The sequence below is a fragment of the Daphnia magna genome, linkage group LG5 (assembly GCF_020631705.1).
Source record: "Daphnia magna isolate NIES linkage group LG5, ASM2063170v1.1, whole genome shotgun sequence".
Lineage (NCBI taxonomy): Eukaryota > Metazoa > Arthropoda > Branchiopoda > Diplostraca > Daphniidae > Daphnia > Daphnia magna.
In genome coordinates this window covers 5,022,053-5,090,054 of record NC_059186.1, presented here as the reverse complement: position 1 = coordinate 5,090,054, position 68,002 = coordinate 5,022,053, and the positions used below count along the sequence as shown (strand labels likewise).

At 37.3% G+C, this 68,002-nt stretch overlaps 12 protein-coding genes and 4 long non-coding RNA genes across 23 annotated transcripts in view; 6 read left to right on the top strand and 10 right to left on the bottom strand.

Annotated features, from left to right (window-relative positions):
- LOC116930786 (glutamic acid-rich protein) overlaps positions 1–612 on the bottom strand; it is a 2,655-nt gene extending 2,043 nt beyond the window's left edge. For both annotated transcript variants that reach the window (XR_006646618.1, XM_045173544.1), the window contains exons 1-2: positions 407–612; positions 11–335 (exon numbers count right to left, since the gene is read on the bottom strand). Coding sequence is in view for 1 of the 2 variants with exons in the window: in XM_045173544.1 (XP_045029479.1) it covers positions 11–335; positions 407–583 (502 nt within the window). In the remaining variant the exon portion in view is untranslated. The remainder of the gene's footprint in view (positions 1–10; positions 336–406) is intronic.
- Positions 613–775: 163 nt separating this feature from the next.
- Positions 776–4,506, top strand: LOC116930787. Its single transcript, XM_045173543.1, is given in 12 exon segments — positions 776–1,091; positions 1,152–1,976; positions 2,044–2,282; positions 2,353–2,561; positions 2,622–2,718; positions 2,781–3,131; positions 3,191–3,308; positions 3,369–3,460; positions 3,515–3,743; positions 3,817–3,914; positions 3,916–4,000; positions 4,063–4,506. Coding segments are annotated over 11 exon segments (1,989 nt in total). The 5' UTR covers positions 776–1,091; positions 1,152–1,924; the 3' UTR covers positions 4,482–4,506.
- A 6,168-nt stretch (positions 4,507–10,674) lies between these two features.
- On the top strand, positions 10,675–12,634 carry LOC116935859. Its single transcript, XM_045174485.1, is given in 6 exon segments — positions 10,675–10,908; positions 10,970–11,484; positions 11,546–11,633; positions 11,692–11,804; positions 11,806–12,066; positions 12,122–12,634. Coding segments are annotated over 5 exon segments (1,029 nt in total). The 3' UTR covers positions 11,885–12,066; positions 12,122–12,634.
- A 4,332-nt stretch (positions 12,635–16,966) lies between these two features.
- On the top strand, positions 16,967–18,046 carry LOC116921248. Of its 2 annotated transcripts, none has more exons than XR_006646546.1 (5): positions 16,967–17,088; positions 17,143–17,196; positions 17,264–17,371; positions 17,493–17,694; positions 17,807–18,046. It is a non-coding gene; the product is annotated as an uncharacterized LOC116921248 (long non-coding RNA). The 2 variants fall into 2 exon arrangements; XR_006646545.1 differs by having other exon boundaries at positions 17,267–17,371; positions 17,807–18,045.
- Positions 18,047–25,060: 7,014 nt separating this feature from the next.
- Positions 25,061–26,040, bottom strand: LOC116935486. Its single transcript, XR_004401298.2, has 3 exons — positions 25,886–26,040; positions 25,709–25,815; positions 25,061–25,649 (listed from the first exon to the last, which is right to left on the bottom strand). It is a non-coding gene; the product is annotated as an uncharacterized LOC116935486 (long non-coding RNA).
- Positions 26,041–30,815: 4,775 nt separating this feature from the next.
- Positions 30,816–31,888, top strand: LOC116935485. The gene is made up of 4 exons (XR_006646563.1): positions 30,816–30,973; positions 31,032–31,164; positions 31,303–31,484; positions 31,580–31,888. It is a non-coding gene; the product is annotated as an uncharacterized LOC116935485 (long non-coding RNA).
- LOC116935484 lies at positions 31,033–34,402 on the bottom strand. Its single transcript, XM_045173456.1, has 5 exons — positions 34,152–34,402; positions 34,051–34,088; positions 33,385–33,982; positions 31,561–32,388; positions 31,033–31,495 (listed from the first exon to the last, which is right to left on the bottom strand). Exons 4-5 carry the CDS (start codon positions 32,043–32,045, stop codon positions 31,234–31,236), a joined length of 747 nt encoding a protein of 248 aa, XP_045029391.1. The 5' UTR covers positions 32,046–32,388; positions 33,385–33,982; positions 34,051–34,088; positions 34,152–34,402; the 3' UTR covers positions 31,033–31,233.
- On the top strand, positions 32,346–33,112 carry LOC116935483. The gene has a single exon (XM_032942783.2). It carries the CDS (start codon positions 32,384–32,386, stop codon positions 33,110–33,112), a length of 729 nt encoding a protein of 242 aa, XP_032798674.2. The 5' UTR covers positions 32,346–32,383.
- A 5,236-nt stretch (positions 34,403–39,638) lies between the features above and the next one.
- LOC116934346 lies at positions 39,639–41,858 on the bottom strand. Its single transcript, XM_032941902.2, has 7 exons — positions 41,691–41,858; positions 41,362–41,621; positions 40,803–41,303; positions 40,558–40,728; positions 40,360–40,492; positions 40,193–40,299; positions 39,639–40,126 (listed from the first exon to the last, which is right to left on the bottom strand). The coding sequence occupies exons 1-7, from the start codon at positions 41,791–41,793 to the stop codon at positions 39,866–39,868; spliced, it is 1,536 nt and encodes a 511-aa protein (XP_032797793.2). The 5' UTR covers positions 41,794–41,858; the 3' UTR covers positions 39,639–39,865.
- A 2,570-nt stretch (positions 41,859–44,428) lies between these two features.
- Positions 44,429–44,886, top strand: LOC123472260. The gene is made up of 2 exons (XM_045173540.1): positions 44,429–44,710; positions 44,774–44,886. Exons 1-2 carry the CDS (start codon positions 44,434–44,436, stop codon positions 44,857–44,859), a joined length of 363 nt encoding a protein of 120 aa, XP_045029475.1. The 5' UTR covers positions 44,429–44,433; the 3' UTR covers positions 44,860–44,886.
- LOC116930000 lies at positions 44,835–49,852 on the bottom strand. 4 transcript variants are annotated; one of them, XR_006646614.1, is made up of 7 exons: positions 49,440–49,852; positions 49,304–49,368; positions 49,168–49,232; positions 49,012–49,109; positions 45,916–45,968; positions 45,092–45,815; positions 44,835–45,026 (listed from the first exon to the last, which is right to left on the bottom strand). It is a non-coding gene; the product is annotated as an uncharacterized LOC116930000 (long non-coding RNA). The 4 variants fall into 4 exon arrangements; XR_006646615.1 differs by having other exon boundaries at positions 45,092–45,812; XR_006646613.1 differs by having other exon boundaries at positions 45,092–45,968; positions 49,454–49,852.
- A 2,624-nt stretch (positions 49,853–52,476) lies between these two features.
- On the bottom strand, positions 52,477–53,419 carry LOC116931790 (the record flags this gene model as incomplete). Its single annotated transcript, XM_045174484.1, has 3 exons — positions 52,477–53,149; positions 53,210–53,320; positions 53,389–53,419. Coding segments are annotated over 3 exons (681 nt in total), but the record flags the coding sequence as incomplete, so codon positions are not given.
- A 4,535-nt stretch (positions 53,420–57,954) lies between these two features.
- On the bottom strand, positions 57,955–58,768 carry LOC123472373. Its single transcript, XM_045173780.1, has 2 exons — positions 58,583–58,768; positions 57,955–58,528 (listed from the first exon to the last, which is right to left on the bottom strand). The coding sequence occupies exons 1-2, from the start codon at positions 58,716–58,718 to the stop codon at positions 58,212–58,214; spliced, it is 453 nt and encodes a 150-aa protein (XP_045029715.1). The 5' UTR covers positions 58,719–58,768; the 3' UTR covers positions 57,955–58,211.
- A 275-nt stretch (positions 58,769–59,043) lies between these two features.
- On the bottom strand, positions 59,044–61,855 carry LOC116935338. Its single transcript, XM_045174483.1, has 12 exons — positions 61,755–61,855; positions 61,565–61,680; positions 61,388–61,490; positions 61,195–61,326; positions 60,925–61,129; positions 60,785–60,864; positions 60,515–60,707; positions 60,199–60,427; positions 59,942–60,141; positions 59,743–59,869; positions 59,340–59,687; positions 59,044–59,090 (listed from the first exon to the last, which is right to left on the bottom strand). The coding sequence occupies exons 1-12, from the start codon at positions 61,853–61,855 to the stop codon at positions 59,044–59,046; spliced, it is 1,881 nt and encodes a 626-aa protein (XP_045030418.1).
- Positions 61,856–62,960: 1,105 nt separating this feature from the next.
- Positions 62,961–64,428, bottom strand: LOC116923160. Its single transcript, XM_032929636.2, has 5 exons — positions 64,256–64,428; positions 64,137–64,184; positions 63,875–64,067; positions 63,565–63,798; positions 62,961–63,509 (listed from the first exon to the last, which is right to left on the bottom strand). Exons 2-5 carry the CDS (start codon positions 64,149–64,151, stop codon positions 63,439–63,441), a joined length of 513 nt encoding a protein of 170 aa, XP_032785527.2. The 5' UTR covers positions 64,152–64,184; positions 64,256–64,428; the 3' UTR covers positions 62,961–63,438.
- An 878-nt stretch (positions 64,429–65,306) lies between these two features.
- LOC123466507 lies at positions 65,307–67,757 on the bottom strand. 3 transcript variants are annotated; one of them, XM_045173727.1, is made up of 10 exons: positions 67,601–67,757; positions 67,390–67,526; positions 67,215–67,317; positions 66,949–67,153; positions 66,547–66,873; positions 66,355–66,471; positions 66,062–66,292; positions 65,773–66,011; positions 65,555–65,714; positions 65,307–65,486 (listed from the first exon to the last, which is right to left on the bottom strand). In XM_045173727.1, exons 4-9 carry the CDS (start codon positions 67,151–67,153, stop codon positions 65,625–65,627), a joined length of 1,209 nt encoding a protein of 402 aa, XP_045029662.1. In that variant the 5' UTR covers positions 67,215–67,317; positions 67,390–67,526; positions 67,601–67,757; the 3' UTR covers positions 65,307–65,486; positions 65,555–65,624. The 3 variants fall into 3 exon arrangements, with proteins under 3 accessions (XP_045029662.1, XP_045029664.1, XP_045029663.1); XM_045173729.1 differs by having other exon boundaries at positions 67,390–67,757; XM_045173728.1 differs by having other exon boundaries at positions 67,215–67,526.
- Positions 67,758–68,002: the final 245 nt, after the last annotated feature.

Below are 68,002 nucleotides of genomic sequence, written 5' to 3'. Positions count from 1 at the left end.
AACTACTAACTTTGTTTTTTGTTCCAATATCTATGCCAGAGTTGTTCAGTTAGAACACCGTCTCTTGATTTGGAATATTTAATTCCACCTCCGCTTACTAACACATACTTGGTGTGTTGAGTTCCATTGGGGTAACGGATTAAGCAAATTACTGAGGCATTGTAATCTGCAGCCATCTCATTAATCTTCGAACCAATACTTAAATGGCAGTGAGACTTCTTGCGATCTAGATTGTCCTGTTGTCTTTGGTCAAGGGAATTCCAATGGTTTTGCCACTCAAGAACCGACCATGGCTTGTTTCTTTGAGGTACCTCTTTTTTCCCTTTGTAAGACTCCTATACGACGTATAAATATAGTTCATTAGTATACAAATAAGAAAAATGTATTAAAACACTCGAAAACCTACCTTGAACGCAGTAAGTCTCTGTTGTTTATCCGTATCTCGCCGTTTTATTGTTCTTCCTTTAATGTTCCTTAAATTCTGGAACTGTTTTTTCTTCTGTATCAAAGCTTCATCCAGCCTCCTCCTTGCTACGTCTTGTCCTTCCTCACAACTCTTGTCACCCTCCGATTCTGAAATCATTTTCTTATGGTGATAATGTAAATAAACAGTTTTTGATTTCGATCGATAATCGTCTATTATTATACATGGAACGCGGAACTTGGAACGGTACTGCGCGGAAGTCAACGTGGAAATGGGAGGGGTCAGAAGTGTTGGAATTTGACAACCCATGTCTGACTGCACAAGTGCGATATATCGCACAAGTCGCACGCCACTTTCCCTCTCGCAGTTCTCCTATACCGCTAGTGTCGTCTGGTGGGGAACGGCGACAACTCTCTTAGATTTCGTCGTCTTTCTAGTAGGCAAAGTGTCAGGGAAACCAATCGTTAAAAAGAAAAAACTTTCAATAGAAGAAAAAACAGCCATTTCGCTGGAAAAAAACTTGCTCGTGATAAAAGAAAAGCAGATACTAGACGGTTAAAGGGAAATCCATTAAACCTCCCGTTTGTTTCCAGGTATGGGGATTTCAAAGAAGAAAATAATGAAAAACTTGCCAGAAAAGCTGTTAATAAAGTTTGTAAAATGAAAGGTAATCATATTTTGAGACCAAAGTTAACCCAAAGACATTATTTACTCTGTTTCAATATAGGATTGGTAAATAAAAACCCTGTTGAGGAAAGTGAAACAGACCTTCTGCCTCACAATGGAAATGAACTCGAACAACATTCTTCTACATCTGCATATGATACGATGTCTACAGCTGACAGCTGTGCCAGCATAGTATTGTTGTCCTGTTTGGCAAGCCAACCAGAGCTTGAGCCTCAAAGTGAAATTGATCATCATCTTTCCACCTCTTTCAATTATACCATGTACTATCAGAACAGCTGTACCAACACTCTATTAAGTTCCGGTTTGGAACAGATGGAAATCGCTGCTAGTATTCACATTGCGGCTCTACAAGGAGAAAGTGTCACCGAACAGCAGCCATGTTAAAAAAAAAAGGATGAAGCAGCAGAAGGAGAGAAGGCTGAAAATTTGTGGAAAGAAAAACAAGAGGATGTCTACAAGGCTTTCGTAACATCACATGCCTCATCTGCTCATGGGAGGATGTGTTCTTCAGATGGATGTCTTAATTCCCTTTTTGACCATCATATTCGCTGTGATGATTGTTAACGTCACCTCTGCCATAGCTGCGATAAATCCATTCATTTTCGGTTACCGTTCCATAAACGAATATGGCTTAATACGGAAAGCTCTAAGGTATTGGACCACACACAATTTATTAAGGAAAACGGATCAGTTTTCAAGCAAGGTATTGTCATTTTTACATGTATGCGTTTTTAACTTTCTTGTTATTTTACAGATGTCTGCGTCCCATGCTTCGTACCTCATAAATGCTGCGATATAAGCTGCCATGGATCGATGTCACTTATTCCCAATATTACAGAATCAATCGTGGTTGTCACTGAGCAAGGTAAGAATTACGCTGAATATAAACTATATTAGAAATATTTTCTAATATTCGCAAACCTTTTCAACAGGTCGATTTGTTTTAAAGGGGGCAGCTTTCGTTTGCGATACTTGTAATTCTCTAACGAAAGCAACAATCGATGATTATGTATTTTCTGGGTTTTTCCCGGCAAGTTTATCGGAAACGGTCACATACCTGTTTTCAGAAGAGGCACTTCTTCTATGCCACCACATTTCCCACAAATGTCCAGGTTCTTCGAAGAACATGTACGCTCACACTCTTGAAGAAGTATCTAAGGAATATGGACGGGTACGTAACATAACACACTAAAATTAAATAAAGACCATGATACGACATTAAAATGATTCGGCTTTTTCAGACTGGACCAATCAATATACCATTGTTCACTACTGCGGAAAGAGAGTGGGAAACATGTCGCCACTACATTGACCAGGAAGTATTTAAAAGGAACAAAATTGATTGCCCCAGTTGCGGAACAAAACCTTTAGTGAGATCATCTGATGCTATCATTAAGCTGAGGCGTTTGGCCTCTGCCGGAAAAGCGAGGAAACCAGAAAATAAAAGAGTGTAAGCATTATTTATAAGTTAAGATAATTGTTGGTATTCAGTTTTTAAATTTTTCCATAGAATGGACGATGTAGAATCCAGGTTCGAGAATTTAGTAATCAAGTCGGATGTTGAAGTTGAAAGTTTTCGTCAAAGGATTTACAACAAAGTTCAAACAGTAAGCAATATTCTATTAATTTAACATTATTGTAGTGCAATTTGTTTCTTTGCTTTTTTCAGTCGAAAAAGAAAAACATGTGTGGGGGATCGGCTTTTAAAGCTGCAAGAGAAGATTCCAATGAAAATAAAAAATATGACGAGACTGGGCTCGTCGTTAGCTCTTGCAAGCACTGTATAGTGCCGTATGCCATCAATATGTTTAAAGGTGAATCGTGGACACATACGGCATTTATGCATTACGAAGCTTGGAAGAGTCAGGCTACATTCTTTTGCTACGATGTTGTGTGTCAATATTGGAAATGGATGCATCAAAAAGTTGGTCTGGAATTTCCAGAATATATGATGCTAACAAAAGAAATGACAGGAATTTTGCCGATAATGCATCAAATGGCACATCAATTACCTTGCCAGGTACCATTTGAATTTTTATGTAAGAGAAATATTTTTCTGAAGTCCAACATTCATAACAGGTGCTTTGGAATCCCCGATGGACAAAAGGACTTGGATTAACCGGAGGAGAGGAGCACGAGCAAGTATTCTCAAAACTGTATCTTTATGCTTATGTTCTCAAGCATATGTCAAAAATTAGTAAGACATCTTAAACTGTTATCCTTTAACAATATTAAACTTAAATAATGCAATCTGAAGACAGAGCGGATTTTCTAACATTAGCCATCCTCTATTGGAACTGGAATAAAATTCAGAACATGCCATTCCTCTTACGCAACAAATTACAGAGAGTGAGTAACTTTTACAATGCAAGCAAGTATTTACAGCACCACCTTGATTTGTAGGCTAGGAAGGAAATCAGAAAAGGCGTAACAAAAGTTGAAGAATTGTTACAGTCATACAACCTTGAAAATGGTGATCTCCCATTGATTCACAAGGAACTGGAAAGAAAAGCTATAGAAATCATTGACCAACGAAGAACAAAGACTACTCCGGTTGATAAATTAAGAAGAATGCTGGAAGGATTTTATGTTCAGCTGAAAACGGTTCGCATAAAAATCTCTAAAGAAGCAGGTTATTTTATATTAATAATTTTTCAAGTAAACTGGAATGTTTTATCTTCAGAAAAAAACTTTTAACCTTACAGAAAATTCGAAGGCTCGGACAAAGTTTAGGCGAATTTTAATTGAAACTAAGAAAAAAGTTTTACAGACAATTGACCTTTTAAAATCAAAGGATAAAGAACCTACCAATCTCTTACGAGGATTTCAATCAAGGTATTTTTCCTTGGGAAGCAGTCATAAATGAAAACGACACTAACTTTCCAACACGTAAACGAAAAATTAGCATAATCTACCACTTATACAAATTATTAAATCCATATTTTCGACAGTTTCGTATGCCGATAAATATCATGTTGTTGATTGTTGGATGCTTTTGCAAAGAGCAAAGGAGGAAGTTGAACTAACTAAGATTGAAATGATAAACTACATTCGATTCTTGACTGACAAGCGATCATCGTTAAAACAATTAACACATTCTGAGGAAGCGGACGAAACATTTTGTAAAGGAAAAGCAGTCATGGCCCATTCCGAAATTGAGCGTCTGAATTTACAAATTCAACTTTCTCTAAAAATATTTAATTTGAATTGTAACAACGATTTTTCGAATTTCGTACGTGAAACTAATTCAAATTCTGGAACAGAATTTGAATTTGAAACATCTGATGAGGAAACTGACAATTCTTACACAAAATTTGAATTTTCTGATGAGGAGACTGAAACACATTCTAGTGACTCTGATGATTATTAAATAAACGTAAAAAATACAAACTTAATTATAAATCTATGAAAATAAAATTAATAAAAAAAATTTATATTTTAAATTAACTTAACTTGAAAAAAAAATTAGTTAATCAAAATAAATTTTTCAATAAACATAAGACAAAGCTAAGTCTTAAGAAAATGTAGCTTCAATAGCCTCGCTTCGCTCTTTTTCGAAACATAAGACAAAGCTAAGTCTTAAGAAAATGTAGCTTCAATAGCCTCGCTTCGCTCTTTTTCGCAAACTAAGTGAACAAAAAATGAATTTAAATCGATAAAAATGAAACAAAGTAATAAAACCAACAATTTATAATTACTTTTCCTTGAATAAAAAAAAAATAAATGAAATTACTAAGTTTTTAACATAAGACAAAGCTTTGTTTTAAGATATAGGATTTATGATATATATATGATACTGTCCTGCAACTGAAAACACCTCAAATTAAGCGTGATAAAATCAATTGTTCAATGCAACAACCATATCAGTTCTAAAATCATAAAAAAATTAAAACCATTTGTTTTCTTAAGACAACCCTTCTTCTGTTACTTTCGGAAAAATCCAGACAAACCTGTGTCTTAAGTTTGTGAGCATACGTTGCAATTATCCCCAGGTGGGTGCGGAGGGACTAAAAGTGCTGCCTGTTTGGGATTCAATAGCTAAAAAGTTACAAGAGGCAGGCTACAGTTTTTCGTACAATAAGGACGCTGGCACTGAACTAAAAATCAAAAGGGATAATCTTCTGGCCAAGAGGAAAGAATATGCAAAGCTGATATCAGCAACAGGTTCCAGTGCTGATGTACCCATGAAGAAACCAAGCTACTACGATGAAATGGAACTGATTATAGGTACATAGGGGAGGGTGGGGCTAGTTGGTACAATTTTTTTTATTTCTTCTCTGGTTTCTTAAATTTTTCATATTTTGACACCCAAAAAATTGTAAAAGAAAGCTCAGATAACCAGCTTTCTCGTGCTATTTTTTTATTTGATCTACGTTGAAGAACTCATATCGAAATCAACGTTCAAAAAGCTAAAAAAAAATTGCCTACATGCCCCACTAACGGGGTAAGTTGGCAGTGGTAGTGGGGTAAGTTGGCCCCATGTATTTCAAATACGGATTTCAGTGAAATGTTGATGTTGTAAACAAACTAGAATAACATTACAATAAACAAATATCCTATAGTTATTTTAGAGTGGGAAACTCAGAAATAAGTTGTGATAACTTACATAAAGATTAATAGCCTTAAATGCAAAAAATAAAAAAAAAAAATATACATAATTCAGGCAAACATTTCACAGGTGAACATCGTATAAAGTGAAACACTTAAAATTTGCCAAATTTTGGCCTCTAATGCATACCACTGTTCACCATAAGTAATATCTAGCAAAAATTTGACTTACAATTCCCTGACATTTTGACAGGCCATGTACTCTATACATATGCATGTATAATGCCTATGCCGACATGCCCCATGTTGCAATGTATCAACTTGCCCCAACCCGGGGTTTATTCAAATAAAAATTTTTATTACTCCTTTATAATTGATTAAAACAAATCCATTGTTACAGTTCGATAGAGGACACAATTTTCTATAAAACTAATATTTTTTAAAAATTATATGCATACCAAGAAAAGATCAAATTGATGAATACCAAGCACGCAACTATTGTGGATTTGACGCAAAAAATTTTGTTATTTTCTATTTCCTAAACTATTTGGGATAAATTTATAAAACTTTGCACAAATGTGCGCACGATAAACATCTTTGACTATGAATTATTTCAATAAAACCTCTTTCACACAATTCGTCTAAATTAAGAATTGCAAACTTGCCCTCCTGCCAACTAGCCCCACTCTCCCCTACATTCATGCAAGTTAAAAAATAATACAGCAATTAATTTCTTTAACGTAACAGGAAATTCGTTAGTAATCCATCCTGCATATGTAGGAGACAGCCTTGATTAAAAACATAATCCGATAAATTGGATAAAAAATCAATAACCGCGATTGAAGCGCAGTTCAAGAAATGTATGTATTTATTTTTTAAATTTTTTGTCACCATTCTATGATTTTTTTTTAAGCCACTAGTGCTGATAACAATTACGATTACTGGGACAAGCAGATGGAGGCTTAGATGAACTTGGATTCTGACAATGATGGAAAAAATTAACGTAATCCTATTGAGGATTCGAGTAGTGATGATTTATCGCAAACCATCCCCCTCCCCCAAAAAAGAAGAGGGATTCGTGAATTTTGAAGAGTCAACAGTTGCCACAGGTTTTTTAGAAGAGCATTGAAAATAGAGAGAAGGCGAGAGCAGAAAGAGACAAAATGAAGGAAAGGCAGTATCAAGATCATATGGCAATGGAAAGTAGAAAACTGAACGCAATGATGCTTTTAATCCAACGCGCACTGCCAGAAGAAAAACTACCAGCAAAAAAGGAGAAAAAATATAAAAGTAGGAAGCAAATGTACTCTTCTGACGAAGATAGGGAGTAAAACCCCTGCAAGAGAAGAACGTTGAGTATACGTGTTTTCTTTTTCAACCATATCAAAAATGTTATGTTAAACAAGTACAATGCAATGTATTACCTCTTTAAAGTCATAAAATACAAAGAATCTTTTTGTTATTACAAATGCCGAAATGCTGCAACAACTCTGCGTTGAAATCAGTTTCGCAATACCTACCTCTTTGCATTTCCAGCTGGATTATTATCATTGTTTGCGGTAAGTGAGGGATTAACATTACAATGGAGTGGTTCATTGTCATGCAAATTCTGGTTAAGATCACCATTTTGTATGCAGATGTTATGAATGACACAAGAGGTAACGACAATGTTAACTGCATGGTCAATGGAAACGTCAATGTTTTGACATCTACGGGTACGATTTTTCACATCTGCAAAATTGTTTTCAACAATCCTTCTACTGGATGATAATCTCTTCTTAAATGTCTTCTGTAAAGGGCTTAAACCGGCAGGGGTTTGCTTGTAAGGTACAAGCATGTAAGGTTTCAACACGAAAGCGGAATCGTCAATTAAATTATACCTTCGACTGTTAAATAATTCATTGTTTTCTAAATTAGAATAAATAGATGCTCTTTTAAAAATGTATGAATGAAGGCTGCTCCCTGGATAACCAGTAATAATATATGAGAAAGTCCTATCAGCGTTAACGATTGCCATTAATACAAAGCTGTGAAACTTTTTGTAATTTCTGTAAGCCATTTCTTTTTCAGGTTTTGGATGGGAAACAATGTGACAACCGTCAACGGCCCCCACTATTCCTAGAAATTGAGACATTTCAATAATTTTTGCTGCTGTACTCTTCAACTCACTGCGACGGGGCAAATATATGGGATCCGCCTGGACTTGAAAAAAAATTGACAGATCAAAGGAACTGAGATCCAAATGGATGACTCAGTTCTCAATCAGTCAATAATCGTACGGCTCCCTGGTTTCACAAATACTGAAAAAGTTATTAATAGCATTTCTGGGATGGGCATAAAATGGCTTCCACCATAATAAACAACATTGGAACGAAAGTTAACAACTCTTAAGTAGTGAAGAAGTAAGCCAAAAGTGGCACGAGTAACTCTAAAGTTTCTCCAGAAATCCACATCCGAATACAAGGAAACAACATTCAAGTAACCTATTTTCCTTGGATGGCATTCGGGAACCAAACAGGCAAACGCAGCTATAAATATGCCGTCATCTTCATCTTCCCTACTACTTGACAAGTTTAGATCCTTTGCTTCAAGCAAATAGTTAGAGGCAACTAGAGCAATGAAGAGGTTTTTTCTAGATTTTTCCATATTTGGATAATATTGGAATATGACACTGTCAAAATCAAATAGCATTTAATTGTTAGAATATTGTTCATGATGACAGATAAATTACCTTAATGTTGTTCTATTTTTATTTTCAAAATTATGCAGTTGAGAACAGAATAGAAATTTGACAGCTGCAACTGTTTGTAAAAAACTAAAGCCGTTTAAAAACAGTCTGCTCCAAAGGTCGGTGATGGGGGAAGAGCCAAAACAATTAGAGAACAATTAGGCATTTTCGCGTTTTCCCATTTTTTCAAATTCACTTCAGGTGAATTTGAGATGAATTGGGTTTCATTTAAATTTAATTCAGTAAAATCCATTTTTGTGTGAATTTCATTCACTTCAGCTGAATAACAGCTGAAGATTTACTAAGTATAGTTAAGTAAATCTAGTCGGGTAAAATAGACTTTTACCATGACAAATTTAAAGGGGGAAGTAAAATTTACCTGTAAGTCATCAGAAGAAAGTTAGGAAAAAGGTAGAAACCAAAAATTGAGAGTGACGCATATCCACGAAAAATACATGCATAAAAATATATAAAGTAGAAGTATAGTGGCAATCAGTAAAAACAATGTGAGCCTCAGTAAGAATATAGTGTCATTAATGACAATGTAGTGAAACAGCAATTACTATAGTAAAACAGCAGTTTATGTCAATAAATATACAGTGAACACTACTGAAAACAAAGTGTGTCCAAGTAAACGTGTAGTTGTCACTAGTGAAACAGTAGTGTGTGTTACTAATACTGATATTGAAACAAAGAAAAAAAATACTCCCACTTAGCGTTACTTTTATTTTACTGTGTTCCCTATAGTAAAATGATAGTTTACTTGGCTACATTATCATTTTATTGTAGTGCAATCTAGTCCTTTTTTACCTGGGTAGTGAAACAGCAATTACTAGTGCCTACTTTAGTAAAACAGTAGTTTGTGTCAGTAAATATACAGTGAACACTACTGAAAACAAAGTGTGTCCAAGTAAACGTCTAGTTGTCACTAGTGAAACAGTAGTGTGTGTTAGTAATACTGATTTTGAAACAAAGAAAAAAATACGCCCACTTAGTGTTACTTTTATTTTACTGCGTTCACTACAGTTAAATGATAGTTTACTTGGCTACATTATCATTTTATTGTAGTGCAATCTAGTATTTTTTTACCTGGGTAGTAACTTATATGAAGGCTCTGAAGCTGTAGAACAGCCAAGCACCTCAAAATATTTTCAGCCTGATGATCGACTTTCTTTGACTCCAGATTATTAAAGCCCTACATCTCCAGACTGTAAATAGAAAACTTCCTGAAAAAGACACTCCCTTCCCTTATTTTATTCAATTACCATACATGTTTTTATTTCCTTAATTCATTTTATGTGATTCAGAATTACTTGCCATCTTACAAGAGACGGAAGCTACCCTCCAAGAGATCCTCATTCAAAAGCCATCAGGCTACTTAAGGACAAACAAAGAATATCAAGAAGCAGAAACTGATTGGAGAACTCACATGGAAACTAAAGAAAAAGAATTTAAATAACAACACCATTCTCTATTTGAAAAAATCCAAGAACAAACATGCAGTGTTGGCAACTTCTGTTGTACGTCTTGCCATTTGTCATCAACGTATGTAGTTCGTTGCAGCAAATGCCGACAACATTTGTGTTGAAAATGCGACTTGGAAAAGCACCACACGCTTTTCACTCATAAACGAACTTATAAACTAAAAAACCAACTGTTTAACCTTTGGCCATCCGAGTTCGTAGACCATGAAGGAGCGATCACAATCAAGGGTATCATACAATACATTCACTGTATTTTCATTTACATGAAATCAACCATTAAATTTATCTTTATTTAGATATACCGATTCCCATTTTTGAGCCTGCCTGCTACAATTCGTGTTGGACTGTAGGATCCATGAGATTAAGCTGTGGTCTTAACGAAGTTACCGTTATAACTAAAGAAGGCAGATTCGATCTGAACTCCACAGAATTTGTGTGCTCTCTATGCAAGGAATCTCGTTTGGCCACTAACGAAAAATATATGTGATCCGGATATTGGCCTGGTTCACTATAGAATAACTCTTACTTGATTGAAGAAGATTTGCTGACCATGTGGTATCATCTGAGGCACAGAACACCAGGAACATCGGAACGAAAAATTTTCAAAACTCTTGAGGAATTCTCACTTGATAACGATAGACTGAGCCTGACATTCTGGACTGTGAAACGAATTTATTTTTTTTCAGAAAACTTTACTTATATTCTTGAACAGGTGAATATCATAAACAGAAGTCTTTTCAACCGTGCCCGAAGAGAATTTGAATTTTATCAGTACCTCAAAGAGAAGACAATCCTCCGACTTCATGGTAATTCTGAAATTTGTGGCCATCATCCTCATGGCATGCATGCAGATGCAATCAGGAAACTCTATCGCTTTGATGCAGCAAAAGTTAAATTTTCTAACCAGTAAACTAGTAGTTAAAAATCTATCTTCTTTTTTCAGTCGTTTTGGAGAATCTTTGTATGGCAATGTTAAATTTGCCCACGGCGAAACACAACTGGAACACATTTCCAAAATAGAAGGAAAGATCCCGAGGGTATTTAAAACTTAATTTTGTGAAAGGTGCTCTTGCTTTTAATGTTACACTTTTCTACTAGGGTAAAGGAAATGATCTATGTGGTTCCTCGACTTGGAAGGTGGCCCATGGTGAGTCTTCTAGTAAGAGGAATCTTGATATTACTGGCCTGGAAATGATGAGTTGTAACCATGGCACAGTAGTATATTCTGCCAATTTGTTAATGGGCGAAACCTTTAAGCACACCCATCTTCAGCATCTCAAATCCCACGAAATGGGGACATAATTTTTTTGCAATGACGTCAAGTATTGGCCTTTTGCAATAAAAATTGGTAAACTTTTTCCGGAATACAAACAACCGACAGAGGATATGGTACCGTTTCTTTCTCGGTTTCATGAGCTAGGCCATTCGAGGATAAATAAAGATATATTATGTGGTTTATAAATTGTGTAACACAATGGCTTTTATTCTTAGGTTCTGTACAATGGGCATTGGGAGAAGGATGGAGCTGACATGCTAGGGGAAGAGCAAGAACAGGTGTTTTCTTACATGGCGCGCCTAGGTCCGACTACTAAACATCAAAGTAAAGCAATTAAGTTGGTTGTTTGTCGACTTTAATTTACTTTTAATATGCATTTTACATTATTTTTTAGGTAGGAGAAATGATATAACCAGCGCTATCCTCTACTTCAATGCAGACAAAAAGAAACGGGTGGTTACTGCTCTTTGTTTATGGATGAACAGGGTGAGATATAACAGAGTAGTTCTTTATTTCTGTACTAAATTAATGGTTTTACATGTAGGCTAGGAGAAGATCGCATTTATATGAAAATAAACTACAAAACATTGTTGAACGTCGTGGTCTGAAGCAAGAAGACCTTCCTATAATACTTGAAAGATTGAAGAAACAGGCAAAAAAGTAGTAAACATCCTACTGTTGACTGGGACGTACAACTACTTCAAAAAGAACTTGAAGGAGAGTGTCACATGCCTTAAGTCCACACTCATTATACTTGGTCTTTTTTAGTGTCTATCGGAGAAGACTATGAGCTTGTCGACACTTGGATCGCTCCGTTATAAGGAAGCCATTGTCCAAACTAAAATGGAAATGGGGGAATTCATCCAGTCTCTCACATCCCTGTGCAAGGATCTTGAGAGCGATATCGCTGACAACGAAAGTAAATTCTCGTTTTCATATAACCTTTCAATTGTATTTAAGAAGTTTTTTTCCAGAAATTAGGCCGGTTACCATTCTCGATTATAGCCGTTCAGTGTTGGCCAACACAGAAATCGCCCGTATCTGTGGGATCATAGATAGAGCTGTGCATCAATTCACGGACGCTCACAACCTAAAGTTTTTGGAGGATTTTGAGATTGAGCAGGATGACTTTCTCGAACAAGTAGAGAAAGAGGAAGATTTATTGGAAGCTCTCCAAGAATTAACGGATGAAAAAAATGATGAATTCAGCGAAGACGACTATAGAGCAAGTGACTGACACGTACCACCAGTGTTTTACGAACGCACCTTGGTGTTTTACAGGGCAGCCACGGCCAAAGCGCCCACAACCTGAAAAGAGTTGCCAGATTACCCTATTTCACCAGTTTTCGAAATTGAAATCACCCTCTTGATTTCCCTGTCCAAAAAATCGAAAAAACCCTATTTTTTACCCCCTTTTTTACTGAAATACCCTATTTTAACCCATTTTTTTTCATGAAATCGAATTTTACTATGTAAAAATGATTAACTGCAGCTGAATTAACCGTTTATTGCTGGTTTACATTTTTGGCAGTGAAAATGAAACAATAGACATTAAAATTTATTCCGAAACAAAGGAAATCAAAATTTCGATCTCTTTTTCGTATTCATCCAGTAAACGCTTATTGGCCCGAACACTCAGAACTCTCTTAATCAAGTCTTTATCTAATTCCGGTGTGCTACTGGTCCATCCATGAGCTTTTAGCCAGTGTTTTATTCGGACTATGTTTACTAAGTCTTATTAGACAGGCTAATCCTGAGCTCAGTTTTAATAATTGTTTAGTGCGCTAAATACCCTTTCGGCACTGGCATTGCTACTTATTGGCAGCGAAAGCATGAAAACAATAATTTTTTTCAAATATGGAAATTTAAAAATTGATGATGTTTGTTTCAAATGTAGTACCCTTCTCCAGTACGTTTCTGCATCAAGCAAAAGAACCGAGTCTTAACTTGTGCATCCGAGTTCTTCACAAGTCAAATTGGCATGAGACCGCCATTCTAATTCAGCCTGGAACGAATCGCAAATCGATTTTAGTACAGGAAACCTATCAAAAATGTCGGAAAGGCCTGCTGGAGTAAGATTCCTAGCTCTTTTTGGCGAAAGGAAGTCCAGAAGATCGTAAAGAGGGTCATCGAGATTAAATCGCTGTTTTAGCTGTACAATTACTGTTATATAGAAATTCTTATAGCACTTGACAAACAAAGCGCGATCTTTTTCATCCGGAATATCTTCACGGATTTTTTAGCTGAAATCAGGACCTATAATGAATGTTAAAAGTAGCAATTAGTGCGTAATTAATTATTGTTTACTAATTTAAAAATTACCAAAATAAAGCTCGTCTTCAGTACAATATTTATTAGTCAGGTAGGGATCAATCTTCCTTGCAGGTCTAGTTCTTGTGTACGATTTGTACATGAAATTATTGGCAAAATCTTTTTTATGTTTTTCAAATTCAGCGCGCACGCTAAAGAGCAATGGAGCTTCTGATTGAAATAAAGTGTTGAATTCGTTCAAACACCTTAGCGCATATTTCAGAAATAAAAAGAATGGAGATGTCAGCGAAGGCTCTAGAAATTTTATAATTGTCGAAGTTTCTTTTGACTGATCGTCTTCATACTCTTCTTTAAAGTAGAGAATGAGCGCTGGCAATTGTTCGAGGACTCGCAGTACACATTGCTCCAATGACAACCAGCGGGTCTGTCCGGGAGAAAGAATCGAGTGTGGCAACTTTGACGAGCTCTTGAAAGGCATCAAATGACCGTCTTCTAGCCAAACTTCGGCTAAAGTGCGCGTATAAGCTACGCAACGTCGATTGGGAGTGCCTTACAAGCGTATGACGCAACTAAATGTATCGAATGGCACGAGCATTTGATGGTAACTATGCCCGGGATGTTTTCGGACAATATGGTGGAAACTGAAGGGTGCCTACCATACATGACATTACAGGTGTCTGAGCAAAATCCAATAAGCCTAATAAAAAAACAAAAAACAAAACAAAACAAAAAAACATTATATACTGCGAAGAGAAGGAGAGATAAAGCCTACTTGCTAAATGGCCTTCTGGCTCCTTCGAAGTGGCCTATGACTGTCGTCGTTTGGCCTATTGACCTCGACTAGTGGCCTACTGTATAGTTAGTTTTGGTTACTAGGTTAGATTAGGTTAGGCTAGGTTAGATTAGATTAGGTTATGTAGAGAGATTAGGTTAAGTTAGGTTAGCTATATAAGATAGGCCATTCCCGTCGGGGTCAATATTTCCAATGACAACAGTCATAGGCCATCTTCCGAGAAGCCAGTAGGCCATTTGACAAGTAGGTCTTATCGAGCTCAAAAGCCTATGCTTAATGTAAATATGTAAATATATCCATATCGAGAAAGAGGTATTTGAAGGGAATTAAGTTGTTGAATTATGGCATTGGACAAGCAATCTGCCGTAGCACCATCCATCACCAGCATATCCAGTAGATGTACAGCCGAGGTTAGAGTTTCGCTATCATAATATTGGATTAACACAGCCAATTGGATGTCAACTTGAACATCCGTTGTCTCGTCAATTATTCTTGAAAAAAAAGTTTCACGGAGAGTGGCGGCCAACCGTAATTTTATTCCCATTCCAAAGCCTGTAATATAAAAGCATTTTTTAAAATATTTACATAAATAATTATGTATGGTCAGTACCATCATTTATGATTGCGGTTGCCTTGGTTCTACCGAGATGCATATGTTGCGTTACTTCGTCCTTAGCGTACAGCTTTTTTTCTACTGGTACAAGCGCATCTATAAAACTTACGGCAACGTTCCGGTCGGCCAGAAGGCAACAATAAGTCATTTCCATTACTGCCACTCGTTCTTTGCTGCCATTAGCAACGTATTTTACCATTTGAACCGTTTCTTTTGACATATTGGCTTTCAACTCGATGGAATTTTTGTACTTGGCCGTTTCAAAGTGGGTTTTTATTTCAGATTTCCCATTTGTTATATATTCATAGCAAGCGCTACAGTACGCCCGCTGGCATTCCTTTAACTCGCAGTATTTTTTTTTAAGTCAAGGCTGAAACTCGGCAAGACCCAACCACTTTTCCTCAAATGGAGGCTTGTACGCGCTAGAAGATGTAGAACGTTTGTTATCTTTTTTCTTCTCGTCCGCTTTTCTTGATGGCAAAGTTGTTGAAGGGTTGTCTGATGGCCCATCGACCACTGTCGGCTCTTAAAAGTAAAAATTACAAAAATTTAGCACTGTTTCAATTTTGTAAAATGTAAATAGAAATAAAATATATATACATCCCATTACCTATAACATTTCTTTGATTCAATTTATTGCTGTAAGTAGTTTTGCCCAATTGGTCCTCTTCGTACTCATTAACCCTGTTGGTTACTGGTACACTTTGCTCACTCGTGTTCATACTCTGGAAATTAACCAGCGATACAATAATAAATGTAAAAGTTTTTGATTATTACAATAACTCAAGCACTTACATCAGTTTGACGTTCCAATGCTTCCAAAATTTCCATATGTGGAGGAGGTACTGGAACGGTCAAAGTTGTTGGTTGTCTAAACTGGCCTGATTAGACAACTTCATTTGATATCGTTGGAACTTGTTATTTAAAAAAATAGTCAAGTCTTTTTGTTTCAAAATTGGCTTTGTGGGCTTTTGTTTTTTGAAGGAAGGTTCACTAGAATACTGAAATGGAAAATCTTTGGTCTTGTCGCAAACAGATTCATGACTGCGCTTTGGGATTGTCTCAGCCACGATACTGATGGCAACATCGTTGACTGCCAAGTTTTTGCTAGAGTCTTCTTTCAGTTCTTCATTGGTATCAATTTCAAATAAAACTGAGCCATTTTCATTATATCTAATAGCGACTTACTCAACAATTTCAGATGCACCGCCATCTGAAGTTGTTTTTTCAAAAAGATCATCAAGACCGCTTTCAAGACAATCAAGCAATGCCCCTATGGGATTTTCTAGTAATTTCCCGATAGGGATTCTATCAAAACTCGCATTTCCCAACCCCCTGATACAGGCACCCCTACCCTTCTACAACGACCGGCGGATCGACCGACACTTTTTCTGAGACTTTACCCCAGAGATGGCGCTGATGGCGCGGCGATTTCAGGGGTGTCCGCACTAATCTTTCGTTCGTTTTTTTATTTTAGATGCTGTGCCACTGAGATTGGTCTCCATTTGTAGAGGAAATAACGCAGCAGTTCCCGTTTGAGTCCCCGTTTTTATCGGCTGAACGACGAAGGAGTGTGGAGCAGTTTAGTCGGCCAACTCGAGTCGATTTCAGGGTCTCGTACGTATCCTTTATACGTTTTCTTATTTTAGATGCTGCGTCGCAAAACTTGACGTCACGTTGTAGACGAGATAACGCGGAGATTAACGAAGGGGTACTGTCAATTATCAGCTCAACAATAAAGGAATGCGGAGCAATCTAAGAATGACTCGACGTTTCTGGAGATTTTTTTTCAGAGAGATGGCGCGTCGGTCATGAAGATAGGGAAAAATCAGGCCGTGAAGTTATTTTTCAAGGCGAGGCTTTGTGCGTCGCCCGGCAACGGACAGGTTTTTTCACAGGCCGTGTAAGCTCCATTGTTTCGATCATGGTCGTCTACATAAAAAGGGGCAACTACGGAACGCCGTTTGATCCACTTTTTAATAGACAACTCTTTTTCGATAGTTGTCCGTTTATTTAGCAAATAAATAAAAAACTTATACTGCCATGTAGCGATTTCGATAGACGACGCCTTCAAGGGAGGAGGAGTCTATAACATATTGAATTTATCGATCGATTGTTAGGCCGATTTCGATCAGCATTGTGTAGTTAATGAATGACAACTTGACGAGATCTCGACACGCAAGTTGGAAGTGTACGCGTGTTTGCACCTCGATGAGCTTTGCATAATAACAAAGCTCCGTTGGTGAGCGTATTGATTAATAAAGGTATTTAAGGCATTATCCAATTAGTCATGCCTTAATGTCTCACTTTGTAGGCAGCTAGGTGAAGTCCTTGAGTGCCTCAAGAAGGAATCGCCGAGCATCGTCATACAGGTAAAAGTCATGGAAGTTTTTTTGTTTAGTTTTACATGTTCAATAATTTGATTTTGTTTTGTTTTAGCAGTATTTTTTCCTTCAACAATTAATCTTGCATCTCCAACCGTGGAATAAGTTACATGTGACTCGAGACAATCAAACAGTGCAATTGCAACAATATAATTAGTCAGCGGTAAACAACACATTCTATCTGAGAATAGTTTAGACTTTTTGAGTGTATCTTTTGTTTATCACATGTTGCATTTTAATTACTGTTATTTTTAAATTTATATACATGGTTTTTCTTGGACTAGATATAAATTTGCCATATCTTCATGCCAACCACAAGGATTCTGCTTTTGCACACACCTTCATTATTAATGTGTTTCTTCAGGTATGGTCACTATCAGCAGCTTTACACACAGTGTGCATCGTGAATACACCAATCCCAGAGAAAAAATTCCAATGGAAAATATTGAGAATTTCTGCCCTTCTATCCTGAACTACACAATGCTGGTTTGTACAAATAGGCATAAAAAAACCTATCAACAGTATTTTTAAGAGGCAGTTTGCTTTAGCATACAACTCTATGGCATGTTGATATTAGCTAAATTTTTATTATTTATAGGATTAGACGGTACAAAAAATTCTTCTCTCGGAAGTTTATGACTTTGGACTTGCTTGAGATGACCCTTGAGCCAAGAAGCTTTTCCTGCTTCGTGTGGACAGGAATATTAGAGGCATTGATGTCTGAAACCAACAAGTGTCTTGCAAAGAAAGTAAAAAGAAACACTGATGTTGGTCATCCTCTGAGTGATGCTGAAGCCTGATAAGAAGAAAGAATAGTATGAGTATTTGCTGCATCATTACTATTATAATTTGTATCTTTTAGGTATCTTATTGATCAATAATTGGTTCTATTCATGGGAAAAAGAATGCTGTGTGGGAGAAACAGGATCACAATTCAGTAGGTGTTTTACAATTTTAAATGAGTTCATTAAATAGAAATTTTTAAACATTCATGCTTTGTTTCCTTAATGTAGATAAAATAATCGCAATTCTTGGTAATAATTCGCGAGAAATATGCTAATAGGGTTTCGCTGTGTTAAGTAAATGTATCAGCAAGAATAGTATACCGATGCACATTTTATTTCTTTAGTTTAAATTCGCAATCATAGTGAGTTCGAAGAGGATATTGATTGGGGTTTGGTGGAAAAAACTTGTCCGAAATCTTCCATCCTTTTCCGGCTTCTCTTAGCCACGCCCCGGGTAAATTCCCCGGGGGTTTAAATGCAATTGAGGCAGTGTCCCGGCTTGTCTTGGTTGATGGTAAGTGGAGGTACTGCCTTAAACTACTGACTACTACCTAAACAATACAAATATTTAAAAATATAAATTTTGTACTTCTTAATTTCGTGCATGTACAGTATCCTGCACAAAAATCCGAACACCGATTTAATTTTTTAAAGCCACCTATTAGCGGGGTAGCGGGTTTTTTGTTTTTTTGTAAAGGGGGAGGGTAGAGGGGGGTGATGGACACGACAGGGCAGGGTTGGGTAAGTCTAGACCTAAAAAAATGCCTTAAGGTATTACGCTTTAAGGCAAGTTACAGGTCAGGACATTTTTGCAACCCCCAGGGTGGTGTGTGTTTTTTTTACGACAGTTGGAAATTTAGGGCTTGGGCTTGGTAATGTTGCTTACCGAAACAATTTAGCTTATGTCATGTTCCAGTTGCCTGTAAATATTTACGTCGCTGTCAATGGCGTAGGTGTAGCGTTCTTGAATGTGATGCTGGAGATCGGTGTTCGATTCCAGATGAGGTAATGAGTGAATATGGTTATTTTACGAGAAATTCTCGATTCCAGATGAGGTGATGAATTATTGTGGTTTGCTTACGAGAAATTCTCGTTCATATATAAAACAAGTTTTCATAGAACAATATGTGCTTTTTTTGTTTATTAAATAACTTCAAAAATAATAATTCACTTCGTTCTAAAAAAATTAATATTCCCAGCATATTCGAATGAAAATATCATCAAGATACGAAATGTTTCGCAATTCCTTATCGGGAATCGAACACTGATTTACGGCGTCGCAATCAGATGCTCTACGCATATGCCATCGGTATCGATATAATTGTGCACAGGCAGCTCTCTAAATTATTTTGGGTAAGGAATATTACACAGCCAAAATCCAACATTTCCAACTGTCGTTTTTAAAAAACACATCACCCTGGGGGTTGCAAAAATGTCGCAACCTGTTACTTGCCTTAAAGCGTAATACCTTAAGGCATAAAAACAAAATTTCTAGACTTACCCAACCCTGCCCTATGTGTCCATCACCCCGTCTACCCTCCCTCTTAAAGAAAAACAAACAAAAACCCTTTACCCCGCCAATAGGTGGCTTTAAAAAATTAAATCGGTGTTCGGATTTTTGTGCAGGATACTGTACTTCGCATGTTCTTTGAACACTTGTCTTTTATACCAATGGTAAACCAAGGATTACACTATACAAAACTGACCTTTAAGAATTGAAATCTTACACTGCTGATTTTTCTGATGATCTGGTACTGAGAATTTCGGATTGTGTTTGAATTACCACCGATAAGTGAAGCAATCCTATAATTGATAATTTGCTGTTATACATACTTGAATCTCATACTTACGAGAGTTCTATTTACCTGCAAAATGATTTTGTACACAATCTTTGTATATATCGTTTTATCTGATATATTGGAATGATAACACAGATTTTATTTTGACTCATTCGGGTATCGATCCCTAAACTTTTAGCGTACATTGCCGATGCTCAACCGTTGAGCCATGAGTTATATTCAATATTGCACTAATATTAGAAGGCAGGAAAAGATAATATTGTAAAGGCAATTTTTATACGCTCGTAAAACTAGTGGTAAGGACGAGGATTCAAATCCCAAATTTATTCGATCTTTTCAGTTGAAAGAATGCCTAGTACAATCTTATACCATTAATATTGATCAAGCAGTATGCTTTAGGCTCCTGCAAAGAATGCCAGCGGTTAAACTCCGTTGCAAATTGTCCAAGTAACAAAATACGCATTCACGCCAACAAATCAAATTAAACAATTTATTTAAATTTGTTATTGGATATTATTTTAAACATGGCCAAAATATCCGTTTTGGTTTTCTTAAATTGGCAGGAAAAACCTAAAGCTGGAGAACTATACATTTGTTTCTCGTTACTAGTTTGGTAAATTGGTAAAATGAAACGACATATGACCTGTTACTTTAGATCAATTATTTTCACGAGTAAAGATTGATTCCACAATCTTCCACTTCTCAGACAGACACCTATCCAGACAGGATGGGTGATAGATGATATGAAAAGTTGATTCATTAAAAAATTTATATTTTAGTTTATTGTTTGCAGAGTCAGAGTGACACAATGAGTGAGACAATGTGTGGAATTTAATATTCAAGCCCACGAAACCCCAGCTTTCCTTCTGCTTCAACAAGGCAATAAAGAAATTATAATTTCGGGAGGAAAACATTGAAACTCAAAACAAATCAGACATTTTTTAGCTGGCTTTTTTGCTTAATTTTATTATTAAACTTAACTTTTGAAAACATGAAGTGTATACATATGTTTAGGGCCAAGTTAATGAAATGGTTGAGTTGAGTCAAATATGAATTTTACATTACTTTTCAACAGGTCCCACTGAAGTGGGAAGGCTATACCCTTCCCACTTTTTCATTTTTGGCCAAATTTCAAATTTTGCTTAAAATATATGATTTCGATTCAGAATGGCATGAAAATCACACAAATCAGGTTTATTTTTCTATTGGTCTTATAATTTTTTATTTAAACGTTAAAAACCATAAATTAAGTTGGGGCCCTAACAGCACTGTTTTCGTTAATTTTTAAAACGGCTAATTTAACGAGAAAACCAATGACTAAATCGAAATCAGCGTGCAATTTTGATTATGCCGTGTGATTTTTTGAGAATTTCACGAGAATTCGTTTTTAGCCGATTTTGACAAAAGTGGGAAGACTATACCCTTCCCACTTTTTCATTTTTGGACAAATTTCAAATTTTGCTTAAAATACATGATTTAGATTCAGAATGGAATGAAAATCACGGAAATCAGGTTTATTTTTCTATTGGTCTTAAAGTTTTTCATTTAAATGTTAAAAACCATAAATTAAGTTGGTGCGCTAACAGAACTGTTTTCGTTAATTTTTTAAATTGCTAGTCTAAAGAGAAAACCAATGATGAAATCGAAATCAGCGTTCAATTTCGATTGTGCCGTGTGATTTTTTGGAGAATTTCAAGAAAATTCGTTTTTGGCCGATTTTGACAAAAGTGGGAAGGCTACACCCTTCCCACTTTTTCATAATTGGCATAATTTCAAATTTTGCTTGAAGTACATGATTTAGATTCAAAACGGAATGAAAATCACGGAAATTAGGTTTATTTTTCTATTGGTCTTAAAGTTCTTCATTTAAATGTTAAAAACCATAAATCAAGTTGGTGCGCAAACAGAACTGATTTCATTAATTTTTTAAACGGCTAGTCTAAAGAGAAAACCAATGACGAAATCGAAATAAGCGTTCAATTTCGATTATGCCTTGTGATTTTTGGAGAATTTCAAGAGAATTCATGTTTGGCCGATTTTGACAAAAGTGGGAAGGCTTCCCCTTCCCACTTTTTCATAATTGGCATTACTTCAAATTTTGCTTAAAGTACATGATTTAGATTCAGAATGGAATGAAAATCACGGAAATGAGGTTTATTTTTCTATTTTTCTTATAGCTTTTCATTAAAATGTTAAAAACCATAAATCAAGTTGGTGCGCAAACAGAACTGATTTCGTTAATTTTTTAAACGGCTAGTCTAAAGAGAAACCCAATGACGAAATCGAAATAAGCGTTCAATTTCGATTATGCCTTGTGATTTTTGGAGAATTTCAAGAGAATTCATGTTTGGCCGATTTTGACAAAAGTGGAAAAAATTTAGATTCAGAATGGAATGAAAATCACGCAAATCAGGTTTATTTTTCTATTTTTCTTATAGCTTTTCATTAAAATGTTAAAAACCATAGATGAAGTTGGTGCGCTAACAGAACTGTTTTCGTTATTTTTTGTAACGGCTAGTTTAACGAGGAAACCAATGACGAAATCGAAATCAGCGTTCATTTTAGATTATTCCGTGTGATTTTTGGAGAATTTCATGAGATGTCGTTTTTGGCCGATTTTGACAAAAGTGGGAAGGCGGGATGAAGGCGGGGATGATTACCACACGCTTCATAGGACATGTATACGGAGTCTGTTTTGCCGGAAGAGCAAACGGTTTCCGAGATATTATGGTGAATGGGCAACCAGGCCGTACCCTATCGGGAACTTCCTGAACGGAGTGAGGGCCCCTAGTGATAAGACATTTTCTGCCATTTTAAAGCTTTCTTTTAAATTCAATATCTTTTCAATTCATCGTGCTTTTAATTATATCACCAGGTAATGCAAGATAACGTATAAGTACAGTATCCTGCACAAAAAGGTGAACACCGATTTGTTTTGAAAAAGCCATCTGTGGGTAGAAAATATTAATAATTTGCTCTGTATACTACTAACGCAAAAAAGCTTCGAACGCGGATCTCCCGCGTCGCCGACGGAAACGTATCCAATAAAACACTAACAATTTAGAAACAGATAGCTAGCAACCTGATAAAAATAATTTTGTGTTTTCATATGCTACCCGATTACCCGACCCGATAATGACAATAACGAGTAATGGAAAGACTCTATTTTGTATTGTAAAAATTGTTCCACTTAGCCGGGGGGTAGGGGAGTCTACCGATGATACAGTCTACACTTTTTTCCAGACACTTAATACCTAGGGCAAAAAAAAAGTGTCTGGACTGACATTACCCAACCCCCCTTATGATGATTTTGCGCCAAAACCGCCCTACCTCTCCTTAAAACGTAAACTATTAATATTTTCTACCCACAGATGGCTTTTTCAAAATAAATCGGTGTTCACCTTTTTGTGCAGGATACTATACGTCATTAACGTGACAAGCAGCCGAAATTCAAAAGGCCGTATAGCAGACTACGCACCATCATTATAGGATTAGGCCATTAGGCATTAGCCATTTATATGGTCAAGTAGAGTCCCCTACCGGCGGATCAGCAAAATTTGAAAGATAAATAGCAAATAATTGTTCGTCAAGGAAGTTTTCGGCCTTTGGCAGTATGAATTTCCAAAAAGTGTTTTACCCTAAGAAAAGGGTAAAATTCGGTCAAAAAGTCGTTTTACCCTACAGGGTCCCTGTTTACCCTGTCTTGAAAAACGACCATCAAAAACCCTAAAAAAGAGTAATTAATTACCCTGTTCGTGGCAGCCCTGGTGTTTTAAGATAGCTTTTACGGCTGGAAGCCATTTTTTTATCGAAATAAAAACATGGCCGCCAGCCACAATTTCTCTCTTAAAATAGAAAGGTGCTTTCATAAAACAGTAGGGGGTACGCGTCAGTCACTTGCTCTATTACACGGTAAAAAATTTGAACCCCACTTAGGCCTACTTGTAAGTGGGAAAATGTAAGTCCCCACCTATTTAGTGGGGTACCCCTCAAATTTGTGTACTGGTACAGTATCCTGCACAAAAATCCGAACACCGATTTAATTTTTTAAAGCCACCTATTGGTGGGGTAAAGGGTTTTTTTTTTGTTTGTTTTTCTTTAAGAGGGAGGGTAGACCCATACCCACGAGAGGGTAGATGGACACATAGGGCAGGGTTGGGTAGGTCTAGAAATTTTTTTTATGCCTTACGGTATTACGCTTTAAGGCAAGTAACAGGTCGGGACATTTTTGCAACCCCCAGGGTGGTGTGTTTTTTTTAACGACAGTTGGAAATGTTGGACTTAGGCTGTGTTATATTCTATACCCAAATAAATTAGATAGCTGCCTGTGCACAATGTTGTCAATACAGATGGCATATGTGTAGATGCTCTAATTGCGACGCCGTAGATCAGTGTTCGATTCCCGATACGGAAATGGTAAAATATTTGGTATCGTTATAACATTCTTCATTCGAATTTGCTGGGAATATTAATTACTTCAAAACGAAGGGGTTTATTATTTTTTAAATTATAAAATTTAAAAAAAAACACATATTGCTCGATAAAATTTTTTTTTTCATATATAATCGAGAATTTCTCGTAAGGTATCTTTAATTATTTAACACCTCATCTGGAATCGAACACCGATCTCCAGCATCACACTCAGAAACGCTACAACTACGCCATTGACAACGACGTAAATGTTCACAGGCAGCTGAAACATAAGGTAAATTGTTTCGGTAAGAAACATTTCTAAGTCCAAGCCCTAAATTTCTTTTTTCACCCTGGGGGTTGCAAAAATGTCCCGACCTGTAACTTGCCTTAAAGCGTAATACTTTAAGGCACTTTTTTTTAATGTCTAGACTTACCCAACCCTGCCCTGACGTGTCCATCACCCCGTCTACCCTCCCCCTTAAAGAAAAACAAACAAAAAACCCACTACCTTGCCAATAGGTGGCTTAAAAAAATTTAATCGGTGTTCGGATTTTTGTGCAGGATACTGTACACGAATGACTACACTTATATTTAAGTGTATCAGTACACTTATGGGTATCGTGGGCCTAAGTGTACCCATAAACTGTACACCAATTCGTGGGTAAAATAGTGGGGCCTAAGTGGGGAGTATGAAAGTGTACTCAAATTTAGCACACTTTCGTGCGGTTTCGTGCACCAAATTCTACCCAAATACATGGGATATAAGTGGGGTTTTCGAACGTATAATAAAGAGATAAAATTTGAATTCAGAAAACCAGAGCTGTATTTTAAATGGAAAATACTTGACCAAAATATTAAAAAAAAACAGCGAAGAAAAACAATGAAAAACAAAACAAATTTGGGTGACAACAGCGAGTACCCAGGGAACATGTTATAAATTGCTTGGTTACAGTACCAAACCATCCGTTTTAGAAATGACGTTCCTGTACATTAACTTGTTAAAGCAAATGAGGGCTAAACTTCTATTAAGAAAAGCTTAAAACAATGAAAAAAAGAGCCACAAAAAAATTTAAAAAAAAGTGAAAATATTACTCGTTGCTTGGTAGACGTAGAACTTTCAAAGCAATGTCATCTAGTGTGTTTACGAAATCCTGTTTGCTAGCGTTGATTTTGCCTTTGTTTGGAAAAATACCGTAAACATATTGTTACGAAAAAATAAAAAAAACTTGTCAAGATACGACGGATATTCAAGACCAAAGACAAAAAAGCTGGCGAACAAGCAGTGAAATGCCGTATAACAGTAACAACTAACCGGTATTGCCGTCTGGTCAACTACCAGAAAATAGGTAATAGGATGTTGGATAGTTCCCACAACTATAAGAAAAGGCTGCTTGTGGTAAACCACATCTTTTTGTTGTGCTACCGTTGAAATGTTTTCATTTTCCTGCATAGATAAAAAATTAGCTTTTACCGTTTCCAATATGTAATAGAAAACCATAATACCTTGATGAAGTGAAATAATTGCCGCAACTTTGAATCAAAACCTACTTTTTTAACTTTATAAATCGCAGGCATCAGGCGCATAATCAAAATCAATGCAGTTATACAATCTATTAATAGAAATTTAAAAAAAATAACTTGCACTAGTAATAAAAATAAATTCATATTCCTGAATCTTACCATTGGTGCAGTTGGGAATTTCTTCCCCAGTTCGTTTCGCCAACAACAATAGAGCTTGAGAAAACTTGTCAAGAAGTTTTTCCCTCGTCGTTGCCTCTGTGATGTGGGGATACTTAGCGTGGAAATCCCTAAATATCTAACAAGAAAAGCGTTGCGTTTGGTAAAAATTAAGTGAATAAACTTTTTTCTTACCAGTGATCCATCATCTACGTCAACGAACGACGAACGAACCTAGGATATTCAATTAAAAAATCTGATGCAGACTTAAAGATGGTTGATGCCTGCTTCTACCGATACCAGAAGGTCTTGTCCATATATTCATAAATCTTTGTTGTGTATTTCAGGAAAGTTGGGGCGTGGCGTTTCATCCAAGATATCTACAGTGGCTACCTAAAGTATCGGAACGCGCGAGAGAACCTTATGGGAAAAGGCGATTTTCTCGGCGCTCCTAAATACAGCGCATTCGTCGGAAAGCGACCAATTTTTTTTTGTAGGGAGTTGTAGGGGTCAGCTATTAGGGGATTTTTTTTTTAATTTTTTCAATGTTGGGAAGGGGTCTTTTTAATCCGAGCCCTAAGTATCGGAACACGCGAGAGAGCCTTATGGAAATGTGTCTACTTTTACGACCTATTATTAGTGAACTATTTGTAATAAAACTACGGGAAAAGATGCAAAAAACAAAACTATGCTAGTTCTACAGTACACATCATTTTCAAATTTTTTCATTTAAATTTAACCCAATGAATTTCAATTTGAAAATCCAATCAATTTCCAATCAAGAAATGAAATAAAGAAGCAAGCAAAGGTAAGCAACTAATCATAGATTAACATTGAAGCTATATGTGGTAACAAAAATGTGTTGTAATAGGTGCTGCTAGAAAAAAAACCTAAGGATTACAAACTCAGTAAGTTTCATCAATGGCATGACTTTGTGTAACTTAATTTTTCTTACAATTATTTATTTTTCTTTCAGATACATGTGTGATTGGTGTGCTATGGAATTTTGGCAGTTGTGTTGCAGGCAAAAGCTTGGTTGGTCAGATGGGCAGTGGCTGGCTGAGTATGTAGCCTAATTGAGCTTAACGTTAGCAGGTGGAAGCTTGACGATGGCAGTTGAACACTTGATTAAAGCTTCCAGTTGCTTGATTGTGGCAGGTCACAGCTTTAATCAAATTTTTTCTGAAGGATCTGGCTTTGTCTGATTGGATTGGATTCTGAAGGTCATGGCTCAATCGTTACTCTCAGAAGTCTAACTGAGTTCATGGCTTGATTATTCATGCTTGGCCGTGGCAGGTCATAGCTTGATTGCAAGTTCATTGAGAAGCTTGGCTGTGGCAGGTCATAGCTTGATTTTGATACCAACCTTATGTAGCTTGGCTATGGCAGGTCATTGCTGATTGAGAATTGCTATAAAGCTTGGCCGTGGCAGGTCATTGCTGATTCAGAGTTGGTTATTAAGCTTGGCTGTGGCAGGTCATTGCTGATTGAAAATTGTTGTGAAGCTTGGCTGTGGCAGGTCAATGCTGATTGCAAATTGTTGTGAAGCTTGGCTGTGGCAGGTCATTGCTGATTCAGAGTTGGTTATGATTTTATCTGTCATAACTTGATCATATCTTATTGTGCTTGGATTGTGACAACTCAATCAACGTTAACAGAAATGCAATAGGTATGTACAATATTAACATTTACGATTTACAAACTTTACATAACCAAGGATCTTTTTCGTTTACAGGGAAATTGTCAATTTACATTGTGTGGAACCATTCAATAGACAAAGGAGTTTCATGTTTGTAACTATAATTAACATTTACGATTTACAAACTTTACATAACCAAGGATCATTCTCGTTTACAGGGAAATTGTCCATGCACATTGTGTGGAACCATTCCATACACTGTTCACACTCAATCATCTTCCATTCCCTAGATGGTAACATGTATGCGGTTCTCCGGCAGTGGCAAAAGACAGATTCGGAAACAACCAGTTCCTTGCGAGTCCGTTTTACTCTGCATAAGGTGGAGGGAAAAGGAGATAGCTCGCCAGAGGTAATACAGTTATCAAGGTGATTTCGTAGTTCATGAGGGTCGTAGAGAGAAAATGCTGGATCTTGCCCGTTCGCCAAACTTGTAGCAAAGGCTATGGCAAAGACACCACAGTCAAAACCATTACCTTGCCACTGGCAAGTTTTAATGACATAAGTCATCTCTTTTTCAGGTGTTTTCAGAAGAGATGATATACAGCTTAAAATGTGTTTCGACCGCCAATTACTTCCCGCCATGCTGTCATACACCAGGACATAATTCGGTTGGCTAAAACCTTTGGCTACCAACACCCAGTGGTCTGATCCGTCGTGAACAATTTGCATCCATTGTGGACCATTTGCCTGAGGAAATGTAAGTGAACCGCCCATGGTGCAGCAGTATAATCCACCAATTTCAGGGTGTTGTTGTTTTAGAATTTCCATTGCTCTATTTATGTATCCAGATGATAGCTTATTGGTTTTGGTGAGGGGATGGACCTCATCAAGAAAACGCATGGGCGGTTCAATCCTGTCACGTCTGGAGAAGCAAGCAGCAGGTAACCATTCCTGTTCATACGTGAAAAAATATGAACACATATCTCTTGTTAAATGCTTTAATGCAATGCAATTACCTCATTAGGTATAACCACTACGTCAGGTGATGATGCAATGGGAAAATTGTCGGGGAGCAACGCTTCGTCAAGTCCCGCATCTTTATTGGTTAGCATCTCTTCTGTGGCCAATAATTCCTCTTCCTCGGCTAAGAGCTCATTTACAATGCCCGATTCTTCTGCGTCAACTAGATGTCGTTTCTTGTGGTATGAAGAAAAATATCCGCCATTATTTCTAGTCCGACCTCTCTTTTTTGGAGCTGTTGGAAGATGGAGGGCCGCGCACGGATGAGGTAAATCCTAAATTAAACAGTATATAAATACAAGTTTTGATAAATTGTTATTATGATTTACCTTTTTCTCTGTAGCATCTGGTAAACTGTTTTCTTCAGCAGCAGACTCAACGTGAACTGCCAAAGATGTGGATGGATCATCATGTTCGAGAGAAACGGAATCTCCTACAAAAGTAGGACAAGGACTAGTGCTAATAGCAGAAGAAATCGGATTCTGCATTATCGCAACTGGCTGGTCTCTTTTAATCAAAGAATGTATCTCCCGAAAAAGATGCATTTTTTGATTGAAGTCTGGTGATGACAGCACACTGATAGTGTCGGCCAGTTTCTTAAAGAAGATCATGGCCTCATTAAACTGGTCCTTTTCAGTGATAGGGTTGTTCTTGGGCTTCGTTGGAATTAAGCCAGTTGGAGATGTTACCACTGCATCAACGATAACATCATTCTGGATAGAGTAAGTATTAATTAATAACAAAGGTTCACTTTACATAACAAATAAATTTTTTTACCTCTAGACATTGATTCTGCCAGTGATTCAAGAAAGATCCAGCAGAAATTTCAATATTGTCCTTCAGATGGAAACTAATGATGTGGCGACAAGGAAGGCCAAAGGACATGAAGAACTGACAGGTACAGCCGGTCAGATCGCAATTCAACTGATAAGTTGTTTTGCGAGACGCAATGCTGTAGGTCGACGATTCCTACACATAAAACAGGTAGAGAATATATTTTATTTTAAAAATGATTTGCAGTACTTACTTCGTTGAGAAAGAAGTCATATTTAGGTCTCATGATTTTCATTTCTCCTTTTAGTTTGCTCCATGCATAAGGCGAGATGGACTTCGCATAGTTTTGAAGCAGTGGATGCTTAGATTTTGTTGAAAATCTAAGCTCCCGGATGTTCTGCTTCATTGGCCTATCACTTAGGCGAAGCAGAACTATGTTAACCAAGGTTCTGATTACATCTAGAAGTCGCTTGGATTTTTGAAGTACATCCTTGATGGTGTGGTGAAAGCTAAAGATAACGTTTCAGTTTAATCGTAAATTAATATTTATTGTGATCATTGTTACCGTTCTAGGCGTGTTCCTACTGATGCAACCTTGCATGAAATTCCTCGTAACCTGGCTGTAGGTTTTGCATGAATGAATGTTGTATCCAATATGAGACGACGAGAAACCAGGTGTGGGAGATAAATGTGCGGTTTCTAGAAAGATAGAGGGAATCAGTTTGTGTTACATAATAAGTTGTACAACGGGTAATACCTGGGGTTGCAGACACACACACAAAAATGTGAAGAGAGTGTGACTCGTACAGTAACTGGACAACACTAGAGGACAATCAGACCTGAGGGAAGGGACGCACAGATTAGGACCAAATATATGTATAATAAATATAAGCAAATATTACCCGAATCAGTAATGATAGACAAATATCAAAGGGGGGCCGAGAAAGGCAGATAAATTCCGGAGCCGAGATGGCGACTGGACACAAATCAGTATTTAGCACGGGTACACAGAATACAACTTATAATATTATATACCTGGGGTAATGTATGAAAAGGGGACAATAACTTTCAACGATCTGAAGGATTTAACTCTGAGAATGAAGAAGAAACTAGAAACATGAAAGTGTGACGTTCTTGACTCTGACAGGTCTGCCACACTATTTCGCAGACGAGAACGTCAGAGAGAGGGAGAGGGCTAAAGAGGGGGAAGGAAAATAAAGAAAGTGGAACAATGGCTCAGGGTTGCCAGATTAATGATTATTAGGTTTCGGCGATCCAAGGCGGTTGGTCGTATTATTTCCAAATGTTTGGAGTTGACGACGCCCAAGAGAAGACCACTTATCTGTGATGTTGAACCAATTGTCCCGAAAGGAAGCCGTGACACAGATACATCTACACTCAGCAAACGATCACAAGATGAATCAAATTCATCCTGTGTAGTGGCAAATAGAGCTGCACGAAAATGCTGTTGTATCTGATGCTTCTTCTCTTTTCCCAGGTTTTTCAGCTTTATCAGCTTCGCATCCACTGCTTTCAGGACATGGAAATGACATAGGATGTGTGTTGCGCTGGTGAAATATTTTGCAAGAGCAGCGATCTCTGCGCAGTCCTTATCCGTAACCGTTACAGTTGTAACGGAAACATCATTGTTCTGCAAAGTAAAATAAAATTATTGTTTTGTAAACGATTATGTTAATCATAATAATATTACCCCAGAAAAAAGTTGCAGGCATGTTGCAATTGATTCCACAGTTTCTTCCTTCATGAAGAACATCGCGACAGGCTACCCGTCGCCATTGTTATCCTCTATTAAAAGATGATAAAGGGAAAAGCCAGCCTTGGTGGTTTTGTAAGTGCAGTCTAATTCTATTACATTACCGTATGTTCTGTACATTTGCCGCTGCTTTTCCAGCTGGATTTAAATTGCGGCCACCTCTCCGTCAGCATCATGTAAAACCTTAATAACATTGTTTTCTTCTTTCTGCAGGTCCATCAGATAATCAACGGTATCTCTCCATTCATTATCTGACTTCCCTGTCAATGCCTGTTTGATTTTGATCAGGTCTTTACTGATGAGATGGCTGCCAAATTTATCTGGCAACAGCTTTCTCACTTTAGTGGGTTGAGCACCGACGGAAAGAGTAGCTTCTGCAAAGGCAACAGCCTCAGGTGCCATATGCCTAAAAATCGATAATGAAACAATATATATTAATAAAACTACATTTAACAAAAATCATCTTCATACCTTTTCCTGGCATACGTAGAGACGTGCTCAGCGGAAACGGGGTGGTTCTGGTGGACAACTTCCAATGAGGCAACATAAATTTTTTCCTGCCTGGAACAGAACGTGAATTGTACTTTTACTGGACAAATTTGGGGCATCACATTTTGATTGAGTCTATCCTTTGTCTTGGAGCGATCCCGATGTATCCCGTAATGCGGGCAAACATACGTAAGTCTTTTAAACAACCACTTTTCATCAATCTTATTCTTATTGTTAATGTCTTTGTTATAACTCACAACACTCTGAATAGGTTTATCACGGCGCAAATACACACTATCTTCCACCTCGACTTTCTTGATAAAGAGTAAAATGTCTTCTACACTATCGAATAAATGATTTTTGCTCAGTGAACTAAGGACGGACATTCTTGTATGAGAAACGGACACGGATTGAGTTCCTTCTCTGGTTGTCTCCTTCCGTTTCTTTGCTTCCGTCCGTCTTTCCATCCATTGGTTCGCAGCATTTCAAAAGGGTTACACCTGTACCTTCCCTTGAGATTGCGTAACAAGGTAACTTCAAGCAGGGGTGGTTTATGGCCCTATAGCTGGGCTCAAAGAGATGCCGACGCGCGTAGTCGACGGGGTGAATTGTTTCGTATACCTGCCCGGCTTCACTTATCACCTTTATTCACCTATCATTATATGTGTGTACTGACAATTCCCCTGTGACCGAGTACTTATCTTAATGATGTAAATATAGTAAATTTCTTTTTGAACGTTTATTTTGTTGCAAATAACATGTGACCCACATCGACACCACACTGCATCAAACTAGAAATCAAGCAATGACCTGCCACAGCCAACCGCCCATGCGTTTTCTTGATGAGGTCCATCCCCTCACCAAAACCAATAAGCTATCATCTGGATACATAAATAGAGCAATGGAAATTCTAAAACAACAACACCCTGAAATTGGTGGATTATACTGCTGCACCATGGGCGGTTCACTTACATTTCCTCAGGCAAATGGTCCACAATGGATGCAAATTGTTCACGACGGATCAGACCACTGGGTGTTGGTAGCCAAAGGTTTTAGCCAACCGAATTATGTCCTGGTGTATGACAGCATGGCGGGAAGTAATTGGCGGTCGAAACACATTTTAAGCTGTATATCATCTCTTCTGAAAACACCTGAAAAAGAGATGACTTATGTCATTAAAACTTGCCAGTGGCAAGGTAATGGTTTTGACTGTGGTGTCTTTGCCATAGCCTTTGCTACAAGTTTGGCGAACGGGCAAGATCCAGCATTTTCTCTCTACGACCCTCATGAACTACGAAATCACCTTGATAACTGTATTACCTCTGGCGAGCTATCTCCTTTTCCCTCCACCTTATGCAGAGTAAAACGGACTCGCAAGGAACTGGTTGTTTCCGAATCTGTCTTTTGCCACTGCCGGAGAACCGCATACATGTTACCATCTAGGGAATGGAAGATGATTGAGTGTGAACAGTGTATGGAATGGTTCCACACAATGTGCATGGACAATTTCCCTGTAAACGAGAATGATCCTTGATTATGTAAAGTTTGTAAATCGTAAATGTTAATTATAGTTACAAACATGAAACTCCTTTGTCTATTGAATGGTTCAACACAATGTAAATTGACAATTTCCCTGTAAACGAAAAAGATCCTTGGTTATGTAAAGTTTGTAAATCGTAAATGTTAATATTGTACATACCTATTGCATTTCTGTTAACGTTGATTGAGTTGTCACAATCCAAGCACAATAAGATATGATCAAGTTATGACAGATAAAATCATAACCAACTCTGAATCAGCAATGACCTGCCACAGCCAAGCTTCACAACAATTTGCAATCAGCATTGACCTGCCACAGCCAAGCTTCACAACAATTTTCAATCAGCAATGACCTGTCACAGCCAAGCTTAATAACCAACTCTGAACCAGCAATGACCTGCCATGGCCAAGCTTCATAGCAATTCTCAATCAGCAATGACCTGCCACAGCCAAGCTACATAAGGTTGGTATCAAAATCAAGCTATGACCTGCCACAGCCAAGCTTCTCAATGAACTTGCAATCAAGCTATGACCTGCCACGGCCAAGCATGAATAATCAAGCCATGAACTCAGTTAGACTTCTGAGAGTAACGATTGAGCCATGACCTTCAGAATCCAATCCAATCAGACAAAGCCAGATCCTTCAGAAAAAATTTGATTAAAGCTATGTCCAAAGCTATGACCTGCCACAATCAAGCTACTGGAAGCTTTAATCAAGTGTTCAACTGCCATCGTCAAGCTTCCACCTACTAACGTTAAGCTCAATTAGGCTACATACTCAGCCAGCCACTGCCCATCTGACCAACCAAGCTTTTGCCTGCAACACAACTGCCAAAATTCCATAGCACACCAATCACACATGTATCTGAAAGAAAAATAAATAATTGTAAGAAAAATTAAGTTACACAAAGTCATGCCATTGATGAAACTTACTGAGTTTGTAATCCTTAGGTTTTTTTTTCTAGCAGCCCCTATTACAACACATTTTTGTTACCACATATAGCTTCAATGTTAATCTATGATTAGTTGCTTACCTTTGCTTGCTTCTTTATTTCATTTCTTCATTGACACTTTACGACAGAACACATGAAATAATGACGGCGTCATCGTCGTCATGCTTGCGAATTTAGGTAAGAAACGAAATGAAAAGAAGAACAAACTTGTAACGAGAACAAAAGACGGTCGGAAGGCGCATCTGGGCCTGTAGCCAACGCCATCTGGTTTCTGGGGGGCAATAGCCAAAATGCTATTACCCCCCAGAATCTGGGGGGCCAATAAATTTTTCCATTTTTTACTGTGTACTATGAAGAAGGCAACGAATATGAAAAAGAATAACGTTTTTCTTGGTACACGAACAAACAGCTGTGTAAAATTTAGAAAATCCAACTCAAAATACAATTTGAACATCGATTAATCTGCTGTGTTTCATTCGTATGCATGGGTATATATTCAGTAATCCGCCGTCATGTTAGCATTTTATTTCAAATAGTCATGATTAATTTGAGGCCAAGCATAATTCTACTTAGTATAAACGATAGGGATTAACAATAATTATGATGCACTACAAAAAAGTATAATTAATTAACACTTTCGATGAAAAATAATGAAAAACTTCGAATGTTATTGGAATCCCAATAGTGTAAAACGGTTTAACTTTATTTTCCTAGCGGAATCTTACTGTACATGTATAAAATTTATAGAGAAATGGCCGCATCTACGAGGACTTTCGAAAAATATATGAATTTACAGAAAAATGTAAGAAAACCATAAAAAAATCTTTCATGTAGTTTTTTTGTTTAAACGAAAAGTCCACAAGAATGAGTATGGTACAAGACGGCGATTTTTTTCTTATTTAAAAAAGATTTGACTCTTCTTGCAATCACTTTTATTAGTGTTTTACTTTAAATCATATATGTTTAGAAAGTCTTAGTAAATGCGGTCATTTTGCATCAAGATTTTTTCATTTTGAACAAAATCTCGATTTACAAATAATTTTCAGAGTTTTTATTATATCAAAATACCGCTAATGTCGAAGTTTTTCGTCGTTTTCGTTACTCCATCACCAATTAATTTAATTAATTTTTAATTCTGTTGAAGTACTTTCTATTCTCTAAATTTTCCACTAAGTGAATTTTTATTTTGCGTCAAAATAAACAAAAAATAAATAAAAAGCTACACTGTAATAACGAATAACCACACTTTGGAACGCCGTTTCTGCCACTTTTTTTTTTATAACGTTGCCAAAATTTTTTATAATGAAACATTTATTTTTTTATAATTAAACACTTTTTTTTTATAATGTTGCCAAAATTTTTTTATAATGAAACACTTTTTTTTTTATAATGAAACACTTTTTTTATAACGTTGCCAAAATTTTTTTATAATGGAACAATTTTTTTTAAATAATGAAACACTTTTTTTTTATAACGTTGCCAAAATTTTTTTATAATGAAACATTTTTTTTTTATAATGAAACACTTTTTTTTTATAATGTTGCCAAAATTTTTTTATATTATTTTTATTATTGTTAACAAACTTTGTTTTTGCTTCAGCGAATTGTTTTCAACTAAAGTATTCACGAAGATGGAATAGCACAAGAACCGCCTGCGCTGGAGCATCGATGGGGTCGAACTCGATGCAACTGAAAGGCTGTTTAATTCTAGCTGTAGCCAGCCATAACATGATGATCGCCTTTTTTCCAGAATAGGGAGCTGAAATGGCAGCTGCGTTCGTATTACTTTTTGCTGGGACTTGCAGCAAGTCTGTTAGGATGCGCAGCGTGTATAAGAAACATTACAGGCGGGGAATACCCTGTCCCTCGTAAGGTTTAAGCCAAGAACCTGAAAACTCTAGTGAAAAGAATGCACGCAGATCCTCAGGCGTCTAACGTGCAGGAAAAGAAGTGGGCGAAAGACATGTTATACGTAATAGTACGAGAATTCGTGTTGTGTTTTGTTGCCCGCACAATATCAATCAAAGCGAAACGAATCTCAATGGTTTTTATCCTACTTGACTCAGTTTCTCACTTGTGTGCAAAGCGCTAGTTTCGTCATCTTTTTTTTTCATGAAGACGCAAAGCTTTTAATTCAAAATTCCCCTAACTGATAAATCTCGTAAGAGCAGTGGATTTGAAATTGTTGTTGTGTGAGATCAACGAAGAAAATGTCGTAAAGATAATACAGGGCATGTATTGTTGATATCACATTCCGTTTATTTTGTTGCTTGCCAAAGGTTCATGTAAACAAAATGACACAAGTAGCTGGAAGATGACGTATCACGTATATGTCAACGCTTATCTTTCTTGATAATGACTCGATTGCATTTCAATATAAAATTGAGCCAGATATTACAACAAGGGCGTAAACAGCCATTTGTGGCCGACTTGGAAGCTAGCAACACATTAATAGTTCACGTAATTACTACATAAATTGAAGAAGAAAGCACGAAATTCAACAAGTTCATTTCAGGATGGCAATGCGATTCAGATCTCAAAGGAATTATCCTTCCCGTCTTCTTTCCAACGACGAAGCAGCCCGGCTGGATCAGCTTATTGGCACACACTGTCAGGTAAGGCTTTGAAATTTTCTTTTTAAAATAAATTAAACATGAATGAACAAACACACACGTTATATCACGTTATATCACGTTACATCACACATCTGGATTTGTAAGATTAAAAACTCACACATGGACTTGTGATGGTCTGAATTTTCTTTCGATTTGGCGAACGGAAACAAAACAATATTTACGGGTGCATTGGAAAACCCTTGGAAAGGAGTTTTTGATTTACATCCATAATTGTGCCCTTTGGGATATTAGAACAAACTACTCCTCTTCTTCGTAGAAGTAGAAATCACTGCCATTTGCACCCGTACCACTATGTTATTGATATATTGATGAAAACTCATTTTTAACATGAAGAAGTTGGTTTCTCCCTAAGACGCTGCCGCCGCAGCAGATGTGAGATCTTCGACACATGTGAGATTTTCGCATTTGTGGAGAACGTGCAACGTAGGATGTTTTACTGCTCTTTTCTGAAAGCGCATACACTTAATATTCTCTGACATGATTGGCGTCATCATCGTATCTATAAACGGCCAAAAGAGAAATGTGTGTTAGTTGAAACAACCAAATAACAAATATCGATGCTTACTAAACCATGTAAAGATGCTCTCGTGACAAAATGACAATGACGTCCATGTCAACCTGAGTTGGGTCTCCAGTGACACGATGTGCATCAACCAGTCCCCAAGATCCAACTATAATCTCTTCAGGACTGATCTTCTCTTTTCCACTTTGCTCGACTAGACTGACTATATATAGTCAGCATTAATTCAAAAATCAAATGGTAAGTGCACAGCAGCCGATTCTCTGTGTGCACTTTGGACCCTGTAGCAAAATAACATTTTAAAATGCTTGGAAAACACAGGTCAAAGTATTAAATACTTACCAACTTGTCAGTAAGGGATTTCATCACCACCATCTTCTGCCGCGAGCTCAACGCTACCCACGCATTCCTTTTGCAAACGCGATTCTAGATTTTCAATATGAACTTTTCTGTATTAATACAATAATCAAATGGTAAGTGCACAGCAGCCGATTCTCTGTGTGCACTTTGGACCCTGTAACAAAATAACATTTTACAATGGTTGGAAAACACTTGTCAAAGTATTAAATACTTACCAATTTGTCAGTTAGGGATATCATCACCACCATCTTCTGTCGCGAGGTCACCGCTACCTACTTCACCTCGTTGATCAAAGTCGGTGGCGGTTCGCGTAGTTGTTTGGCGGGAAGTAACAGCTTCTTCTCTACGTGTTTGTTGAAGGCGCACTTGCTCAGGTGCCCGCTTGAGGTAATGTTTTGTTTCAAGTTCTAGTTCACTTAGTTTGACGCCTGTGAACTGCGGAACGCCTTTGATCCCTTCTAAAAATAGAAAACGAAATTAGAAACTAAACTTCGCAAAAACTAAATTTGCAGGATAATACCAAAAACAGCACGGGTGACCGGTGATTTCGCTATTCCTAACTTTTTCACACCGTTGCGTATTTTACCGCCCCAATTGCATGCAGACCTCCCTTGGAAGGAAAAAACAAGCGAATAAGCTCGCTTAATGGCATCGGCTAAACAAGAACCACCAAGTCCACGGATTAAACCTACCTGAAAAGAAAATCAACAGTGATACCAATAATACACTTCAGCAAAACTTACCAGTTGCTTATAGTTGTTGACAGACTGGAGCCTTTCCTCGAATGGACGAATAGCTTCAATCTCAGTGAGCGGTAATGCAAATTGGAGATTACCCCCTTCTTCTTCTGGAAGTATGTTGGCCGTCGAGGGGTTCACCACTGAGGGGTTAGGTGTACGAAGCAAAAATCTTTTGCTAAAAATTTGCGTAAGTTACGTAAATTTTGTTTAATTTGCAAAATTTTTGCTTAATTTGGGTTAAATGTTGCTTAATTTGCGTAATTTGCCTGTTTTTTGCTAAATTTGCCTAAGTTTTACCTAAATTGCGTAAATTTTGCGTATTTCGCGTAATTTTTACGTAATTTGCTTATAATTTGCGTATTTTTCGGCATTCTTGTAATAAATTACTCACACTACACCAATTCTGATTTTCTACCTTTAAATGTTAATTAATTGAACGCTCGAAAAGTTATTAGAAAACATATTGACTTGTGTATTGTTTTAAATTCAACACCGTTACATCCGACAATTTAACAATGCACATATCAAGCTGGGGAGGGGGTACACTGCAAACATAAAAATGACAGGGATGAAAGCCATGAATGGACACCTCGACTGGTTTCAATTTACCCGATAAATTTTGTTTTTTGTTTTCAAAATTATACCAGTGACATAGTGCCCCAACGTTTTCCTCGCCATCCCATTCCAAAATTGTCGCATTCATCTCTTTTTTTGAGGCGGCAGATAAAGCGCTAAATGGCATCACATGACCAATCATAACACGTTTTGTTTTTCTTTTGTTTGCATGGCTAGAATCGGGTTCACACTGGAACACACACCAATCTCCGATTCGTATTTTTTTTTCTCTAGTGTTTTAGCAACTAAAGCTGAAACTTGTAATTTGCTTAACGCGTGTTGTCCGGTCGTTTCTTAATTTTCAGCATTTGTGGCTGACTTGGTTTTCTTTGAAACGGATTTTGTCTTCTGAAATTGCTTTTCCAATAACGGCAATGGATTAAAAATAGGTAAATTCCCACACAGTTAAAAGTAAAATGTACACTTAACCCCACTTGCAAGTGGGGAAAATGGAAGTACCCACTTATAAGTGTAGATGCCCACTATTAGGTGTATGCATACACTTAATTATACACCTAAAAATAAGTGTATCCCCCCACTTAGGTACTAAGTGTGTTTAAGTGTACCCTAAAATCCTATACTTATTCCTAGCAATAGGTGTACAAATAGGTGTATAATAAGTTGGCTAAATTTAAGTGTACAAAATTTTTAAAAATAAAAATATTCAATTTGTAGGAAAAAGCATCATCAGACAAGTCTGACCATGCTATATTCTGTATTTAAAAACAAAATGTCTCAATCAAACAAGAAACAGCACAATTTTACACATAATTATGATGAAAACATATTATGAGATAAACACGCTGCTTTTTAATTGGAAATTATTAGACAGCATCAGAAGAATTACCCACATTTTTTGAGGCAATGTTGTCTAGCATGTTAGCAAAAGATTGATTTGAAGGGTTAATTGTGTAACAACTTTCCCCTAAGAATATTTGAAAGACAAACTATCCAAAAAAAGATAAAATTTGCCTAGATGTTTTGGGAATTCCAATCTAAACACAAAAAAAGAGGCGAAGAGGACATTGAATGCCCTTGAGCAATCGCTGCCAAGGGGAATAACACTAAAGTCCAATATCAGGTTAAAAGACAACGGGTGCTCTAGGGATCCAACAACAATAAGGAAGGGCTGCTTATGATGGACAACATCCTTCGCCTTAGCGATCGCTGAAATCGATGCATTTTCCTGTTGATGTAATATAATCACTTCGTCAGATTATGTTGGAATAAAAACTTCATTACTTTTTGTTACCTTCACCAAGTGAAATAGGCGATCCAGTTTGGATTCGAAAGATGCTTTTTTAACGTTATACACTGCTGGCATAAGTTGCAAACATAAAATGAGGGAATTCATGGAATCTAAAACAAGTAAAAAAAAATCATTTCAATGTTATTAAATTTAGTTGCTCGTGTATTTACCATCAGATGACTTGGGAACGTTCTTGTTTCCGCTTTTAGCCAAAAACCGAAGAGGAGCAGAAAATCTATCCAAAAATCGGCTTTTGAATGAAAAATGTTTATCAGGATATTTTTGATGGAAGTCCCGAAGAATCTGAAATTACCACAAAAATATGTTGTAGAATGTTACCAAACGTTACATGAAATATTCAAGCATACCAAAGATCCTTCATCACAATCCATGAACCTTGGGTACTCCACAAGGATTTCAGATACGCATTTAAATCGAAATGTACTCTCCCGATCGCGGAAGTCAAAGGTTTTTTCCATGTATTCAACAATTTTGGCTTTATTGTTGACTGAAACGACATGAACTTTCATCCATTCCACCTAATCAACAAAAAACGAGATGATCAACAGGCTAAATATTATGATAAAGACTAAAACACATATAAAGCATTTACCATTGATTTCATAATTTCCTCATCAAAGCCGTCAGCAGCAGGTAGTTTATTCTCGGGTACTACACCCTTTTTAATTTTCTTTATTCTCTTCTTCTTTTCACCAGCAATTCCATCCGATTCCTTGTTCTTTGATAAACCGTTAGGTTTTCTTTTCCTAATTCCCTCTTTTCTTCTTATTTCTTTGATTTTATTTTCAATGAAACCACCAGCTACTGGGTGATAGAAAACGTCGTGATTGAAAGACACACCACCATCTTGATCTGTGTGCTTTGTTGCTAGGCATGGGAAACTCTTTATAATTGCAGCTGCGTACATGTGTTTGGTATTCACTGATGGGTAATGTTTTTGTTGGTTACACTCTACCATGTGATTACACACAATGTTGACTATCTCGATGCGTTCACTGTGGGTCACGAAATCCTCGTTTCTTTCAATGTAGTTAAAAACAATTGCTTTCCCTTTCTGGCTACATTTGAGAATTTCCATTACATTTGGTGCACCCTGTATAAATTGCGTGTTAGTCTTTTTGTCATCTTAAACATGGAATAATTGTAAAAACCTGTTCAGCAGTCGATTCCTGTGATTCACTTGTAGACGGAACTGGGATTTCAGACGTAGAAGTAGACGGAATTACAATGCGAAGAGTAGTTCCAGTTTCATTTGGCTCCTTTATTATTGTATGATTTCCAGCAATGGAGTCAGCAGAGCGTAACTTTTCCAATAGTTTCCGCAATTTAGAAGCTGGGCCAATTTTGAAGCCCATGCTTGCTACTTCCACGTCATTAAGAATAAGAAATGATTCCCCGTCGATTTCATTTCCTTTTGAGTAATAAAGGATTAAATAAGATTTGTATAATATTTCACGTAAGACAACATTCATGAATTTACCTTTCAGAATATTGGTTACATTTTCATCAAAGCCTTTGCTTTTCAAAAACACTTCTACATCGTCTATATTCCACATTTTGATTTCATCATTGGTTGCCTCCATTTCTTTAGCAATTGGTTTTAGTATTTCGGATATTCAGAGGTAGTCCGAGAAAAAAGGAAGACTAATAATGAAATATTGGAAAAATATTAAGTTAGTTGTCTATATAATGTGACGAGGGCTGACATATTTGTTTGAATCATTAGAAAAATTCAAAACAAAATCAAGCAGCTCAATCAAAATGCATGAAAGGATACTTAGAAATAGAAATTGTTCTTGGCTTCGTTCCTCAACTAGGTAGGAGTGGTAATCGGTTTCATAAGAAACTGTTTTCAACACAGATAATACAAGGAAAATTGTGGAATTATTTTGAACAATTATGTTTGTAATCAATGTAAATTTAGGCAAACCCGATTCAGTCTCGTAACTTTTTTTAATAACAATAATCCTTCTTGGACGGTATTCCCATCCTTGGAATTTTACCCATTTGTGAACGGAATTTTTAAAAGAAGGATCTAAGGAAATTTCCCGATGCAGAGAAACAGGGAGCAGTGCAATTACATCAGCAAAGGAGAGATTTGATTTCCCTGCTTCAAATGGTCCAAAAATTTTATTTGTACATAAAATTTCTTTTTCCATCACATTGAGGCAATGCAAACGTTGTACATGTGAAGCTAAGGACTTACAAATATTAATATAATTACCAATGAACTGTGCTCTACGTTTCAGTACGTAGTGAAATGATTCAAATCGCATGCACCAGTACCGAATCGGTGGCCCATGCATTTTTATCATTTGTGGATAGTGAAAAAGATGGTGTATTTTATTAATAGGTTGTGTCTCTGGAAAAAGGAGGTTAAACTGTTCAAAAAATTCCGAAATCATGACTTTTAAAATGTTACAATGAGCTATAGTAACCTCCGGGGAAAATATAATGTCGCAAATTGATAAAAACAAAATTAGAAAACGAAAGTGTTTGTCATCCTCTGGAATTTTGTCTGCGAACATCAAAAGAAAGTTTCTCAAAAGGCATAAATTTTGTCCAGCTCGTTGTTTAGTACTATAATTCCCTAACTCTCGCAAATTTGCATCAGTAAATTTAGGACTAGGCTTGTTTTCGGAATCATATCTGCCGTAATGAAAAGATCTGATCCTTTCATTAATGAAATCGGCAGATAATCCATATTCCTTCTTATGAATATTCCACTCTCTTAAACATAGTTTTAAACAAAATGGGGAAATTCCTTCAGGAATGTCGTGCATCGCATCTAGAATAAAATTTTCACCAATGTGGAAACAACTACTGTCATTCAATGGGCAAATTCCCTTAATCCCCGTACTGGGGTCCCCGTTAGGACAATTTTCTGACATATATTGTGCCTGCTCATCGATTGAACGCCTGCTACGCAACACAACATTGTCAGACGTGGGATGATTTCTAATATCAGCTCTTATAATTTCACATAAACGACATAGTTTCGTCGCCGAGGGGCTCATGAATCCACCAATTTCATGGGCACCTTTAGTGTCGGCACATAGCGTTACAACTGTTCCGTGCACTCTAAAACCGGGACGATGAGGAATGTCAAGAAGCATTCCCTCCTCTGATTCCAAAATTCGAAGTTCTTTCATGAATTCTTTAAAAATGAAATCAAATCCATACTCCTGCAGATGTTTAGTTTTTACTATCGCAAAAGGGAAAATATTTTTTTGACTGGAATTTTCAAGTGGTGGGATATTTAAAATCATATAACAAAAATTGCCAATTTCGTGAATCTTTACTTTGCTCCCAAGCGGATTAACCAAGTCTACGTCATCATAGAAAACTTGAAATCTTACCGCAAATGGGAATCGTTTTAGGAATGGATGATTTGCAAAATGTTCTCCATCCCTATGCGAACGTAAAAAACCGTCACTCGATTTCTTTTCTGAGAAAAATTTTTGATAAAAATCGTCGTTTGAAAACAAAGATGTCAGTGTTGGTCGAACACTGATGTACTGAAATGTGGTTTTAATTTGACGAGGCAAAATAACACCATTATGATTTCTAATTTTTTTTTCTTCGCTGCCAAAATAAATCTCTTCTGGTGAGACATAATTAACACTGAGTCCACCACTCAATCAGGCCAAAATTGGGGGTTTTGGGGGTTTACGATTTTCGGAAAAGGGTGACGAAGGCATCGCAGCCAGTCCCCGTATAAACCATTTTGTGCGGAATTTTGCGGAAAACACAATGGTGAAATCCGCAATGTTGTAGCTAGCATAGTTTTTAAATTATTTAATAAAAACTAAGGGACCCCCCCAGAAATTGTAGTGTTTTTTCTGATTTTTGACATCAGTTTTCGGGCAAACCAGACCTTTAAAAAAAAATCTAATTTTTTAGAATGAAAGATTTTGCCCCCCTCCAGAGACATCTCGCCCCGTTTTTATTTTAAACGGTTATTAGCAGAGATATTGGCAAATGAAAATCTTGAAAATTTTTCTTCATTTTCTGAAGATTTTCGCCATTGACAGACGTCATTTCGCCACGCCATCTAGCGGCCGATTTTGGAAACAGCAAGGGAGATCTTTTCTTCTCGCCATTACTTTTTTTTCAAATTCCAACTATCGATACCTAACCAAAACCAGCTGTAGTACATCGATACCATTCTTTTCTCAATCATTCCGCGCAGTCACTGTCTAAACAACAACAAAAAGGTTGAAATGTCCTCGCAAGAAGATTATTCTGATTTTGAACATGAACCAGAAAATGGGGAAAAGTTAGATGACGAGTGCTGTGAACGTTATGCAGCTGTCATCTGGAGTTCTCCCAAGTTCGTTGAGAACGACTATAACTGTGTTGACATTAGGAAAATTTCGAAAGACATGCTGTTGAATGGAGAGCTCCACGGCCCAATTGTTGTAAAAGTAAACATCAATGTTGGCTGTTTACAAGCAGTGACTACAGAAACATACATTGGAAGAGTATTTGCTACTGGAGGTATGAAATATGCATATGTTATCCCATGTCAATCGTTAACATTTTTATTCTTGTGTCAAATAGATGATAAAAAAATCCTGAAATCCCTTCTTGAGGCAGAAATTAGAAGGATGAAAACACAAGACAAGGCTAACACTGAAATGTATTAGCAACTTAATACACACCAAGAAATGAAATTGTTGTTTTATAATATTTGAATTATCGTCTTTAGTAGTTGCCAAAGTCTGTGACCTTCATTTCCTGAATCGTTTTGAGGGGGCTTGCGTGTCAAGAGGCGACACACTTCACGATATTCAGTAGTAATGCGATGGCGATCCTATTGGAATTTAATGTTTTGAAATTCAGTTCATGTTGTGTTCCATAGCTCAATTTCAGAATTACCTTGTAGTGGGTTTCTTGGCTGACTTGGCAGAGCCGGGCGCATGTGACGGAAGTCAAATGGATAGATTTCTGAGAGGATTTGCTACGGGAGCTTTACTGGAATGTCGTGTACGGATGCCGGATTTCATATTTTCACCTTTCATTCGAACTAATTAAGAAATGCATATTAATGGGACGTAATTGTTTTATGAAATAAGATTTTTCCGGTAATGTAAACTGATCATGTCGAGTTGGTGCTTGAAAGTTTACAAGATCCATGGAAGTTGGTCCCACTGGGACAACCGATAATTTTTCTTTTGGTTTTTTCTTCCGTTTCTTACCCTTACCCTTTCATTTCCTTTGTTTCACGTTACCCATCCTGTGACTTTACACTTGACCAAAAAGCTAAGCTAAAGAGGGATGGTAATAAAAACCAAAAGTAAAGTTAGTTGCCAGGCATGCTTATCCAAGTGGAGTAGAGAAATGGCAGGCCTCTCGTGTAAATGTAAATCAGCAGTTTGCGATAGTTGCAATAATTGCAGACGGTGTAATTGTGAGTGTCAAGATGCAGTACAAAGTGATGTGCCGTCTTCAAGTAAACGGCGAAGAAATGAAGTCCAACTGGGGCAGCATAGACAGGTGTGTGAAAATGTGAATACCGGCACAGATTTTTCCAAAAATCCGCGCGGCATGTACACAGCATTAGGTATGGATCCAAATTCTCCAATTATACGGCATTTGCCTGCTAAGGCAAAGCGTTATTGTGTAACCACATGGATGGATAACTCACCACAAGCTAAATCCATGAAAACGAGAGTATTCCAAGTTTACAAAGAAATGTTTACTTTCATTTCCAATATTTTGTGTGGCGAAGCAGCAGAAATTTCCTTGGCGGCAACTGTAAAAGAATTCAGAGAGAAAGGAGTTACAAAAAAGTCAAGTAAATCCGTGTCGCATGTCATGATTAAGACTATGTCATCAGCAGTAAAAAAAAAAACAGTAGAATTGCGGACAACCAGAGCTTTGCTTTGCTCTTCACTGACACGGGAGGAAGTAAAAAAAATGTGTGACAAGAATGGAAATGTGACTATAAGTAAAGACGGATTCCGAAAGGGGAAGTGCGATATGCAAGAACTGTTATCCGGGAAGACACTTACACCCACGCTACGAAGTGTTCGCCGCTTTCGATCTGTCGCTGTTGACTCGGCCATCACTTTCATACTCTCTTCCGAAAATGTTTCCTTCTTTTCATGGGGAACGAAACGTTGGAAAGTAGATGGAGTTGAAAAAATTTTTCCCGCTGTATCTCGAAAAACCACAAGAGCAAACATGTATTGCAAATACATCGCAACGCAAGAAATTACTGAAGTGAACAAGGTTAAACGTTCAAGTTTTTTTATGATCGCAGATACCCTTACTCATTCTGATGCAATATTGAGACGAGCTGTAGATTATGTTACTGGGTTTTTGGTGAATGACAGCTTTGCCATAATAGAGAAGCTCATCACCCATTTCAGTGGTAGCGCTACAGAACGACAGCGTCTTTTGGTTGAAATGGAAGTTTTCAAACGCTACTTGACATATGGCTTCAACAATGGTGTTGTCGAAAAGATACCGTGTACTGCTCATGACATACGTTATGGTCTCGGCGAGGATCGAACGGCACCTGAAAACCTTTGTGATTCTTGTCGTAATCTTTTCTGTTGCTTCCATTACCTAAAAAGAAAAATTGACGGTTCCGGATTTGACGCAGCACAATCAGCTATAAAGGCTTTGATCGGCTGCGAAGAAAAGGCCATGCTTTATATGGGTCATCGAATGCGCGTCACCAACCAGCAAATGTCAATTCAAAAGATTTTTGATCACATGAAAGACGAATGTGTGAATAACGGGGAAAAAATTGTGTGTGATCACTCTCGATTACAAAATGAAACTTGATCCACTTTATTTCAGAGAGAAAACCGTGGATCACTACGGGAAGAGAGGCATGAGCTGGCATGGATCGATGGTCCAGTATTACACTATGGAAAACTTTGAAGAGACTTCAGCTCCCTTTCTCAATAAACTGTACCTGGATCACATCGTCGACAACGAAAATAAACAAGACAAACTTGCCGTTATCTCTATTTTGGAGGCCGTAATATTGGCCATCAGAAAACATCTACCAAACATCAATCAAATAATTTTACAGTCCGACAATGCGGGGTGCTACCAGAATACGATGTTGATGTTGCTGATACCATACCTATCCTATGCTCATGGTATAGAAATTTCACGCATTATCCATACGGAAACGCAGGACGGGAAATCGGTTCTCGACGCACATTTCGCTCGTTCTATGCAACGTATAATTTCATGGTGTAAAGAAGGTAATTACGTAATGTGCGGCCTAATTGTGAAACCTACTAATATTATTTTCTCTGAAAGGTCACAATTGCGTCACTCCTGCTCAAGTTGTTGTTGCTCTCAAAGCAAATGGCGGATTGCATAACTGCACCTCCGAATTAGTTACGCTCAACAGAGAAAGGCTGCAAAAAATTGAAGTTGAATTTGCTGCGCTAGATGGGCAACTAAAGAAGTACGTTGGTAGAGCAAACGATGTGCTATTTTGCTTTCAGGATAATGTAACTGGACGTCATATTTCAACCCAAACCATGCCCGAAAACTTTAGCAGCCTTCCTGATTTTTCGTTGCGCGTCTTTCAACACTCGGGTAAAGTTTTCCCAGTCATACTTGGCAACGTCCCTCCCCTTCTTGTCACTCACTCACAAACTTTGTTTTCTTACATAACTGTGCTTCTTAACTACAGATCAAGGACAAGGCAAATTTGTCTGTGTACTTCCATCGGAACGAAGATGCACCACAGTACAGCAAACTGCCTTTGACGAAGACTCAGACGAAGACATAACGCTAGAAGAAGAGGAATCTTTGCCCATCACACAACTAGATGACGCAGAATCAATAAACGACACGGATCAATCTATTTCAGACGTCAGCGATGTTGAAGCTGAAGGAACAGAACTAAATCCCCCAGTTGAACCCGAAAAAGTAGAAGGAAAAGTAACCGGTATAACTGTCTTGACTGACAACGCCCTCACCAAAAGATCAGCGAAATGGAAAAAGAAAACTATTTCATCTGCGGTTACAACTGTCGACTTCCTAAATCGTCATAAAGACATGAAAACTTATGCTATGAAAAGAGCACTACAGTTACAAGATGCTGGTGATATTGTCTTTCGCTCAATATCAGATATCGCGGATGTTTCTACAGATTCCTATCTCCCGACTCAAGAAGATTATCTCGATCCTACATTCCGTTGTGGCTGGGCAAAGAGACCGAAAGTAGGGCAAATGTACGGTACGAAGTACGTGGAAGATTATCGGAGTGACATTAAAAGCCTCTACAATTCCGGAGAAGCCGACAAGAAGAACAAAAAGAGTCCAGCGCAAATGCTTGAAATTTTGGAGTCACGATATCCGAACGAATTTTGCCTGCCATCTGAAAATGATATTCGCACCGAAATAAACAAACTCCAAACACAAAAAAAATCAGCGACGAGAGATAACCGGCCAAGAGGATCCAAAGATGACGATGAACAAACAAACTTCATTAAAGATCTTGCTCTAAGCAACCCATCCCTGAAACCCACCGCTGCAGTTACAGCCCTGAAAGCTCGATTTGCTGTTGTCACTCTTACGGACGCTCAAATAAAGAGCAAATTTTCCTACTATAAGGCTAAAGCGAATAAAAACACGTGAAACCTACCATTAATTGCAACACTTATTGTCCCTTTCCTAAGAATTACTTTTTATGATCGGATGAGTAGTTGAGACAGACGCGTTAACTTGCCTAATTGCGCAAAGAGTGTGTCTGTGCTGTTTGCAAGACGTTTCAAACAACATGGTAACTATGAAAGATGTAAACCAGGCAACTGGAATACCTGATTGTAATAGTCAGAAGAAATTGCATGGCACTTGCAGGACCTGGGCCATTGCCATCAAAAGAAATCCCAGTGAAGCAGAGAGCTAGTCAACAAACCTAAAGAGATAAAAGTTAGATTCCCGCAACAAGTAAACATGTCTGACACTTATGTTACCAGAGACTCCATACCAGTGACTTCATACCAGTGACGTCTAAAACAAATCCCAGTGAAGCAGAGATCTAGTCAACACACATAGAAAGATAAAAGTTAGATTCACGTAACAAGTAAACATGTCTGACAGTTATGTTACCAGAGACTCCATACCAGTGACTTCATACCAGTGACGTCTAAAACAAATCCCAGCGAAGCAGAGAGCTAGTCAACACACATAGAAAAATAAAAGTTAGATTCACGCAACAAGTAAACATGTCTGACACTTATGTTACCAGAAACTTCATACCAGTGACTTCATACCAGTGACGTCTAAAACAAATCCGTAGTAATGAGACAGACCTAGTCAACATGCAAGATAGGAATTAAGGAATGCCATCATAAAACGTTGAAAACACCAATATGTGCAACAGTAATCGGAATAATCTTCTTGCGAGGACATTTCAACCTTGTTGTTGTTGTTTAGACAGTGACTGCGCGGAATGATTGAGAAAAGAATGGTATCGATGTACTACAGCTGGGTTTGGTTAGGTATCGATAGTTGGAGTTTGAAAAAAAAGTAATGGCGAGAAGAAAAGATCTCCCTTGCTGTTTCCAAAATCGGCCGCTAGATGGCGTGGCGAAATGACGTCTGTCAATGGCGAAAATCTTCAGAAAATGAAGAAAAATTTTCAAGATTTTCATTTGCCAATATCTCTGCTAATAACCGTTTAAAATAAAAACGGGGCGAGATGTCTCTGGAGGGAGGCAAAATCTTTCATTCTAAAAAATTATATTTTTTTTTAAAGGTCTGGTTTGCCCGAAAACTGATGTCAAAAATCAGAAAAAACACTACAATTTCTGGGGGGGTCCCTTAGTTTTTATTAAATAATTTAAAAACTATGCTAGCTACAACATTGCGGATTTCACCATTGTGTTTTCCGCAAAATTCCGCACAAAATGGTTTATACGGGGACTGGCTGCGATGCCTTCGTCACCCTTTTCCGAAAATCGTAAACCCCCAAAACCCCCAATTTTGGCCTGATTGAGTGGTGGACTCAGTGTTAAAATGTTTCGTGAAAAATTTGTTTCTTTTAAATGTAGTGGACAATTTCTGTAACGATTCAACAATTTCAGTTTTAGTACAAGGGTCGCAATGCATAAAAGTATCCAACAAGTTTTTAGTTAAAAAATTGATGGCGGTTTCAGTAACATTGAAGTGTGCCGATAATTTGAGCAGTATTTTACCTACTGAAACGCTAACAGAATCATCTGGGATGATTGGCATTCCTTCAAAATCATGATCAAAACTAGCTTCAGCTGAAATATCCTGCTCCATTGGTTCTACCTGATGTTGAGTTTTAATATTGTTGTCAGCGTCCATTTCCAAATCAACATTTTTTTCACACACAGATAAATGATAACGAAAATTGGCAAATGTATCAACTTTCTGTGTGCAACCATTTTGTCCACAAAAAAGCGCGTCATTTCTTTCTTTATTTGCTGTTTTAAAACCATGCTGTTGACGGAAATGCTTTGTAAGGGCTTCGTACGGGCCTTGAATGACCAAAAAACATTTAAAACAAGTAAAATTCCTTTCCCTCTGTACAACAACAGGCATTGTGTTCAAGAAACGTTCTACCAAAAAATGCACTGCGAATAACTTTTTGGCTAAAAAAAAAACAAAACTTAAAACATTAACCCTTAATTATTTATCAAAGAACCAGATTTGTATATATTGTACGGAACAACGATTACGCGATAAATGATTAATCTAAAATGTTATAAAAATGGTTACCAAACCGAAAATGGACAAATCCTGAAGACGAAGACCCTCTGGAATTTGGAACAGCAATAAAAGGCAGCAAATTACGCTGAAATCGCGAAACGGCTTACAAGATGAATGATCCGAGTAGTGTAGCACGAAAAGAAAAGTCAAAATCACTTCAGTAACAATCGAGATTGAAAATTTAGCAAATGGCGAGAAAAATCAGAAACAAAATCCAGCATGGACAGCAGTCTTAGACGAGATAATGAGGAGAATGAAGAACACTCAGCAAAACCGGCAAACAGTACCACCATTTTGTTATATAAATCCCTAAACACAACATCTTTTGTAATGCGCATCTTTTGTTTTTCTTGCAACGTAAGGTGCCCCCCACCCTTTTCTACAAACCCAATCAAACAAAAAAAAGTTAGATTCAAAATTAGTTTATTTTTCATCACAGGGATTCACAGCATACAAAGTTATGTGTAAACTGGGACAATAATATAACAACAGACTCACAGACTGAAATGTTGCCAAATTTCAAATTGAAGAGAAATTGCTAGAAGGCAAGAGCGCGAGGAGAAACAAAGGGTTTTACAAGTGTGTTGTACACTTGTGGATGGGTACACGGGAAATCGTTTATAAGTGGGCTTATACACTTTTAAAAAGTGTTGACGATGCCCACCAAACCTACACTATGAATGGGTACACTTAATAAGTAGGCTTAGGTGGGCAAGCCACTTTTAACTGTGCAGCTTCATCAGAAGCAGGCATAGGAACATGAACATCAGGAAAGAGATTGCATGGTTCAGGAGTAGTGACATCTGCGAGAGTAGTTGCTTCCGAGATTCCTTCTCCTTAAACGGCGATATCCGAAATTATATACGTAGGGCTTCCGTTTCTTAGAGATAATTGTGATGACTGCTCTGTTCGGTTTGGATTACATCGATAGGGGAGGGTCGGGTTATTTGGACCGGTGTACTATGTGAAACAGCTAGTTAAAAAATATTTAATTTAGTTATAAAATTCTAAAATGAATACATGATGTTGTAAATAGGTATCTACTTTATTCCCTAAAAAATCATTAATTTTGTACATTAAGTTTTTTAGTTATTTAATAAATAAAAAAGCCCTTAAAAATTCTTTTAAAAAACCAGGTTTTTATTGAATTTACTCAAAATTTTTAAATTTAAAAAGAAAAGTGAGATAGCAAATGTGTAGATATACCATTTAGCTTTAATCACCCCAAAAATTTTTTACTTCTAAAAGGTGTTCTATAATTCAAGTTTTCCCAAAAGCGTTTTTGGGGGGATATTTGGGACGCTAATGTGGGGTTTTTTGAACAAAAAGGGAGTTTCTAATGGGCGGAGCTTGGCTCAGTGGCAACGCTGAAAAAATAATAATTTTTAAAAAATTTATTTATTGTTTTAGCAACGTCGTGTTGACTGTCAGAATGATATTTTTCCTGTTTTTTTAAAGTTTCATCTTTCTTTGGCTTACATCAGTGTTTATTCATAATTTTTATTTATTTGAAACTAATATTGTAACTCTAAAAGAATCGAAAATACTGTGAAGAAAGTTTATTTTCTTGATTATGCTTTAGATGCCTCTGAAATACAAAAGTTTTTATAGACACAGATTTTGTTTTAGAAAAATGGGTTCTTTGTTGTAGGCACAAAACGAAACAATTTGATTACATCTAAACATCATTAATTACTTTACGGCGAGAAACACGCCCAGATCTCGTAGTGCAAGAAACAGGAGGTTCATCACAATTTTTGTTTACGTGAGTATCATTTTCTTTGTTGTTTACATTATCTTGTGGTTCCTTTCTCTGTCTATGACGTTTCTCTACTGCAGCTGGCTTACTATAAGTGGTATTTCTCTTATTGTTCACCTGAATTTCTTTTAATAAACATCTTTTTAACCGTTGACTTTCTTTCTCAACCTTCTTGTTATGTTCAACTTCAATTTGGTCCTTCTCTGGAGTGTCCGTTAAAACTCTGCTTCTACCACTTCTCTTTTTCTTTTTTGGCAACATTGAAGTTGGATCTTGGCTTACTCTTGGATATGGTCTTAAATCAGAAGGGCTGACATGTGTTTTTGTAGGCACAGTCTGTTCTAAAGTAGTGTCTTCTTCAGCGATGGGAATATTACACTGGCTGACATCTAATATTGCTGGTTGACTTGAGGTATTAGGCAAATGTTCTTCCGCAATATTCAAAGGACAATAGTCTTCTGTAGATAACGTTAAAATCACTTTATATTTGCAAAGTTTAAAGTAAACTAATATTTTACCTTGACCGAGATCTTCTTCTGGATATGATTCGGATTCACTGTGGTTTATTTGTTGTCCTACAGGGGGATTAATTGTCGGATCAATTGAATCCACGTCAATAGAGATAAAAGCTGTTTTTATTATGATAAAAAAGGTTAATTTTCATATGAAATTTAAAAAATGTGTTAAATAAACAAACCTGGTCGGTCAGTAACTCTTGATGGGACATATCAGTCCTCAGATATTTTATTTCTATCGAAAGGAAAAATTCCAGTGCATTCGAAAGCGGAAATGATGTTTTTGGGCGTCATACTCTCAATGAATGGCTGCTTGCTTAGTTTGGCCACTTCCTTAATAGTGATCCTTTTCCCAGGATTTAGTCGAAGCCACTCATTATGGTTTTTCTTTAAGTAGCTTTTGAAAGGGCCAAAAACACAAACATCTGGGCGTCGGTAAAATGCAGGGTGCAGGTGCAGGTTTGACGGGGGGTAAAGTGCGGAACCCGGAGTGCAGGGTGCGGCGTGCAGGTAGGTGGGTAAAATGCAGGCCCATATGCTGCTCACAGAAAGTGCAGGTTAGGTTTAATGTCTTAATAACTGGTTGTGTAATAATTTAATTACATTGAAACTTCGTTTTTTTCATTTTTATTTAGTTAAAGTTCATGATCGTCACTTCCTGCAGCGGCTAGCAGCCAGCTGGGACGTGCCTGGACGTGCCTTCTTTCAGCAGCCAAATCATTCCGTCAGTCGTAATGTGTTAAAGTGCTTTTTAACATTTATAATATTGTTTCGTTGAATCCTTAATTGTATCAAATTGTTACTTTGTTAAAATATAAATCGCATTTTATGATTTAAAGGTTTTTTTAATGTCTATTTTTACGCCTTTTTAAAAAAAACAATTGAATCCCCAGACACTTCTTACGCTCCCCTCCTTTCCATTCCTCCTGAATTAACCAGTAGCGTCCTTATATTTCCCCAGAGGCCTCCCACTAGAGTAATCGACACTTTAAGTAGTTTAGTTAGTTCTTGCCCAGTAGAGCGACAGGTTGACGTTATGTCGAAGAAGGAAGCCAGTGATAGTGATCAAAGTGATGATGATTCTGTTACCGAGGACCGTGCAAACACGACTTTTATACCAATAACATTGGACATCTTCAACAAAGCTAATGCGATTTCGATTCAGCCTATCAATCTCAAGGGTGGGCATTCATACTTGTTCGACGGAGGGCGGAAGGCAAACATTTACGATTCACGCTGTTACAGAACCACGGTTGGTTCGGCTTTTCCCGATTGTGAAATGCTCTTGCAACCCGACAAGGATTACCCCCCGTCCAACCTGCACCTGCACCCTGCACTTTACCGACACCCCAAACATCTAGCGGTTGAAGAGCGTGCGAACAGTGGGGAGGGAGTGTTAACAAAATAATCCCATTTTCTTTTGCAAATTGCACTGCTCTGTAATCCAAGTGGCTTGCATGGTTATCCATTAATAGTAATACAGGTTTCTCCTTCGAGCAATTTACATGCATTTTGAAATGCTGCAAAGATTTAAAAAAAATTTCTCCAGTCATCCAACCTACATAATTAATGAAAATGAAATTGATAAATTGATGAAATAGTAAATGATTTATCAGAAAAAAAAACCAGATTGATGACATAAGTCCAAGCATCCAACGGGTCCACAATTGAGCATTTCTGGTTTTAACTTTTTCCTGGGAAAGATGAACACAGGAGGTATGGATTTACCATCTGCACTTATGAAAGCTAACATCGTCACATTCTCACCACGTTTAGCGGATACTGTCTGTTGAACCTAAAATTTTGAGATTATTATTTATCAAAACAGAAAACATACAAAATGTAAAAACTAAACCTGTTTTGCTCCTTTTTGTGCAATCACGTTTGGTGAATCCATGACAGTTGTATCGCTAGTCTCGTCACAATTAAATACTCAATCTGCAGAAAATTGGTATTTGTCCTGCACATTAAACAATTGATCATAAAAGCCTGAAACAACTGGTTTGTTGAAACCACATGTTCTTGCTTGGCTCGTTGATTCTGGTTTCCTGATGGATATATGTTGGTTTCGCTTCGTAAAACCAGATAACCAGTCCTTTGATGCCATTCCATTGATGTACCAATTGGCTAGAGTTTTCAATAAATTTGCAACAGCAAACGAAAATGCAATTTTTCTGGTATCGATAGTAGTTAATCCATGGTTGAATAGCGAACAAGTGAGCAAGTATTCGGATAGCTCGCGTTCCATTTCTGATGACAGGATCTGGAGATGAAACTGAGGACGTTTGACTTGTAAAGGTACAATTAATCCACATCCTTGATGTAGTTTTGCATATCTAGCCAATGTTGTTTTGGATAATCCATGATTTTTGGCCGTCTGGTTAATGCTAAATTTGCCAGAGAGAATGTCATCCAGTGCTTTTTTAAGGTTCTCGTTAGATGGTGGAGGAACCAATCCAACTCTTTTGTATGTTCGAGGCATCTAGAAAAAGGAAGCCACTGGATATAAATAAAAAGTATCCCTATTTGAAGAATGTAACACAAACTTACTTTAACATTCACGAGTGCAGTCAGTGTTCACTGAATTATGATCCTCCATAACTTCCCACAAGAAGAACTCTGCTGTTTCACTGCTAAAAATCTACCCCTTGTTTCATCAAAATACCAAAATATATAGTAAGAACCTGCAATACAAAATAAATGTTCAAATATTTTTCATATTCCATTTACGTGGTTAGCCTGCAATTACTTGCACATCATCGACTCAGCTTTTATCTTAAAACAGATATTTAAGCAATCAATATTTTAACAAATTTAATTAAATGTTACCTCTGTATCTATTTAGTGTGACAAAATATATTTCTTCTTCAGAAACAGATCGAGATTGTTCGTTCGGCTCGTTCATGACTTTTGAAATCACTTAGGGTCTATGCCATAACGTCATCTGCTACTGAGGCGGAACAATGATTCTTAATCTATATTTTTAATGATCGATACTAAAAATACCGCCCCATTCAGATTTCCTTGTCCGTATCATGGAACATATTGTTTTAGATAAGAAATGTTTTTAAACATACCAAAAAACCTAAAAACATAGCGAAAAACAAATACTAGGTGGCAAATGTAATCGCATAATATTTTTTTAATTAATTTATAACAACGTTTTAGTGCTAAATTTAAAGTGTTTCACATAGTACACCCCGCTGTCCCATATAAACCCCAAATTTGTCCACGCCCACTTTTATTTCCGCAACTTTAAAAATCGGTAGCGGGTAAACTAACGACTCTAAAATAAAATAAAAAATACTGGAGATAGAAAAAGTGATACAAATACAATAAAACATTTATTTTACAAATCGGATGATTAGGAAAGGCCCTACACGAGAAAAACAAAAACCGGTCCAAATAACCCCACCCTCTCCTAAGTTGAATCATCATTGGAGCTCGAATCAGAATCACGTGAATCCTTATTTCCAGTTAAATCGATATTGGTAACTGGCAAATTTGACGATGCACCAGCCTCACCATCGTTACTGGATTCTGGTTGAAAGTTTGAGCTTGAGTCTAAGAAAAATTATAACGTTACGTAACGTAGAAAGAATGCAATAATACAAACAAATCTGTAGGCCTACTCACTCAATCCATGTGTTGGAAATTTTATCACGTTTAAGCCAGACTTCCTTGAGTTTCTAGAGTTCTTCATGTGGTTTTCTTTCACATGCCTAGTGAAATTTGAGATCTTCCACCTCCCCTTTGTATCAAGGCCAACAGTCAATGTTTTCTTGCAGCTTTGTGAAGCAGATAACTTTACTTTGCACAAGATATTTTTGTCTCCAATATTGAAATCAGATTCCAGGAATCCTAGAGGACTTGAGCCTTGATGCTCTAAGATTTTTTTCTCAGCCACCATTGCACATAGTCAGTTAATGACATTACTGATGGACTTGGGGTGTTTTGAACTGGAATACCTAGACCTGCATCTAAAAATATATAACACTTTACGTATGCTGATTTTTAAAATGTACATCAACATTACCTTTTGTTAAACGATCAACGGCCTTTTGGGGTTTGATTGCTTGTTTGGGTGTCTGAATGCTACGCTCAGTCTGGTCAACTGCATGGTCCATATTGATGGGTGGCATACTCTCTACCAACTTCTTCGAAACCTCTGAAATCACCTTGATGACTGTTTTATCCCCAGGTAGCAACTTAAATTGTTTGGGCTTGTTGGCATAGATTCTACCAAACAAATCATTTTTTTCTTTAATAGTCATTCCTGCAGCCTCTTCAGCCAAGATTTCAGTAACTCCCAATTCAATTTCAGAAATATTTTGGTCATTGATTGTGGAAAAAGCTCGTAGCCCAAAATACCCCAATCGACTTAATATGTTTTTAAAATGTAGTGGGATAAGGACATTATTTTTTTCAAGAGTCATGAAAGTGTTGCCATTAGTTGCATCAGAGTTTTCCGAGGAGTTTTCATCCGCCATTTTTATGTCTTATGCGACAACTGTCAATTCAATGTGCGTGATGACGCGACAAGTTGCCTTGACAACCACATTAGTCAAGCCACTACCTATAAACACTTTATGGTTCTTTAACTATTATTTTTAAAACAATTAAATAACAACAGTAAGTAAAAATAAATATTTATTAATTTGAATTTTTAAAACGAATTTCAGTCATAAAACTTGCATACTATTGACTAATGTTGTGCTTAGTTTGCATACTTATTTGCCTAATTTGCGTAATTTTTGCGTATTTTGTGTGATTTTTGCGTAATTTGCTTGATATTTGCACATTTTGCGAAAATTTTGCGAAAATTGTACGTATTTTTTTAAAATTTGCTTAATTTGCCGAAAATTTGCGTAATTTGCTAAAAAATTTGCTAAAATTAACCTCCAACCGCAAGGTGTACGAAAAGTTTTTTAGTGGTGAACCCCTCGTTGGTCGTTCTCATTGCGTTCATATTATCCAATCTAGTCTCAATAGAAACCAATTTCTACTATATCACGTTTTGTTTCTGGTTGCTTTTTGCAAACTCCCGCACTAGGGTAGTCAACAAATTGAGCATTTCAGCAGGATCAGTTGGATTTCGTTCTATTCTGCGCGCAGTCAATGGGTTTAATCGTTGGCTCGCATGTAGATGTTGCGACAAAGACGAATGAAGCACAGCAGAAAGGCCAGCACGGTCTAAGGCTTGTTGTGTTGTTTTACTGTTGGACGTCTGCTGATATGGAGGCTGCCAGCTTCTTGGTAACTTATTGCCGTAGGTCGTATGCAATGTTTGCATGGGCGCAATACTTCTATGCCAGCCATCACCTGCTATCAGTGAAGGAAGTTATCGCCCTTACACTATATTTTTAAACAACATACCTGGGCTTAGCTGCTGCTGTGAGGTAGCGCTGTGCAAAGAATATGGTGTCTGCCCGCCGGATGGTTGGACGTTGGCGTATTGTGCGCCCACAACATTTGTGTTTGTTGTAACACTATGCTGGCAATCATCTACCATTAAGCGAAGAATCGTTAAAATCGAGTCACAATTTCAAAATAGAGCTTACTTTTGAACGGCTGTTGTTCCGCAGTTGTCGCGGTATGCATAGAAAATGGCACGATTGTTGTTCCATTACTTGGTATGGGTAGTTTCGCCCGACAAAACTTTACTTCGACACCTATTCGACTTTCTTTCGACAGGTGGCGACACTACCTCGACAAATATGCGAGACTATTTTGACAAATTTGGGAAAGTACTTCGACAAGAAATGCGAGACTATTTCGACAAATTTGCGAGACTATTTCGACAAATTTGCGAAAGTACTTGGACAAGAAATGCGAGACTATTTCGACAAATTTGCGAGATTATTTCGACAGTATATTCTAATTTCTAATCTGTAAGCATCAATTTGTATTAAATTGATGCTTGGTTTTCTCATTTACTTATTAAATCTGGGTTCATTAAATCACAAATATCAAACATGCACCGTCATATTTTGAAATGGCAGTTGACAACGAGTACACTGACGGAGAGGGATAGAAATGGTCAGACAGCTGGAGCAAAGAGAATGGTTGCATGGAAGAAGAGTGAATTGTTGTGGATTGATGGAACAGTTGCGACATCGTGAATTTGGAGTACGCTCTGAGACAGGAGATTGACGTGGTGAAGTTCGTGATTTGTCTCCAGAAGTCGATGGGTGCTCCGAAACAGCAAAATCATTAAAACGAGTAGGCATTCTACAGATGCGCTTGGGGCGGCTACTGTCACTAACATCGATGTCGACTCTTCTTTTCGAACGGTTATTCGATGAAGTAGAAGCGATGGGCTCGAAAGTCGTGGAATTAGCAATGGGTTCCGCAGCCGTTGCAGTGATTGCGAGTCGAGTGGCGTTTCGTCGAGTTCGTGGAGGTGCTACTGGCGCAGCCAGTGGTGTCAAAGATTGCTCTTGCGGCACGGCTTGCTGTGGCAAAGCAGGAGCATCTGGAGCTATTAAAAGAACAAATTGTTAAATATTCTCAAACACATCAGCATTTTAATTTACCAGGAGCTGCTGGTCTGGCTCTATTAGTCCTCGGCTGTGCTGCTCCAGCTCGAAGTCGTTGCTGCCCTTGGCGATTCCTTGGTCTTGCCGGAGCTCTAGCGGTGTCAAAGGTGGGACGTGGCAATGTCTATGAGAAGATAAGCAAAAAAAATTAAGTCTAACTAAACGTTTCAAAAACATATTCTATGATCTATGTTACCCGATCAGGTTCAAAGAAATTAGAGGCCAATTCCAGAAAAAGAACACGGGATATGGTTTTGTCATCTAACTCTTCCCAAAGTTTCATCAACTTTCTATCGACTGTACGGTAAGAAGCAGATTTATCGCGGGATAAACTCAAGCCCCTTCTTAGTCCTTCCAAATCTCGTTCAGAGCAGTCATTGGCGTCAATCAAAAAAGCTTTACAAAAAAATTAGTTTCTTTTTCTTAGCCTATTTATGAAAAATATTTTCTTACTCATGAACTCGAAGAAACCAGGATGAGCAACTAGGACGCGCTCGTTGAACCAACGGTTCCAGCATTCGATGGCGTTGTTTGTTCGATTGTGGTCACGATAGACGCTGTATGTTACCGGTTCAACTTCAAGAAGCCAATAATTCATGTAGTAAGCATAGAGTAACTTGACGGCATCTTGGACGACTTGGGGTTGGTTGGAAAGTTCATCCGCATATTTTCTTTTGATATCCTGTAAAAAAGTATCGATGTAAATCAATATTATACTGACAATATTGAAACATATTGAGTAATAATTCATAAGAAATTCAAAATATACCGAAAATCCCTGGAAGATTTCGTTCTCCGGTAAGAGGGCGAGCGCAATTAATTGCTTCACGATAAGGTAAACAACCCCCTTTTTCTGATATTCCTGCTGAAGGCCAAACTCTTTCGTTTTCCGGAAGATTGCTTGTCCGTAGTGGAACCAGCAACCGCGCGGTCTGGCGTTCGGAAATGCACTGCCCATGGAACTAAGAATAGCAGGCTCGAAGTCCGAGATGACTAATTCTATTTGATCAATTGACGCTCCTGGATTGTGTTTTTGAACTCATCAAGAATGTGACGTAGGGAGGCGTCGTAGATCTTTCGGTTTCGATGAGTCATTAGGACGTAAGCAAAAGGTAAAGTCTGTAACGAACATAAATACAATAATCTTTGAAAATTCGGACCATCTGTGATTGAACTAACCTTGCCACGATACGTAACATGGATGGTGAATAGCTGCTGAAACATACTTGGTGAGGTACGAAAGGTGCCGTCGGAAGCAAGTTGTGTCACCTCGGAAAGCAGTGACATAATGTTCAAGGACAAGAATATAAAAGCAAACGATCTAACGCCATCGGTCTCCTCTTCGACGCATCCACTGAAAAAATTTTGACCCTTTTTGGTTTTCCTGTAAAATTCCGATTCACTTGTAATTAAAAATGAAATGTAATTTATTGAAAAAAAGATAGCTACCCGTATTTCGAATATTTGGTGAGAATATCCGTCATCTCTGCATATGTCTCTGGTATACGTGGATGGTTTTTCATACGAGCAACTTGCATGCGCTTTTCAAGCGCAGCGTCAAAAGTCAACGTGACATTGGTGCTAAAAACAGGAGAGATAAATTTAATAAAAAGTAATGAGTATCAAGAAATATGTTAATTACCGTTGACGGACTTCCTCGAAAATTTTTTTCAGACTTCCGTGACGTTTTCCAGCCAAGCGAACACATTCGTTGACTGCAGCAATCCGGCGCAATTCTTGTGTTTCTGGTAACAAAAGGAAGAAAGACTATTTAGAAGAACTAGGTTGCAAGTGAAAAATAATAATTTGCCTAACATACCAGGGCCATGATTGTGCTCCCGTCCAGTTTTGTAAAAAACGCCGTCAACGGATTTCATTCTGCTACCGCAAGAAAGTCTTTCGAAATGTCGACATTTAAAATACACCATTTCCTTCCTTGAAGGTAGAAGAACACACACATCATTACATACAGTTCATAAAGAAAAGCATTACAAAATTAACATTTTTACCTTCCACGATCTTTACTGTAAATATAATCGTCACTTGAAACGTAATGAACTGAGCCATGTCTGTCACCGGGTTCTTCTCTTACGTCAATTCTTTCTTCCATGATTCAGATGATACAACTCACTCAAAGCGATATGTATTAAGATGATGTTCACAAGAAGACGGAAAATACCTTATTGACATGTTTTACTTTTGACGGGTCTTTATACGTCTTTATTTGTCGTATGCAGAATGCACTGGCCAATCCAGAGACAGAGTCATTTCGAGGTTTCAGTCAGTTGCGGAGAAGTAAGAGACGTAAGAATGATGAGTCCCTTGTGGTGTTCGCTAACAAGGTTGACACCAACTACAAGCAATAAAGGGTGCCGCAAATACTCACCGCCACGGCCTCACCGGCAAAGAAAAGTTGCCGCATTGACCTTGCCGTGTGTTGGTAATCTTCTCCACAACCGACTTAAACAACTTGAAATATCCATCTTCCATGATTTATCTTCCTGATTTAAATCGATATTTTCAAATTCTAATTTGATTTCTTCTTATACTCAAACGTTAGTCATTCATCTATAAAATATTGTAAAATTCAAGAGAATTGCGTAAAAATGAAGTTCTCAAATTCAAAGAACCTATATCCGAAGGTTATGGTACTTTTAACGCGTGGAGTTGGAGTGGATTATTCATTGAAAGAATCTTCTTCGTTGTCAGTGTGAAATGTAGACGAGCGACTGCCTTCAGGGCATGTCGAATTAACGAAACAATATGAACCAAAGATTCGGTATAATTGTTGTCAAATATTCTGCTGACATAAAAAATATACCTTTTTACAAGATCGAGTCATTTTGTTTGAGTTTTCTTCGTCATCGTCTCGATCACTTTCTAGTAAAAATCTAAAGTGTGATTGGATCTGAAGTCATCAATTGAAATTGAAATAAGTTTCAGGGTCAAGGGAAGGACATCTTTCCAAGTCGGATTAAATCTTAATCGGATCAGAGTAATAAGATCTAAATCGGATTAATCTTACCATGGTTAAGAAATCCGTATAGTCTTTCAATGGTTTTAGATGAAATGGTTTGATTTGTGTTTTAAAACAATAAGGTTCAACTATTTGGTTTCCTAGCTATTCAAATTTAAAGTGTTCGAAACATACAAGTTACCATAAATATAGAAAAAAAACAGTGAAAATATTTCTGAATCTAAGCTGGTTTTCCGGTCGAAATTTCTTCTTCAGGTTCGATTGATTTAATTGTTTTCCTTTTAGAAAATGTCTTCTCTTTGCTTTATGTTTGTGATAAAAAGTAGTAGATAACTAAAATTTTGACAGCTAATAAGCGCTGACAACTGTTAAACAGCTAATAGTAGCAGACAACTGTTAAACATTCCAATCAAACAAAACACGGCGATTGGGGCTAAAGGGCTAATGGCTCAACAGACAGCATACAAATTCCTTTTAAGACGGTTCAATTGTCGAAACAGTCTCGCATATTTGTCGAAGTACTTTCGCAAATTTGTCGAAAAAGTCTCGCATATTTGTCCAAGTACTTTCGCAAATTTGTCGAAATAGTCTCGCATATTTGTCGAAATACTTTCGCATTTATTGTCGAAATCGTTTCGCATATTTGTCGAGGTAGTGTCGCCTCCTGTCGAAAGTAAGTCGAAAAGGTGTCGATGAAAAGTTTTGTCGGGCGAACGTCAGCATCCCCCATTACTTGTGTAGTTTGCGGTTACAGTTTCCATATGCTCAACAGTACGCTGGCCGTCATCTATATCATAAAAACTGATTTAAACACATATTACATTACTTACCCTACGTATTACCTTTCTTGTTTAATGGTGATGGAAATCCTGACGGTAGTGGCACAGGAGGTAAACCCTGGGTACTGCCATAGCTGTGTTCAAAACTGTCGTCGGAATCCTCAGAGGTGATACACGGAGTAGGGGAATACCTCACCACTGGTGTTTTTCGGCGGCAGCCCTTGCCAACTCTAGTGTCATCTTCAGATGGAGAAGTAATGTCACTTTGTTCGCAAGCACGTTGTAGTTTTTCCCTGGCTGCTTGGTACGAATATAATATAGAAATCACATTTATCATAAGTTGGTTCAAAATTGTGAAGTTATGCACACTTACCAAATTCTTTACGAATCACACAATTATAAATATCCAGTTTGTCTGTTGGTACTTCTTGTCGGATTGCAGAGATGTCTCCTCTTGTATTTGGGTACACACACTTATTCCCATCTCTCACCCATAAATGTGAAACAACTGCTACGTAGGGAACGGTGGCTGTTTGCATGTCCACAATTAAGTACCTTACTGAATCCTATGAAATTTTCAAACACAATTGTTTATAGTATTGCTACATGTTTGGAATATTTTATTTGAGGCTTACTTTTGGTGGTGACATGTTTAACGTAGAATGTAGCTGTCTGGTACAACACTAAACAACACAACATTTTGTCTTTTTTCTTTTCAATGCAATTGTGAAAACATTATTTAAACATTACTTACCAAAATTCTATATCCAATAATGTATTTATTACACTTGTAAAACAAACTGAAATTTTGGCATACTTTATTCTTTCAAAGTTTCATGTACGCACGTAATGAGTAGACAGAAAATGAAAAGGTTGCCATATTTCTTAGAAGTTTTCTATTACTTCCTTCAGAGTCATAGAACCCTGGTTGGTTCACGCTGAGAGGAATCCCTATACCGCATTTCGTTGGTTTGAATGTCTAAAATTTCGACGGTTTTGGGGCGGGGCACAGTGGTGGAAACTAGAATCAGAGTCATCTATCGAGAGAAACTGAGTTATTTAAGGGTGATTGTCAGTCTTTCTATTCGAGCTTTAATTTTTCTGATATTGTCTGCTCTGTTCGTTTCCTTTATCACTGTTGTGATTGGCTGTTGAAGTTTTCACACGTATTTCCTGATTGGTGCACTTATCACACTGAGTCGAGCTGGAGGCTCTGACTACTATTTCCGACACAACGACAGACGATTTTCCCCATTTCGTGAACCAGCCAGGGTTCTATGACTCTGGCACTAGGAACAAATTTTATAATACTGGATAAGTTCCCACATAGCACACTGATGTCTTAAAGACGTTTTTAATACATGGTTGCTAAACCACTTGGATGTATTTAATTCGTCCCAAAATCCTGCAACTATGACTTTTAGACGTATTTCTCAGGTGCTGATGACCGGCAAAAACTGCTCTTAAAAACGGATTCTGCTGGTCTGGCATGGACAAATTTTTGCTATAAATAGGACGTCTTTTTAACTGCTTATAAGCTGTTAAAAAGCTGTGAAAACGACGTTGTAAAGCTGTTAAAAAGACGTCTTTTTAACAGCTTATAAGCTGTTAAAAAACTGTGAGAAGACGTTGTAAAGCTGGTAAAAAGACGTCTTTTTAACAGCTAATAAGCTGTTAAAAAGCTATGAAAAGGACGTGGTAAAGCTGTTAAAAAGACGTCTTTTCACTATGTAATATTTCCCTTTTATCTTAAATATTAGCATAATTATTATTGCAGCAAAATAATTGGGAAAGTTAGATTATTGTTTCGTATATTATTGTCTTGTGTATGACACATTTTTTATCACAAAAAAACATGTAATAAAATTATTCATCTTCATTGCTGCTGCCATCTTTTCTAGCCCGCGCATGTCGCAACCAGTTTTTAATTTTAGATTCAATTGCGTCTTCCGTTAGGGATAATTTTTTTTGGCAGCGAACGGATTCTGGGGAAGGTAAATACAAAAAAAGTTTAATTATTATTTCTTAACATTACTTATTGTTCATATATTACCGATAACAGCGGAACATAGGGCCAAATTTTGGAATGCACGCTTTTCTTCGTTTTGTCCTTTGTAGCAGTATTAGCTAGCCAGCTCGTTTGTCATCGCACGACTGAGGATTCTGCCAACGACATTCGATTGGCTACCTCCAATTCCGCTGAAATACAATATCTTACAAAAAATGAATAATTTTACGTGTTTCAGGAAGTTAAAATTTAAAAAAACTTACAAGTGTCCTACGTTCCACATCATTTTCTAAAATGCTTTCTAGCTTTGTCATGTCAGAGAATGTTTTTAATTTGAACCCGAACTGGCGCAGCGCGTCTTTTATTTCAGGCTCGGGAGGTGACGAATTTTTAAGTACAATATCGAGCAGTTGCCCATGTTCCCGCTGCGTAGCTTTGATGATTTCCTGGTTTCTTATTATCAAATCCATTTTCCTCATCAATGCCGATAAACCTTGTACCTCTGAAAAAAAAGTTAGTTTAATCTTCTTATTTGATCCTAGTACATCTTACCTGATAGAGACGAAGCTGGGGTAGTGGTATGGTTAGTTGACCTTAAGTCCGCTCTGTCTGCTAACCGCGTACATTCAGTAACGGGAAATGTCTTTGAAACTCTGGTGCGGACTGCGTAAACTGGCCTAGCAGCCGCAATACTCAGCTCGGTGGATGTGGAGGTCGACTGGTAATCATTTTCAAAGGTGTTGCTGTTTTGGCTTCCGATGTCATGGATGGGGCTTTGCAATACTGGGAAAAATTCCAAAGTTGAAACAATGTGATGGTACTAAAAGTGAATATGAACATCTTACCTGAATTTAGCGATGATGGGGGGTGATTGCTCGTTTTGTGGGCTTTGTCTTTTGTACAAATCCTATTTGTTAACCCTAGTGCGGTAGGAACTAGCGGAAGCCCACAATTCTTCCTTCCTTTACGATATAAAATAAAATAAGTTTTAAAACGTACTAAGTGAATTCCTGCATAAGCTTAATTGATTGTATTACCTCTAAGAGTACCGACATTGTGAGGTACAATATGAGAATCGTGTGCTTCGCTTTGGCGTTGACTAATGGGTGTAGACTGAATATCCATGTCTTCATCTGATGATTGTGGCTGCACGTCACTATCGCCCACATCACTAGAAAACGGATCGTTTGCTGGCGATGGAATCACTGATTTACGAGACAAGAAAGACGAGGAGGCTGAGGCTGCCTTCATTGTAGCTTTCTGCTTCCGTTTATGTTTCCCCAGATCTTCGATGTCAGTACTGCTATGAATTGGCAAGCCTTTCATAGCTTTTGCAACATTTACATTAGCTTCTCCATAATTATCTAAAAATAAAAAATTTATTGCAACATAGTGATCTTTATAAATATTATTAAAGATTAAAGTAATGTTTGCTTTACTGTATGAAGCAAGGACTGCTGCACTGTGTATGGTCCATGTGGATTCATCTATCGGTCCTGATTTCATGACAAGCTTTGTCAAGTCATCTGCGGTATGCAGTGATGGAGGCCACCAACAATGTTTGTGTCCAACACACCAAGACTTTGGCACGATTTCAACTGCACTCCCTTTACCTTCATCGAGAAATTCGACGACACAAAACATCTGTTGGAAGAAAAAAGCACTCAATGTAACATTCCTATCATTAAATTAACTCTTATCTTACCTGGAAAAAATGTTGATCTTCTTTTTTTTACCAAAGTAAGAGGGCTTATAATCACACTATGATGAGTGATGTGACATAAAGAATTATCCAATATGAAAAATCACTGCAGAAAAAAAAATAACATCGCATCCAACGACACTTGGGGAACCATGCTACATCAACCGAAAAGACGTACTTAAAAGCAATGTTAAGGAAGATGTTTTTATCCTGGTCTTGTAAAAAGTATGCAGAGAAATTATCTCCAGCACAGCAGTCAGTCACATGTAAAAGGTAGGGTAAAGCATAGTTGCCGGATAACAAGATTAGGTAGGCCTGCAATATAAATAAAATTGATTATTAACGCATGATCGATTTGAAATAAATTATTTTTAAGCAATATTCCGTACCATTAATTGTTCTTAAAGAAGTTAGGAAGGACATACGCAATTATGGATGTATTTAGTGCCCCATTTGTTCAAACAATAACGGAAAAACGGCAAAACTGTCAAATTTTTCGGCGCGAACAGGAATCATTACAGCTTTTGATTTAAACCGCGATACAGGCCAATAATGCATGGCAGCCAACTGATTTACTACATAAATGCCAAGTCGCGATGACTCAATAGGCGAGTCAAACAGATTTTTTTTACTTTAAACTGTTGACCGACAAAAAATATTCCCGACTCGTTTTGAACAAAATTGCAAATTTTTACAATAGTCTCGCCATGAAGAATTACGCAGCAGTCAGCAGCAGTATAAGATTTTAAATTACAGTAAGATTTTACTGTCAAGCACATAAATTGACTACC

Bases quoted from the DNA above. Each gene is read 5' to 3' on its own strand.
- LOC116935338 (XM_045174483.1), bottom strand. From the start codon at position 61,855: ATGGAAGAAAGAATTGACGTAAGAGAAGAACCCGGTGACAGACATGGC. The intron at 61,491-61,564 runs GTATGTTAGGCA...TTTTGTTACCAG, and splicing joins GGAGCACAATCATGGCCCTG to AAACACAAGAATTGCGCCGG. The intron at 61,327-61,387 runs GTAATTAACATA...TCCTGTTTTTAG, and splicing joins TTCGAGGAAGTCCGTCAACG to CACCAATGTCACGTTGACTT.
- LOC123466507 (XM_045173729.1), bottom strand. From the start codon at position 67,153: ATGTTTTGTGTCGTCGAATTTCTCGATGAAGGTAAAGGGAGTGCAGTT. The intron at 66,293-66,354 runs GTAAGATGTTCA...AATTTTTCCCAG, and splicing joins CCCATCATCGCTAAATTCAG to TATTGCAAAGCCCCATCCAT. The intron at 65,715-65,772 runs GTAAGTTTTTTT...ATTTTTTGTAAG, and splicing joins ATGTGGAACGTAGGACACTT to ATATTGTATTTCAGCGGAAT.
- LOC116934346 (XM_032941902.2), bottom strand. From the start codon at position 41,793: ATGGAGGCAACCAATGATGAAATCAAAATGTGGAATATAGACGATGTA. The intron at 41,622-41,690 runs GTAAATTCATGA...ATTACTCAAAAG, and splicing joins TGTAACCAATATTCTGAAAG to GAAATGAAATCGACGGGGAA. The intron at 40,300-40,359 runs GTAAATACACGA...TACTTGTTTTAG, and splicing joins CGTTCCCAAGTCATCTGATG to ATTCCATGAATTCCCTCATT.
- LOC123472260 (XM_045173540.1), top strand. From the start codon at position 44,434: ATGTCCTCGCAAGAAGATTATTCTGATTTTGAACATGAACCAGAAAAT. The intron at 44,711-44,773 runs GTATGAAATATG...TGTGTCAAATAG, and splicing joins AAGAGTATTTGCTACTGGAG to ATGATAAAAAAATCCTGAAA.
- LOC116935484 (XM_045173456.1), bottom strand. From the start codon at position 32,045: ATGGAAAGACGGACGGAAGCAAAGAAACGGAAGGAGACAACCAGAGAA. The intron at 31,496-31,560 runs GTATGAAGATGA...ATCGATTTTTAG, and splicing joins TCTACGTATGCCAGGAAAAG to GCATATGGCACCTGAGGCTG.
- LOC116923160 (XM_032929636.2), bottom strand. The intron at 63,799-63,874 runs GTAAGTGTGCAT...CGTACCAAGCAG, and splicing joins TGTGATTCGTAAAGAATTTG to CCAGGGAAAAACTACAACGT. The intron at 63,510-63,564 runs GTAATACGTAGG...TTTATGATATAG, and splicing joins ATCACCATTAAACAAGAAAG to ATGACGGCCAGCGTACTGTT.
- LOC123472373 (XM_045173780.1), bottom strand. From the start codon at position 58,718: ATGGTAGATGATTGCCAGCATAGTGTTACAACAAACACAAATGTTGTG. The intron at 58,529-58,582 runs GTATGTTGTTTA...CACTGATAGCAG, and splicing joins ACAGCAGCAGCTAAGCCCAG to GTGATGGCTGGCATAGAAGT.
- LOC116935483 (XM_032942783.2), top strand. From the start codon at position 32,384: ATGACCTGCCACAGCCAACCGCCCATGCGTTTTCTTGATGAGGTCCAT.